General features: G+C 38.8%; 1 protein-coding gene across 4 annotated transcripts; it reads right to left on the reverse strand.

The window, feature by feature from the left end:
* Positions 1 to 272: 272 nt before the first annotated feature.
* Positions 273 to 52,958, reverse strand: Dab2 (DAB adaptor protein 2). 4 transcript variants are annotated; one of them, XM_078017842.1, is made up of 15 exons: positions 52,623 to 52,958; positions 21,913 to 22,105; positions 20,457 to 20,596; positions 19,568 to 19,666; positions 17,618 to 17,749; positions 16,977 to 17,061; positions 16,538 to 16,560; positions 16,264 to 16,317; positions 15,789 to 15,851; positions 10,284 to 10,937; positions 9,115 to 9,277; positions 4,619 to 5,245; positions 3,962 to 4,071; positions 3,306 to 3,373; positions 273 to 2,010 (listed from the first exon to the last, which is right to left on the reverse strand). In XM_078017842.1, exons 2-14 carry the CDS (start codon positions 22,001 to 22,003, stop codon positions 3,311 to 3,313), a joined length of 2,304 nt encoding a protein of 767 aa, XP_077873968.1. In that variant the 5' UTR covers positions 22,004 to 22,105; positions 52,623 to 52,958; the 3' UTR covers positions 273 to 2,010; positions 3,306 to 3,310. The 4 variants fall into 4 exon arrangements, with proteins under 4 accessions (XP_077873968.1, XP_077873966.1, XP_077873971.1 ...); XM_078017840.1 differs by lacking the exons at positions 15,789 to 15,851; positions 52,623 to 52,958; XM_078017845.1 differs by lacking the exons at positions 10,284 to 10,937; positions 52,623 to 52,958.
* Positions 52,959 to 72,089: the final 19,131 nt, after the last annotated feature.

Raw genomic sequence — 72,089 nt, forward strand, 5'->3', positions numbered from 1 at the left:
AATCTACTGAATTCCATTAAACTCCCAGGAAGGGAGTGTGTGGAGGCCTGAGAGAAGAAAGTGAGGCATTGACAGAGAATGGATAAGAATTTACTCCTGGTTCATTTTCATGAATTTATACTTTTAGTCATCTTTGTGACAATCCAGAATGTACTGTAACTAACACTGACTCAACTTTCATTGGTACACTTTAAGTCTTAACCAGCACAGACTATCAATATTAGAATATTAGGTTATAGAACCCCCAAAGAGAGATTAATTAACACATGAGCTTTTGCCATTCCAGTTTATTGAAATGAGTAAATTTATAGCTTTATTTGCATACAGAAAAGTGCACAAGAAAACAAGTATGTACAGAACAGTTGTGTGGCTGATCATCATTTTCAAAAAAAATTCAACTACCTAGTTATCTCCAGTTTTAGCATGTTTAGGTATTTGGACTTTTAAAGTACTATTTCAAGTCTGTGTTTATATGACTCAGTAGGAAGCCAGACAGAAATTTATGCCATATATAATCAGCTATTACCATTAAACATAAAACCACAGGACTTCAGCGGGACTACTTGGGGCTAATCAACAGAAGCTCACAAGGCCACTGTGTTGCTTAAATCCTGATCAGCTGTCCTCTTCTTCCACCTAAGGTAACATTGTATGTGGTTGGGTAGGACCCACAGAAACCTGAGCATTAAGGTCCAAGAGATAACATTTAAAAAATCCAACATAAATCTTGTTTTGGCAAGAACAAACCCTTCAGAACTGTGCTAACAATAGGACTGAAAATGAACTGGGAAATTTTCCAAGGTTATGAGGAGGAAAAAAAAAATTGCAGACATTAGATTTTTGAAGATAACCCCCAATACTTGTCCATCACCTTTTCCCCTGCTATTTATCTTCCTACTAACAAAGAGATTGTGGCTTCAAGAAAGTTTTCCAGTTACGTGATAAAGGCCTAGCATGGCCCCCAGTAAGAACCCAGTGTGTCTGGCACAGTTCCTGCTCTTCAGAATACTGTCCTTCACTGCTGAGTTGAGATCAATTTCTCTTCCACATTAACTGCTCTTCTGGAATGTCAGCTCAAGAGGAGGGTTGCCCCGTCCACGGGAAGGATGCAGGTTATAACTATTTGCAATCCTACTTTCTGGGACTAGCAATTACCAAGGAGAAACACAGGCCTCAGATCTGTGAATCATTCATTCTTTCTTTCTTTCTTTCTTTCTTTCTTTCTTTCTTTCTTTCTTTCTTTCTTTCTTTCTTTCTTTCTTTCTTTGCCCATGAAAGTCTTTGCTTGCAAAAGGGAAGTAATGGTACATGAAGCCAGGAAAAAAATAGACATGAAAGACAATCAGAGAAAGAAGGCAAAGAGAGGTTAATTATATTTTCCCCTCATCTGCAATAGCTAACAGGAGATTAGGAAAAAGACAACCTTGGCCTTGGAGAACCTGATCTTTAGAATGAAGAGAAACTATTATCTTTTTTTAAAAAAAAAGATCCTTAGATATATAAGGAGGAGTTGGACTTGCTTCCATTTTATTTTAAAAATTCTCTGTCAGAGATGGTCTGAGACAAGGGCCTTGTCCTACTAGAATCTTTAGGTTGTAGAACCACCTAATGACTTTGTGCAGCAAGGACTTGGAAATCTGCTGAAAACAGGGTGTGATATGAGGGACTGTGGTGGCTGCATCTCCCAACCAGAGTGAAGAACGTAGAATGTCCTGGAAGGTTCTAGGATGACGATAGGCAAGGACTCAGTAGGGAAACTACTTCATTTACATTTAAAACTATAGAGTTTGGGAACTTAATTTACTTAAAGCCATAGATTCAGTTTAGCTTTAGCCTAGGCAGAAAGTGAAAGGCATTTTACAAGTGGAAGAGGCAATGAGAAATAAGGCAACAGATAACCCATCAAAGCTGGGACAAGGACAGAAGTCAGGACGCATCTGGCTATTAGCTTTGTCCTTGACTACGAAGGCCAACCTTTATGTTCCTCTGGATAGTCAGCATTCCAAGTTCCTAAAGAAATATGAAGAAGAAGAAAAAAAAAACGTTGCAATTAGAAACTTTGGATTGAAAACCATGTACTAAATATAAAGTCATTGCATCTCCTAGGGCTGATGTGAGGACGGAATAAGAGAGTAAATACAGAACATGTGATGACATGATTAACATCAGTGCTCAACAACATCCGCTATTTTCTCCTGTGACCATTCTCCCCATGGACTCTGCTAATTTAACAGGTTGTTATTATTACCACTGTTAATCACTGATTGTGCCTTTAATCAATTAAACTTCATCATAGGTGTGCATGTAGAGGAAAGCACATAATATACATAGGATTTGGTGTTCTCCATGATTCCAGGCATCCACCCGGGGGTATTGGAGAATATCCTGTGGGTAAGCAGGGATGAGGGAAGAATACTGTTAACCTAATCCTATTGTAGACATCACATTTAAGATATTATCTATTGAACATAATCTAATTATAGATGGATCAAGACATAGTTTAGTGGCCCTGTTTGTTTCCCTTTCATTCTTTATATTGTTTTATCCCAACCAGTTTTACCCTGCCTTCTCTAAAATGGAGATACATGTCCTTTTCCCTCCTACCTTCAATCTTTCAAGATCAGAACCCAGTTTCTGCCATTTACTATTGAAAAAATAGTAGGTTACACTGAGTCCTCTCAGGGATTTGGTTGCAGGTAGTTATTCCTAACACTTGTTTACAATAAAATCCACTGGAGAAGACGAATCCACTTTATCACTCATTTCCTCTTTCACTGCATCTGAAGGTGATATTAACAGCTGTCACTGCTTTCACAGTTAATCTCATCAGACTACACTGCAGGCTAATCAAGATTGTCACAAAGAAAGAAATGGTATCTGTTTAGCAGACTTGTTTGTTGACTTCAGAAAGTCATTAGAACTTGAAGCTTAGAGGAAACAAAGTTATTACTAGGATACTTTGTAATCACTTCAATATGAATGTAAAAAAAAACTCCTAGAAAATCCCAAATATATGTTATATTAAGTTTTACATACAGAACTGAAATATCAAAACTATGAGATGAAATAGAAATCCATTTCCCATAATTATATTATGATTTTTTTAGAATTTTGCTCTCAACTTCCAAGTCTATCATTATTGAATTAGCAACCTATAGCTTTCCATGTCTAGAATTTCTGAATTACAAATATTAAAGTCTTCCTAACTTTAAAATCAAAATCACACCCTTTGTTTCCAATGTCATCCTCTCTCACTGTTCCCCAATCCTCACCATGATAAACTTAAATAGCCATTTTCTACTTACATAAGTTAGGCAAAAGGATTTCCAAAAGGATCCCTATGTACATCAGAACATTTGGGTTGAGAAGCCACCTAAGGAGAAAAACCATCCAGGCAACAAATACAATTATAGTTATAAGACAAAATAAATAAATAAATAAACAAAACTTATCATAAGATTTCTTAAATTCCTTTAGAAATCACTTAGGTCATATACCAATCAGACATTGTACAGGTTTACAATGATTTTGTGCCCCTCTGCTTGTAGAGGGTTATATATGTTATTTATTCATAATTAAGACTCAGGTAAACTACATTCGCTTCCCTCAACGGGAAGTATTATTTTATGAGCTATAAAACCATGGGTGGGAAATAAAGATTTTAAATTTTTAAAAAGTTTTAAAAATAGTACTTTTTCTCCCCAAATCCTTTCAGAAGCTAGATTGAATGAAACATGAAGGATGTTCTCTATATAATAGTTTCTAAGTAGTTCCTGTAAAAGTAGTCTTACCCCAGCCTGAATAGATGGTTATACTGCAATAGTTCTCAGAATTAAGTCTTAGTGAAACAGGTTTTATCACCAAAAAGCTATTATGTATTATTATACATAATTAACTTTGGAGGCTGTAGCTTAATGTTACTTAAACTTCGGAGCAATGACTTTTAGGAATTGATACTTACAGAGGGTTGTGATGAACTGAAGGGATCCTTAGAGAAAGGGTTCTCAAATGCATTGTTAGCAGATTTGGTAACTGGCAGGGTACCCTGTCTGGGAGATGGCTTTGGTGGTTCTAGAAGGTGAAAAATCCAAGCAGTCAGTAGACAAATATAACACACAGCCTCCACAGTTACTATCTCTGAAATTTAGTTCCATACTTCTGAAATTTACATCAGTGGATTAAAAATCACCACCAAAGACTAGACCTCTCAATGGTTACTAAAGGAAATCCACCCTTATCAGAAGAGAAAGCTATGTGTATTATCCGAGGTGGAAGAGATTTTGTAATTCCCTTGTTGAAAGCCCTGGAATATTGATGAGGCTTTATTATACACACAGCCCTCCAAATTCCACAATCCATTGCATTTTGATAGCTCTTGGCAGGTTTTCTAAGAACTGTCACTAGAGGGCAGCATTATACTACCCCTTAGAATCTGCCTAGCTAAATGATTGGCTCAAAAATCAATCAATCAATCAATCAATCAATCAATCAATCAATCTCCATAACCATTGAATAGCAAAAGAAGCCAGAGTAGGACTACTGGTGGGTGGGGGAGGTCTCTTCTGAGTGACCTGAGGAACCCTTATAGCTACAGTAGGCAGAGAGATGAGTAGCTTACCATTGATTTTGTTCAATAGTTGATTCGCATCAAAATCATCATGGTCCGCATTCTCCTGAGGAATGCCAACTTTATTGTTGAAATAACTAGAGAAGGCACTTGAAGTCCCAGAGGGAGGCTGCTCTCCCTTCCTAGCGGGCACAGCAGGTGGCTGCCGCAGTTGGAAGTCCTTAAACATTTCTTTCACTTCCTTGACTTCTTTATCTCCAAGTGGGTCTAAGGCGGTGAAGGCATCACTAGGAATGTCCCTTGGAGGGCCTGTTCTAGGAGGTGGCTGAGGAGGAGTGACCAGGGGAGAGGACAGCATAGAGGAGGACTGAGCAGACATAGCAGGAGGAAAAATATTGCTCTGAAAAGGATTCCCCAAAGGGCTTGTTGATGACCAATTGTTGGGGGCCACAGCTGTAGAAGAGCCCCAGATGGCAGGGGCTGGAGGGGTATTTGAGGCCCCGAAGGATGAAGGCTGGGTCCAACTTTGAACCGCTGGGCTTGCACCAAAAACCATTGGCTGGCTGAAACCTGTAGGTTGGCCACCCATCATGGCTCCTGGGATCATTGACGTAGACTGATTGAAGACCACCGAGGGGTTCCATGGTCCCGCCTGGGCAGGTGTGACTGGCACACCACCTGAGAGAAGAGAGGGAAAAATACTCCTCAGGAGTCAAGCCTGGAGAGGATTCCTGAATTTAAAAAGCACGACTCTCCAGGGAGCATTTAACAGAGCATCCCCAGGGCAAATACCTTCATTAAGCCTTGAAGCTAGCAAGGAAATAAAGATTAAATTACTCCGAAGGTTAACTAGCTAATACAGCATAACTAGCATTTGAGTGCTGGTTGCATTTTTTAGGTTTACATGGTCTTTCCACTAGGTTTTTTACCTTCCTCATTAGAAGGATAGTACAATCCACAAGTACTAATCGTAAATAAACTGATATATCTGAAACAGCTAGATCAGAGCCTGTCAATAGCAGGAACTAATTTGTTGAGTGAACATAATTTGTGTTCACAAACCACATTGATTATGAAATAGTTATTTAAGATAATCCATTGGATTCTCTGAGTCATCAATTTGACCTTTGCTTTGAGCAGCTGGTTTTTGTCTGGAGACTTATGGAAACCAGCTATCACGTATGTGCATAAGGCCCCAACGTGCGTTCATCCTGAAGAAACCATTTCAAAGTTTCCTTGCTTTTTATTGCTGCCAAAGTTGACACAGCTATATAAAGGGAAGATAAAATTTAGCTGATGCCAAGATAGTTTTAGACTTTTATATGTAAAGATGGAGGAAAAGCTATTACCCTAGGAAAGCTGTTTCAAATAAAAGTGTTTCCTGCCATGTGTCACTCACTAAACCTTGCCAGACTTTAGAACAGACCATTTAAGTGAGAAAGGGAGGAGAGAAGACAACAGGAAACAAAATGCTCCCCTGGTAAGGAATGGCCTGTGTCAGGGCACGTGATCTTGGATCAATGGCTCCTTTGCTTGCATCCTTGCAAAAAATCCAAATCTCTTAAATTTCACTGTCTCTTGAGAGACTTATTCCTGCATCTTGTTCTAATATACAGGGCATTTTCTTTTCTGCCTCTGGCCAAGTATATTAATGAATAAGTCTAACTGTCACCACTGAAAAACACCCTCAATTCAGCCTCATACTTTTTCATGAATGATGCTGATGTTCTGCTTTTGAAACCTATTTGCTTTGAGGTTCGGAGAATAGCATTCTTTACCTATGAATTTTCTAATCCAATTAAGAAAAGGCCATTAAACTTGGGCAAGGAATACTTTTGCTTCCAGAGTGATATATGCTTTAAAAGAATGTTATTTTGCAGGTGATGTAGCCAGATATTCTCACTTAAATCTTCTTAGTATTTGCATCTTCTATGCCTAGGAATGTGGCCATCTGGCCAGAAATAAATTCATTGTTCTCACAGAGTGGCAGGTTTCAAAAGAGGTTCCTTCACTTAATCAATGTTCTTATTTTCAAGGATAAAGAATACAATTAAAATTGGATAAAGAATCAATATTCTTATTTTCAAGGATAAAAAAAATATAATTAAAATTGGAGTGGTCACAGTCTGTGACCATAGGGACAAGTTCAGGCACACGGGTACCAAACCCAATACCCTATCCTCTCACTCTGCCTCATTGATAGGAAGGTGCAGGACTTTTTGTTGTTGCTGTTGTTTTCTAAATGGTATATTAATTCAAATTCTAATTTAACTGACACATAAGTTAGACTTTATAACAAATCAATGGACAGGTTCTCTTAGATTCTATAACATAGGCCCTAAAAGCAGATTTAGTTTGAACAATAATTGCCATTGTTTTAAAAGAAATGTATTGAAATTTCATTAAAGGAAGCCAGAGTCCCTCACTAATAGTATCTACCAATTAGATGTGCAAGAAAAAGGAAGACAAATTTTATCATCTTTTATGTTGAACCACTTCCCATTCCTTAGGAAAACTCATGGCTTTGGTCATAGACCATGTCAGTGGGAGTGGTGTTTATAAAAGAGAGAAATATGATATTTGCCAGGAATTAAAGGCTCTCCCAGGATATGCTTATGCCAGCCTTCATTTCCACCCACCAGATTGTACACAATTGTGTTTCCGAAACATTTATGGCCCAGCTGGAGAAAGTAGGGACAAGAACTAAAGAAAAAGGGTGTGTGGGCATGAAACACTGATTTTATTACCTTCTGAAGCTAGATCAAGACACAGGGCAGCAAGTCAAAGCAGAAGGCTCAGCTTTGTATAATGCCCTCTCCCCACCCCCAGCTCCAGGGGAGACAGTCCCCCAGCTGGGTCTAGCGGAAGCCAGACCTACAACCTTCCATGGTTTGGCGGAGTATCCCTGCTGGTGGACAGGGGCTATACTGTAGAGCTCAGTTTGAGTTCCATGTCCAAACTTGGAAGAATCATCAGTATTCTGCAGTTGTATACCCCAAGGCCTCAACAGGGGCACCTAGCCAAAAAGCTTCACTTCGTCTGAATAAATTAACAGTTATAGGGTCCAGCTGTATTTTCAGGCTGACTTGTTAAATATTGGCTGTAAAAATTCCTCAGGGCATTGATATTAGACTACAAAGCCCTGGGATGTGATCTAGTCACAGCACTGCATGCAAGTTCTCTGCCATCCTGCAAGAGACAAACGCCTACCTACTCCACTTGAGGGTGTAGGAAAAAGAGCAAAAGAGGAAGGGGAAGACCCCCAGAGACACAAAGTGTTTAGGGAGAGCCTCTTGATGGTGTCAATGCCACGCAGAGACAGACCTGGAACACATTGGCTTCTTATACTCACAGGGATTTCAGCCACTCACTATCTTCTTTCTTGCAATCCCCCTCCAGATATGATTAAACAGATTTACTGTGGTAGATCTAAAATATTTTCCTTTTCAGTCAGGAAAAGAGGGGGAAGAGAGAGACAGAGAGAGTGGGGGCAGGGATAGAGGAGATCTTGGTGACTGATTCTGCAGGAGGCAGAGAAAGCCAAGATCCTGGTCAAATTTATCAAAGGAGAAGGAGAGTTTTTCTTCATTTATGGTCCCCCACCACCTCCCAAGCCAGAGACTATTTGCTGTTTGTAGAGGTGCCAAGAAACAGAAAAACAGAGACCCCAGCAGGACAGCAAAGACTATTGTTGAGGTTTCTGAAAATTGTACCGTAGAATCTGAAAGAGTTGGAGGTTGTGGATGAAGAGTAACGGGACCAGACCTCATCCGGTGTTTTTGCATCATCCTGTAGCAGAGAGGCCTGGTGGCTCATAAGAGCCAAGGATACCTTTATGAACAATGGCACCAGCATGACCTAAGAATCTGATAAAATTCTACCTCTTCTGTAGCTGTTCTCCTTCCAACTTCAGCTATCCACTATTTACCTCTGACTACTATGACACTTGGCTAGCAAAATATTAGCAAGGTGGAAATATTCCAAGACAGATCAGGATGTATGCCTAGGAGTAGAGCGTAGCCCAGAACCTGGCCTTTGATTATATGACTACTTTAGACTTAACATCTCTCCTGGGGCACATAATGTTTTAAAAGGGGATGCAGGCACGAAGAGGTGATAGGTCTGCAATCTGTTATGGGATGTAACATGGAAGACATGCACATTACTATTTTTCCAACACAATCGACACAGATGGAAGACAGGCAAGAGGCTCTTGCATCTCTTCTCCTCTGTATCACTGAAGCTGATCTGAGCATCACAGTCTCACAACTGTCTTCCAGGAGCCATTGCAAATTAATTCAGGTACATGCAATACTGAAAATGGATCTCTTATCACATGCCAACTTCAGAAGCCACATTTCTATTATAAGACAAGAGTATCAACTGGGAGTGGATGGCACAGAAGTAAAAGTGGGAGAAGGGCTGCCTAGGCAGTCTAATCTTTTATCCATGGAACCCTGTATGGATAGGAAGGTCCTTCCTTCTGCACATTTATTTTATGAGTGACAGTGACAGAGCCATACCTAACTCTATCTCTAGGCACCTACCTAGACCCGCAAGGGGCCCCACTGGGGCAGGAGAGCTTGTTTTGAAGAGGTCCAGAGGGTTGGTCTGTGGGGCTGCAGATTGTCCTGTGGGTGACGTCTGGCCTGGAGGTTCTGAGACCGGAGGATCAAAGATATCTGATGCAAGCAAGTCATTTGCTGAAGACTGACAGGGAGGGAGGAGGAAGAAGAATTATTCAGCATCAGAGAAATACATCTCTGCTATGTCTTTTATTCTTCACCCCAAATTTGAGATCCACAGGAAAAAAAAAGTTTTCCTATTACTGATTAAAAATCAAATAAAACAAAACAAAAAATAATGGGGGTGGGTGGATAAAAGATACAAATGGCTGCAGTGGACTAACTATTGAGGTCTAGTGACTGATACAATGTAGGATTTGTGAAATGAAACATTTTACTCATGTATACATTTGTATCACTTTGTTCTCCTTGGCTAGAAGCTTAAAGCTGGGAAAAGAAAGGACAAACTCCAATTAAGTATCCTAAAAAACCATGATCATTCTATTGCATTTGAATCAGCCTACATAGAGATGATAAAGTCTTAATTATTATGCAAACCTACATATTCCTATGAGAGTTTCAAAAAGATACCTATAGAAACTACATTTTCAATTGCTACTGAATGAAACTGCTTAATGGTGCTGGGAATAGTACATACTTAAGTTTCTTCTAGAAAATGGGTTAGGAAACCAATGTTTAAAAGAGGAGACAAGCTTGAAAATTTTATCCCACCACCGTGGACATAAATGCAATAGGCTGGGTGTGCAGGGCAGGTGTTAGTGTGGGGAAGAAACAAAGGGAGTCGCCAGGACTCTTGCCCTCCCATCCCAGAACATGACGATCAAACTTACCAGAGGTATAGAAGCATAGCAGCATTAAAAAAAATGGAAAAACTTGTGTTTAGTTTTAGTGTTAAGAGACAAGACATGCAAACGGAAGGAAGGCAGGGTGTGACAAACACTGCTGAGAAGCTTAGAAAGACTGGCGATTAGAGGAAAGTATTCCTGGAGAACCGATCGATGTGCCTTATCCCACCTTCTAGTTTACAGCCACACAGGAAACTACAAGACAGCAGGAAAGCACTTGCATCACACCACCCTCTGGTACCGAACATGCATTCTGCTAATGGCTATGTGGAGAAGACAATTCACCTTAGCAGTCCTTCTGCCTCTTCCTGGTTTGGTACTTTGTGGAGGTGGGATAATGGCTATGGAGTCATGTGCTGAGGACTGGACAGAGCTTTCCAAGTCCTGTTTTACGCCATTCGGTACAGAGAGTCCTTTGGGAGGGCTTCCCACGAAAGGGTTTGGGGAAGATTTGATTTGGAAGCCGTTCTGTTCTCTTTCAGATACCCCATTTTGAGTTCTCACCGCTGGCTGGGTTTGCGTACTTGAAAAGGGCCACGGGCCTGCCTGAGCTTCCTGTTTGCCAGTCCGGTTAGAGATTTGGTCAAATTGCTGACCAAAGTAATCAACATCCCCATTCAGGGGCCCATTACTCAGTGGAGTAGACAAGCTACTCAAATTCTCTTTCTTCTGATCTGGAGATTTGAGAGAATCAAACGAAGAGGGTGTCGATTGGTCTGGCTGTGCAAAAGGATCATCACGGAAAGGATCAGGATTGGGGGTGGGAAAGAAGTTGAGATTGGCAGAAAAGGCATTTTCAGGCGAGAAGGATGCCTGAGGCTTTGGTCGAGGAAGAGAGCAGGAGGTGATGCCATTTGTTAAGAACGGATTTTCTCTTAAAGAATTCTGATTGGTGTCGATTTCAGAGTTTAGATCCACTAACAGGATATCTTTGCTTTCCTATCACATTTGGAAAGAAAAAAAAAAAAAAGAACATGTGTTAGTCCATGTTAATACTTCAAACGAGAAAACTACATAAAATGACCAGGACTATCAAAATTCCCATTCAAATTTGATCTCCATAAACTGGTTGACTATGATCTCCTCCCATTAACTCCTAGAAAGTGTTTATTAGCTGTGCACTGGTGTGTGTGTGTGTGGGGGGGGGTGTGTTTCCCTGCCCCTCTCTCACCCCAGTCCCTTTTTTCTATGCCTCAACTTTTTTTGGCCCTTCATGAAGTGAGAGCTCACGGTTGCTTAGTTCATGTGTCTACTCAACTTATTTCATACCCACAGCTGGGCTGAGTTCTTTTCCAGCATTGTTTCAATTCATGCCTAACTTGGTGTCTTAAAGAGTATTGATTGTGTCACTCTAAATGATTACCTGAATATGCTGAGCCTAAGTGTCAGAAGTAACTTCATAAACCTGGCCCAGCTTCTTACCTGATGTATAATGGTCTTATCTATTGTACCTCTAGAGTCATTAGCATCACATCTCCAAATAAGTGAATTCACTGGTTAATGCATTCATGTTTTATAGTCCTGGTTATGACAAAGTTTGCAATCTAATGCATTTCCCTATAATTGGTCCATTTCTCTATAATTGGAGAGAGGTGGTTCCTTTACTATCACAGCCAATTGTTATGCCTCTTTAAATACTGAAGGCCCTTATTGAAGATGCCAGTCAAGGTGGACCCCTCTTTCGCACCACCCTAGTCTCTTCCCTGTACACACTCTTATTGATGTATATCGTTCTGTGAAAGTTACACTCAAGATACTGGTTTCATCTCATGTATCATATATTAACCTCTAGTATTTATACATTTTTTTTTTTCAGAATGTGGCTTCCAGTTGTCTGTGTGATGGCAGTAATCTCCTCTATTGAGTGCAAGAACAATTAATGTTTTGCTTTTGCATGAGTTAGAGATGTAGATATAAGACTTAATCTAGAAGACAATAGAATGCCTAATTCTATTTTCTCTCAATTCTTTTTCTGGTATGTTGATTTTATTTGGTTTCTCTGCTGTTATATAAATGTCTTCTCAACATAAAAGCAGCAAATATGATGAATTTGACATATCTTTATTTGAACCAATGACATAAGTAATTATGATTCACCTTGGGATAGGGGTCTCAGTCTAACAGCCCTTCTTTCTGACTGATTTCAGCTTTTAAATTCTTAATTATGCTAGCCGTAGATGATCATAAACAATAAACTTGCCCAGCTGAAGAGCAAGTTAGAGTTGACATTTAGCATTACTTTGGGGAGAGTACTAAATATTTTGACCCTTGGGACAATAACAACTTTAAGGAAATATTAATTTCTCAAACTGGTAAGAGCAAAAAGGGCTCAAGAATGTCTCCTTGGCTTTTAGAGAAAAGAACACATTTTTTTTAACCAGTTGAGATGTTACTTTGTGGCCATAGAAAAGACAGCAAAATTAGAGCTAGACAGTATTTATCTTTTGGCTCCCTTTACTGCAGGTATAAAAACACTATTTCTAAAAGCCGTACTTTTTCCTCTTTGTAACTAGAAGAATTTGTCACAAGAAAGAGCTTGTAATTTAATATAAAATTTAATCAAAGAAATGGATTGGAAGACTTCTTAATGAAAGGATCCGTAAACAATCAAAAGGGAGGATAAAATGTATTTCAGAAGCTTGTGATTTCAGTATTCGTTCATTATGAGCCACCTCTAGGTGAGGACAGTTGGTGTTCCCAGCTGGTAGAGTTCTCCTTTTCAATTATTACTTCAGAAGAAGTTCTTAGGACACCAATCGGGAGCCACAATGTTAGACTTCTGAATAGTCACCCTACAAGTAAAATGTATAAAGCTCGCCTCAGGTTGGGTTTGCTGTTGATCCAAGATTGAGAGTCTAGTCCAGTTAACAGACCACAACCTATGAGTGGACTATTTGTGATCCATCCCTTCTCAGAGCTTCATTCATGCTATGTTGGACTGTCAGCCCTCCATCCACCTGGCCACCGTGGGATCTGAGACAGACCTGCATCTCTGAAGTGAATTACAGTCCCTGTTCTTAAGGAGCTATAAGCAGGTGGGCAGACAGTCAGGTGTCTGCACCAAGACCAGTTTTTAAAATGAGTTCCACAGCTCTCCTCCAGGTAGCTAATCTCACCTATCACACCAGATTGCCAAATTGAGGGCTTCCCTACTATCAGCTTTGGGTGGTATCCTGCCTCATCTGTATTCAAACATACTTCCTTAAACCAATTTTCAAGATGATCCACAGTAAGACCCAATTTGATTCTGGCCCAACACATTTTCCCTACATGCTTCAACGACCCAACTTAAATTCAGATTCTTTTCCCATTGATCTTTATATTTCAGTTTTACCTGTGTCTTCCCCAGAGCACCTTAGGAGTGTACACAAGTGTATAAGCGATACTAGAATGTTGCACCCGGATCCTAGATCCTATCCCTTGTACCCACATTTAATCTCTTTGATGGTGCATCATGCCTGGTTTATCTCATACTACCTGTTTTTTTTTTTTTTTTCTTTTCTGTAGTGCCAAACCCAAGGCCTCGTGCACACAGGGCAAGCATTCTACCAGCTGAGCTATATCCCCAGCCCCCACCTGTGCTTTCACATGGAAAAATTTTAAAGTTAACAAACATAAACTTCCTCCCCTGCCTTCTCTGCTCTCTCTTTTTCAAATAGTATGAAAGCATAATGCTCAAGTGCTTTTCTTTTCTTTTTTTTTTAAAAAAGAAGTATTTACTAAGGGATGATGCTTAGTTTGCAATATGAACAAATTGCAGAGAGCTCCAGTCACTTCTAACCACTAATAAAGTCTAGGTGACTTAGATTTCTTTCTCAGTACACACCATCCAGAGCATTGTTAAGAGTTAAATATTTTTTGAATATGCTGGTTTTACCAAGTACAGATAAATCTGTGACCTATGAATACAGAGTCAATATGTAAGAGCATGTCAAAGTTTAACCAGAATGTTAGCCCTGTTAGAAAACTAACAGGGGTTAGCTTTCTCTTACTTATTAGCTACCATCTATTTCGATGGTATTTTATCATTTTAATTTGTTGCAAGTTTAACTAAAACTTGAATTTCTACAAATGAAAAGTTCTTGGAATGTAAGAAGTCTCATAAGAATGAGACACAGGATCATCCATGTTGTTTTTCACTTCCCTTTGCGAATATTCCAGAAGTCTACCAAAGTAGATTCAACAGTAAGTGCTTTCTTGCCTCTTCCTCTGCAATTCCACATCATATCTTGAGTGTTCTACTCTCTTTCAATATCTTGTTTGAGAGTTACACTGGAAAAGTAGGTTGCACAAGTATCAATTTCCTTTGGGGAGGGGACTACTAATAGTGGAAAGAGCAACGTTGTTTAGGAATCCAAAGGATCTCAGAGCTATGAAAGACCTTTCAGGGTCAGCTAGCTTAGGATTTCAAAAAGTTTATCTGTAGAACAGGAATAAATGTTATAAAGAATGAAGGGCTCTATAGACAATGGAGTCAGGAAAATGACTTTAAAAGACATTAAGTGGATTTCTCCATTGCAGGCTTCAGAAAATCCTTAAGATGCTATGGTGCAGTGAGATTCTTACATGGTGAGGGCAGAGAGGAGTGCACGAAGGCCCTGCTCCCATACTCCTCTCACTTGGGTGCTTATGGAGTGAGGATTCACAGGCCTGGAATTCTCTGCAATACTTGGGAAGTTAGAATCTTACCCAATCTCCCACCAACTGCTTGATGGTATTTTATTATTTTCACTTGTCACCCTTAATTAAGAGTGGCCTTCGTTTTGTAGACCTGTCTGATAATTTCTTCATATGAGAAAATCCTAGCTAGATAATTTTTCTCATCATTCTAGACTAATTCTGCTTGTCCAGTTATTGCCTTCTCTTTCTTCATATCCAAGTCTAGAATCTCCCTTCCTCAGAAGCAGTACTTGAACCTCTAAATTTGATAAATACCCTGTAATTAACATCAGTTAATATGCTTTGTGCTTCATTTTTTAATGTGGGTCTCCCTGATAGACAGCACATTTTATGGTACTGTGCATTTTACTTACTGCAGTGCCTCGCAAAGAGCAAGTACTCAAGAAGTTACATAAACAATGTAAGTTGCTAGAAGTCATTTGAAGTTGCATCAGTCATTTCATTTGAGATCTGTTTTAGAAGTTCTGAAGACCAGGGCTTAAGTCTTGGTTCTGCACCTCTTTATTGGGTACATAATGTTTTTTGTTGAATCATCATTTTCTTATCTATAACATTTGGTACATATCTAAATGGTTGATACATATTGATTAATGTTGAGAAGATTTACATACCATAATGTTCTATAAAAATGGGAGCAATTTTCTAAAAAGGACATTTTTTGGTTGAACATCACTGAGCCTCTTATTTACTTGAATTCTTACATCACAACAAGCTTTTGCTGCTACATTGCAACTGAAAAGAGTGGATGAAAGGCCAGGAAGCTTCATGATTAATCATCTAAATAGACAGACTTCCTTCAAGTAGGGTTAAGTCAAGGATTATATTCAGCTTCTCCTTCTGATCCTATGTCATACCAAGAAGGGTTTTATTGCCTGACCTCCTGCTCCTTCAATTGAACCTTTAAGCAATGTTAACATACGAATTAGTGCTGATAGGTTCCCACGGTGACTTAAAATTCAAATTTTAATAGTCTCTTACACTTTGTGTGGGAAAAAAATCAGTCATCACCTTTTTAGTTTCAATAAAGATGCTCAAGATTTCTGGTAAGTTACCAATTTGAATTAGAGATGTCATTTCCATTACATTGCAAATTTAAAAACAAACACTTACTGTTGGACTATTTAGGTCAGGAGGTGTAGACATGTCCCCAAACAAATCCATGTGGTCCACACCCTTAAAAAAGTATTTGGATTAGATTCACATGTGTCTACTGAAAAGATTACTTTGTATAGTGTTGTAATAGTCTGTCTCCTAAACTAAGATTTAGGAAAATAGTTGTCACAATTTGATTTTCATTTAACTCACACATATTTAATATTATATTATTTAGGTCAGGAAATGTAGACATGTCCCCAAACAAATACATCTGGTCCACACTCTTTAAAAAAGTATTTGGATTAGATTAAGGTGGTCTACTAAAATGATTATATTGTATATTGACATAAATGTTACACTAATGTTTATAAAAAGAGCTGTTGTGATTGGATTTTCATATAGATCCAATTCAGAACTGGTATTAGCAACATCTATAGGAAGGAGAACCCATGTTCAGGTGAGTCAGAATCATAAATTATCACATACATACCAATTTCAGTTTGGTCCCTTGATCATCAAGATTCATTAAGGTCTCACTCCCATTCTGAAAAAATGGGAAATAGTTAAGGGTTTAATTGATGAATTTTCCTCTTACTGTATTGGCTTATTATGCAGTTATGACTTTAGCACTGATCATTTAACTACATGTTTTCCATGACCAAGAAGTCACAAATGCACAGTAATAAGGTAGAAAGGGAGAGGATTTGGGCAAGGAGCAAACAAGGGCTTATACCCAATTCATAAGAGGTGGCAATTCTCTTTACCTCCATGGCTTTGTTGGCTTCTTCTGCCTGAAAAAAGATAGAAATTCAGAGACATTAGTATTTGTGGTTAAGAAGAGTTAAATAAAAGAACAGATATACTTTCAGGCTTACGAGCATAAGGAAATTAAGTCTTGCCTATTTTACCTATATCCCCTCTTATCTTATAGAAATTACTGAAGTACTAGATTTAAATTGAGGAACTAGATTTGACCTAGGTTGTCCTGTGTGATTCCTGTGACCAATATGAAACTTGTAGGGATTGGAAATCAGTACTACCTGTCTATAAAATTCACCCATTGCTTTAGTGGGAAGAACATAAGTTCTATGCTTTGAAGAGTCCTATAGAAGCCCCATCTACAGATAGGTCCTATATACATAGTACATTAAACATGATCCTGAATGTGGTTACAAATTCTAGGAAGCCTGTCTTAAGTAGGACTTGCCTTTTTCTTCTCTTCTTCCTTTTTCTTTACATTGTAGATAACTTGAAAAAGGTCTTTAAGGTCAATGACTAATGGCTCAGCCTAAAGCAAGAAAAACAACAACATTGTTATCAGCATTTTATTCTTAATATTTTCTGTGTTATCTCCATTAATTCGGTTTAGTATTGGTCTCTTAAAAACACACAAAAAAACCCAAACAAACAAAAAACCTCCTATTTCCTTCTCCTAATATATAGGGAGTCACCCCCACTCCACACCACCATTACACACCACCATTACCCTTAGATACATAAAGGAAGCAGGGCTAGTGAGTATTTAGACAAAAGAAGAGGTGCCATGACTATTTTCACAGTCTCTTCAAGGTTTCTGGGAGCAACTCACTATTGTTCTAAAATCAGCATTGACTTTAAAAGAACGTCTGTTCTCACAAACTTCGTGCCACATGGGTATCAATGACTATTTGTTAATCCAAAAACTCTTTAATGATACTAATGCTCTGGGTCATTATTTTACTCTGGGTCATTGTTTTACTCTCATTCATTTGATTATTCCCAGCAAGTTTTCTAGTTCTGTGACAGATACTTCTCTGCTCCACAGAGGATCAGTCCCCAAGGATGTCTCAAGGTTCACAGCTTACCTGTTGCCCAGTTTTTATGGCAAAAAACTGATGTTGGCCTTCTCCTCCACACACGTAACCAAACGCCCGGTTGTCTGTCACGTCACGGGCAATGAAAGAAATCTTATTTACTGGATGCTCATGCTCTATCACCTGAAAACAAACATAAACAATGATTTATTGAGTAAACTAGGGCTAGGGGTGTGACCTAGTGATATGAGAATCTATTTCTAGGCATCAGACACAGCATATATAAACAGGTTAAATCATCTGAATAAAGACTTTTTAGTCTCTAGGTAGAAAGTTAGAGCTACATGAATCCTTGCTATAAAAGGCCCACAAGGAAGTAGGAACAGAGAACAAAAGTGGGAAGAATTTTCCTTCTTAAAATAATGACATTGAATCTTTCAATCCCAAAGGTTTGATGCCACACAGCAAAAAATGATTGAGGATAAGGATACCAAGAACCTCTAAAGGAAAGAGGGAATGTGTAACCCTTAAGCCAACCCAAGTAGGTCTGCTTTCTCAATTCAAAATCAAACTTATATCCCCAAGGATCCTTGGACAACACCTCAGAATGGCCAAGGAATCATTCTGTATAGTATTAGAATAAGGATCCCCTGTTTTTTTCTGGAAGTTGTCAAGTGCTGTCATCAAGTTGATCATGGACTTGTCCTAGATGGTCTCTGTCATTATCCAGAAGTACATGAGGTGGGGAGTTCATTTCTCTTGACCCTTTCCAGCAAATGCAACAGGATTTGGCTCATCATGTATATTTATATATGGCAGTATGTGTCTTTTGTTTCCAAATGCCTCAGATCACCAAAAGATCGTATTTTAAGGAGAGACGGAAAGAGAATGCTCATGAGTGAAACCTGCCTCCATTCTCTGATGGGATTGAGGAAACAAGAGTTAAGAGTTGAAGGAAAAGGTTGGGCATTTATTTCAGAGGTAGAGCACTTGCCTTCTAAGTGTCAGGTCATGGGTTCAATCCCCAGTACCATGGGGTAGAGTGAGGGGAAGGGTTGAAGAATAATGATGGAGATGGTAATGTCAGAGGATCTGAGCCCAGCAGGCTGGGTGAGCATGCGCCAGGGAGCCTAGCTCTGAGTGTGATGGTGGATTTTACAGACTAGACAATGGGCATCTCCAGGAAGGGGTGAATAGTAACTAGAGGTCTTCCCACAGTGTGTTAATACAAATACAGTATTGTACACCAAAGAAAATGAGCTATAAACAATATTTTAAGTGGATGAATCTTATGTTCATTAGGAAAAAAAATGCCCCAGAAGACTTGAAATAGGATAGCTTTTTGTTCAGTAGCAAAACTAAAACAAAACAAGCATAATTGTTCATGTGTCATGGAAACGGTAGCAATATCACACACACACACTCACACACATACTCACACACACACACTCACACACACACACACTCACACACTCACACACACACACACTCACACACACTCACACACACACACACACACACACACACACACACTAAGGAAGGTTACTTCTGTGAGGGAAAAGACAGGTGGGGAAAAAAAAGCTAGATGTGTTTTAAATAATATTTCAGCTTTAGTTTAGTTGATAAGTTCACATGTGATCAATATATTAAAAATCAAAGAGAGCTTTGCATAGACCCATGAAAAAAATCACAAACCGGGAATTAGGGTTCATCGAGTTCTGTATGTTTGAGGTCCAAATAATGTGGTATTTATAGCACACCTGTGTTCATAGACTTAGATTCACATCTCTTATAGGAAATAAATTCCAATACAGGGTATCTTGACTCCACCTTCTATTGTGTTTTCTGCTTATTATTTCTGGAGAAATAATACTTGTTTGTTTTTTTTTTTTTAAATACAACTTTGAGAAAGAAAAAAAAAAAAGGAAGCTGAAATCCAAGCAGCACATAATTTGTCACACTCAGGTGCTCAGGTAGGTGTCAGCGAATGTGAATTCTTACCCCAGTTTTCTCATCAATTATTTTTATCCCAGAAAGGGAAATGTTGACCCAGATCCTTTGTTTGTGTTGTCCCTGAGACCGTCCAGCTGCTGCCATGCCCTGATGAGATTGAAAAGACAAGAAAAAACAAATTTAAAATATCCTGCAGTACTATTAATATTAATAGTTAATAAAAATTAATAAAAAATTAAAAGATAGCTTTGTTTCCAACTTGGTTTGCCAGCTATGATAGGATGAGGTGCCTTTGATCTGGGATAAGAGGATGGAGTCAAAGACCATTGAGCAGGCATCTCTTAGCTGGGCAACTCAAACAAGTCACTGTAGTTCTCCTGGTAAAGAAAAGGGGACTGGACTCAAAGATCTTCAAAGATGCTCCTTCTAAGTCTTATATTGTCTAATGAGTACTGCCTGTTTAATCATGTCTACATAGTGACATAGTACTGAATTTAAAAATTTAAAACTCTGCAGGGATAACACTAAAGAACACCAATTTCTAGGTAGGGTCCTGAATCTTTTCTGAACACTTTCCAGGTGAAAAACAGGGTATCCCATACCCTCTGCACAACATCAGACCAGGCACACCCTTGCACATAGGTTCTATAATCAGTGAATGAGAGAAGACTGTTGGGCTTGTTTCATTCAAGCACCAAGTCAGCCAAAGTGAAAGGCATCCAGATCCCTGATATCCTTGATGAAACCAGGTCTCTAGAGCAGTGCTTGAAACGAACCAACTAACTCAGGGTTTCTCAGAAAATTAGACACAACCGGATCACTGGTGGGATTAAAAAATTTTCAAATCACTGAGATACAGGTAAACATGAGCTTTGAAAATAATCCTCTCTGCTGGTCCTTTAACATAAAGAAGACAAAAGCATTCTTCTCCTTTTACCTTGAGTTTCATCATGGAGTCTTGGCTCATCTTATCGCCTCGTGCATCTGGCACATCATCAATTCCAATTAGCTTGGCCTTGTATTTCACACCATCGCCTTTGAACCTTGCCAAGAGATACTCATCTGTCTTTTCAGAGCCTGAGGAATGAAAAAAATATAAGATAAAATTTTATTTAAATACCAGTCCTGGGTAAGACCAAATGTGCTCTGGAATCTCCAAATTTCGAGAAGCATTAATCTTGATTATACTATAATTTATCTTAAATGGAATATTTTATTCTGTCTTATTCTTTCTTCTTTTGAGCAAAATCATGCTCTGTAGTATTGAATATGGAGTTGGGGTGGAGATAAAATAAATTCTGAAAAATAGAAAATTCATGAGGGGAAACCATGGGAATATGTAAAGTGAGAGTTGGACTTCTTCATCTGAGTCTTTTAAAATTATATTATAAGGATTCTATTTTTTAGTGAGAAAAATAATTTACTAACATACAATTTACTAACTTTTTGAACTATCAATAAAAAAGGGAAATATAGATAATTTCCCTTGATAATAATTAAGGTAATTATCCCATAAAGATATCTTATTTTGCTCCTTTTAAAAGACCTGTGCAGTCTCATTCCCAGAACTAAAGGATAGTAGTAAAAACCAAGCAAGTCATGGCATATTCTCAGGCTTTGAATGATTAAGAATGCTGTAATTTTTTAAAAAATTTATTCTGATTTGTTATACATGATGGTAGAATGCAGCTCATTTCATATTACACATATAGAGCACAATTTTTCAAGACACTGGTTGTACATAAAGTATTTCCACACCATTCCTGTCTTGTTCATGCACTTAGGGTAATGATGTCTAACTCATTCCATCATCATTCCTACCCCATGCCTCCTCCTTTCCCCTCCCTCCCCTTTGCCCTATCTAAAGTTCCTTCATTCCTCCCATGTCCCCCCTGCCCAATCACCATAATGTGTCTGCATCCTCATATCAAAGAAAACATTCAGCCTTTGTTTTTTTGGGACTGGCTTGCTTCACTTAGCATTATATTCTCCAATTTCATCACTTTCTGGTGGTACTTTAGATCAAAAGAAAAGGGTCTAACAAGATACACATTTTGATTTTTAGAAATAGCAACTTCAATAAAACCAAGTGGTTGGTAGATCATTGAAAGGTAACTGATGGTTGTATTACTAACTGAACAAGACCCATGAAAGTTTACAGCAGGACCTACGTTGGTGCAATCACACATCTGAAGACCAGTCTCATTACACATGAGGTGAACCTATCCCTTCTGCCAAAATACACCTTTGCTGTTTAGGGAAAACTGAGACTACACTAATGAGGCAGTCAGCCAAGAGGCAGTACTCATGGTACCCAAAATCTCACATTTTTTAAAAGGCAGAGGTGACCACCTCTAGCTCCCTTTAGTGGCCTCCGGAGGACTTTTCCATACCTTTCTTCTTCTCCTTCTTCGACGGTGCTTTTGGTGCAGCCTGTTGGTCAGGCTGACCATTGGTTGTGCTCGTTTCTACTTCGTTAGACATGGCAAAGAAGGAAAGCAGCAAACCCAGCACCAGCAGACACTTAATGACACCAGGCGATCCCCGATGGAGAGGTCTCAAATGAACATAACCTACAACACACACCTGTGGGCATATAATACATATGAGGCATGATGAGATCAGAACACAGAAAACCCAGAACCACTATAGCTAGTGATCCTCCTTCACAGCTCTGTGTACTCAGGTTATTCCTTCTTCTCTGTTAGCATGAACTCTGAGAGCAGGGAAGTAGGTAATAGGTAAGTATGTTTAACAAACCTTTCCTTAAATACTTGGTATCTGTTAAAATTTAATGATTATCTAGATGAATAGCTTGTATTAGAACTTCAGCATAAAAATCTAGTATTTAAGATAGGGATCAACAAACTTGCTGAGTTTCATAGCAAAACAGAAATACACTGAATGCAGAGTCAGCTAAGATTGTAACTGGTTTTAAAATTGAGAATTATGAATTTAATTCATAAATTTTTATCTACATAGACAGTGACAAGGGTAGGGTTATGGGATGGGGATGTTGCTCAATGGTGGAGTGCTCAGAGGGCATGTGCAAGTCTCTAGGTTCAATCCCCAGACCACACACTCTTGCCCACATGTGCACACACACAGAGTTATGAATTTGTCTTAATCATATTGATAAGTATTTTTTTAAATACTAGGATTTTGCATTTGATCTCACTGATCTCCAAACACCACACTTTAAAAGGTGTCCATTTTTGACACTGACACATGTACCAGAGAACGAATGCGTGCCAATTGTGCAATTCACTGACTTTAAATACTTATATGCTATTATTTAGCATTACTATCCTCAAATAGTTGTATTATATGCTCTCATAAAGTTTTCCCATGCATCATAGTTTAGATAAAAGAGGGAAAAAAGTCATTGCAAGCCCACAGAAATGAACTAATGTTTCAAAAATTTCTTTGACTTCTCACTAGCCAAAGTGTTTATACAACTCTAGAGAGAGCTAGAGTATGAAGGTCAAGTGCAAACCAAAGGCAAAGAAAAGTCAGTCATTGTTCTATAATCCTGTAAAGACTACCTCTGAGCTAGAACCACCCCAGCACCACTACCATGAAATCACTCTTCATTCTGTGTCTATACTGCCAATTGATTTGAGCATTTAATGAAAAGGTCAAACCCACTGCATGGGAATGTATGCTACTGGTTAGACATCTTAAGGCAAAAGGTACACCTCAGGTTTTATTCAAGGGCTAAAAAGCCCTCTTCATAAATTTCAATGTGTTTTCTTGGAGGTCAGCATTTACTTCTTCCCCCTTTGAGTTTTTAAATGACCTTTATAGTTTTAGGAGTATATACATATGGATTATATGTATATAATCAATGTATGATCAATGTTATCTGAATTGTTTCATTTGGAAATTTAGTAGTTAATTTTGCTCAAATTCATCTGACTGGTAGGTAGCCAGGGAGACAGTCTATTTATAGTTGCAAGTCTTACATAGTAGAAGACTCGGTCTTACTTGGGCTGGACTTTTGGATGTCTTGATTGGTTTCAAGATATTTTGGGGGATTAGGCACTATTAGTTTTCTTTTTAATTATAGTAACTCCAAAAATTTCACAGCAGCTTTATGAGTGTGATGATCAAGCATTATTTCATTTTCCAGAGGAAAAGCCAAGGCACAGAAATGTTAGCACCTGCTAAAGTACAGAACCAAGTTTCTAGCCCATCAACTGGCTCAAAGTCAGAGTTCTTTAACAGGCACCAATGAATCTCATCTTAGAAGCCATACTGTAAACTGGGTGTGGTGGTGCACACCCATAATCCCACCTACTCAGTAGGCTGAGGTGGGATGATCACAAGTTTATGGCTAGCCTGGTCAATTTAGTGAGATCTTGTCTCAAAATAAAATTTAAAAAGGACTGAAAGTATAGCCCAGTGTTCAGTAGAAGAGTGCTTGCCCAACATGCAGGGGTCCCTGAATTCAATCTCCAGCGCCAAAGAAAAAAAAAGCGCCACATAATAACTATAGAGATGCTCTGTTATATATCATAGTAGATATGTATAAGTTGTAACACTGAACATATGGAATGTGACCTTATTTAGGAAAGGAATCTTCACAATTATAGTTAAGATTCTGGAAATGAGATCATCCTGCATTTAAGAATTTCCCTAAATCCAATAGCAAATGCTTGATTTTAAAAATGTGCAAGTCTCTAGGTTCATCTGTTGCCCCAGCTCCTTGGGATCCCTTGAGCTTAAGAGTTTGAGATGAGCCTGAGAAACACAATGAGAACCCCATCTTCAGACAGTAAAAATAAAAATGGCAGAAGGAGATTTGAGGCACAGTGTCTCACAGAGGAGGTGATATGAAGATAAAGGCAGAGACCAGGGTGATGTGTCTACATACAAGGAAAGCCAAGTATCGCCAGCACCCACCAGAAGACAGAAGAGGAACATAGAATGGGTTCTCCCTCAGAGCTTCCTGAAGGAACCAAGGCCATGGTGTCCTGATTTTGGATGTCTTACCTCCAGGACTGAGAAAAAAATTAGCCACCCGGCTTGTGATAATTTGTTATAGCAGCTCTGGAGAAATAGAACACTTCCATTTTGGATGCCTTGATTGGTTTCCATGGTTTCTAAATTGGTTCCTTGGAGACATGGTAAATAAATCCCCTGGACATACCTATAACCTTCAAATTTCGGGCCAATAATCATTTTCTTAATTCAGAGATTTTTTTTCCCCCAAGAACAGTGGATATTTGCCCATGTTAACCATGTCAGAAAGTGAGATGAAGTTCTGATCTAATGAGACATAACAGTCTTCATCTTCTCTTCCCCCCAGTGAGTCCTCACTTTAACACATTTCTCAGATCTCATGTTAGAAATAAGGGGTATACTTCAGTGAGACCTAGTAGCCCCTCTGATTATCATCTCATAATCTGTTTTGGAATTAAAAATCTACAATCGATGACCTTGCACTCTCTGCCTTTTCCTATTCCCTTCTCTTCAAGGATTCCTTATCTCAACTTTCCTCTAGGGTTCAACTATAGTGGCTGATGTGTCTCCTGACCAAATCAAGCTAATTTGCTTTCAGTACTTTTGAGGGTATACTTTAGCATATATCAGAAATGAGGCTATACCTATGAATGAGGCTATTTCCCCCCTACTCTTCGCTCTTATGTTTGGCCAATTAAGATGACATGGATTTTTTTTTTTTTTTTTTTTTTTAGAATTAAGTTTCTCTAAATAAATAAACTTGAAAGCTTTCCACTCAATTCTGTAGTCGCTCTCCCTTGAATTTAGGACAAAGATTTGACTTTTTCATTTTTTATTTAAGGCTCTTAAATATTTTGCTTCACCTTAATTTTTTTCACTCCTGTATACCTACCTCAAGTTTATCATTTCTTTAGAATGGATTATGGTTTTGACTTGAATTTGCTGAGATGCCCCTTACCCAACATCTGTCCCTCCTCCCCAGTTATTTATTTGTCCCTAAAGACAATAGGTAAAACCTAGCTCTTAAGTTTCCCCCCTTCCCTCTACACACACATGACCATCACCTTATTTTCATACAAGTCTGTCTACCAGTTTGTCTACCCTTGAACTGTCATCTTCTTAAATGTAGGAGACTCATTTCTCAAAGTCTGGCACACAGAAGCCATTTGTGGGAATGGTAATAAGGATGGTTGTAGGCATGCATATTTTCTTGCTTGATTGATATTTATATAAACATGTATGCATTACTTATTTCTTATCTTTCCTTTTTAATATAAGGTTTTGTATTTAGGTAGCAGATTATTCAGATAGGACTATGACTAAATTCTAGAAATGTTTCATGTAGCCCAAAGGTACAATTTTTTTAAATTTTTTTATTTTTTAATTTTTTTTAATGAAGCTTCCTGGTTTGGGGACAGGGTGAGAATATCTTTCTTTGAATGAAGGATAGTTTCAGATTGTTAAATGGAAACACTTGCTTTGGTGCAGAAGGAGTGGTTCAAATGTGTACGTTTTCAAATGTATATGTCTTCTAAGGAAAGCAATTTGTTATGGATGCTGAATAGCTGAAGGGGTGTCTGTGCCAGTTATTAAGTTGGCTTAGCTTCAAAATCCCCTCCTGTACCTTGCTTTGCGAGGCTGGACCTGGGACTCTGCAAACATTTTTCCTTTGCCATCTGGCTGCATGTGAGCTGTGCCAACAGCTGCTAGAAAGAGACTGCCAAGCTGGACAAGGGACCCACACATTTCCATCTGCATCAGGTGGATTTCTCCTCAAGGCCAAAGCTCCTGTGAGTGTGATTCTTGATTCTCACAGAAGTTCTTCACCCTAGCAGCAAGTTTCTTCCTATAGCAGTGGCTGAATACAGTTTTCAGCATTTCCTAGACTTGCAGAATTAGCCTCACAGTGGTCTCCTTGGACATACAAGTATCAGTCCTCTGTTGCTCTCTTTCCAGCACCAGCATTCCAGGTCTTCAGAACACAGGGACTCCAGTTGTAGCTGAGTAGCACCACTTCTCTTAGTAGCAGGCCAAGGAGACCCTGTCTTCCAAGTTTATAAGCTTTGATGATTCCAGCATCTTCCTTTTGATCTCTAGCCCTTAGGGTGGTGGTTATCTTTTGTATTCTGCTTATACAGTGATGATTTTATGCTCCCCCTTTACCTTCTCAGTCATTCAGCTGACAATTTCACACCTGGTTAATACTAAGATACTTTAAAATAGCTGGTGTGGACTGAACTCTTAACTGATACAATGCTAAAATTAATCTGTTTTGATTTTATAGTTGAAGAACTATTCTTCAGGGTAATCTAAATATGATGGATCCAAGTGTGTAATTTAAGAATACTTCCCTCTTCCCCCACCTCTCTCTCTCTCTCTCTCTCTCTCTCTCTCTCTCTCTCTCTCTCTCACTCACACACACACACACACACACACACACACACACACACACACTCACACATATATGGGATCTGAACTGAACTACATCTGTAGCCCTTCCTTGTATGCTTTTAAAAAACTACATTGTTTGGGAGATTTCAGGGCTATATCCTATTCTTTCTTTTTGGGATAAACTAGGAGCATTTGTGTAGCAATCCCTTCAAGTCTATCTTGCTCAAGTCAGCATTATGGAGAATTCAACAAAGCACACGTGGGCAGCAGAAGCAAGATAGCTAAGAACTGTGTGGAATCATTGGCTGAAAAAGTAATCTGGTCCTAAGGCTTGAAGCCTGATATCATACTTCAATCTGTTCCTAAGGCTTCATCTTGGAAGCCTGATATCATACTTCTTTGTAGGAAATTAATTCTGACAAGAAAAGACATCAGAGGGGGAAGCATATGGAATTAAAGGAATTTGAGAAGTGCCACAAAGCACTTTGACAGACATGGGGAGGGAATGGCATCACATGGGTTTATTCATAAAAGTAATATAAGACATAACAGCCACATAACTCAAGACAGGTATCAAATATAGTGTTGGCAGACTGGTCCAAAAGAAAGGGTTTAAAAAGTAGGAGGTGCCATCCTACTATAGGTCTATACAGCAAGAACTTCTCTTTTCAGATACTTCCGTATAGCTTTCACAGTTTTGAAATTGTTTTAGTATTTGTTTCCCTTGACTATATCTTTTACTATTTGGCAATGAACAATTTCAAGGACAAGGGGGAAAAAAGAGAGAGAAAAACTTTCTTTGGCAGAAATTCCCTGAAGAAAATGGATGTGTATTTTGAGTTGCAATTACCAAGTGTAAATCTTCATTGTAAGCTATGCAGTTGAAAGTGTATCTCTCCCTACAATCATCAGAAGGTAGACTGCCCACATGCTCTGAGACTCAAAGATGAACTCCTTTCTAAAAGAAAAACGTTCAAAATATTGAATGATTTTAATAAGTATGCATCTAGGCATGCATATATTGGAGGGATAAATGTTCACCTTCTCCCAAGAGGCCTTCCTTACTATCTGTTAGCTTTCCATCGCTGTGACAAACTATCTTTGAAAAACAACTTAAAGGAGGAAAAGTTTATTTTGGCTCACAGTTTCAGTGGTTTCAGTCCATTTAGCTCCCTCACTGATTCCTGTGGTGAGACAGAACATCATGGTGGTGAGCATGTGGTAGAGGAAGAACTTCTTACCTCATGGCCGGAGGAAAGCAGAGAGAGGAGAAGAAGGGACTGAGGACAATAAGTACTCTTCAAGGACACACCCCCACTGACCTACTTTCTTCAACTAGGCCCCACCTCCAGAAGTTTCCACCATCTCTCAATAGTGCCACCAGCTGGGAACCAAGCCTACAACACCTGAGCCTTTGGAGGATATTCCAGATACGAACTCCAATACCATCTGACATACCATAGGTGGAAGAAGTCTAGCTTATAGACTTAGATCCCTTTGGGAAGAACAATCAACCTAAATTTAAAATTTGAATGCAAAATCCTTCCAACAGTATTATAGAGTTATCACTTGTGCCTATAAAACCTTTAAAAGATTTATAATGAACTGATTTTGGGAAAGGGATCAGACCTGCAAAAGGGATCTGAGGGCCAAAGTATGTCCTAATAATTTCCTTCGATTACTTTCTCAAACTAAGGAAGTGTCGCAGAAAGTATCTAGATTAGGTTAAATTACACTTTGTTTTAAAGCTGGAGTATGATAAGAAATTTCTCATAAAGGGGAACAAGTGAGTGTAGGACAAGGAGGAAGTATACAATCTTTCATTTGTTGGGTTGAAGCCCAGGCCTTTCTGATCAAGGAGCACAAAATCAGTCAGGAACCACACAGAAGGGAGTCATCATAAGACAGGGATTACCAAGCAAAGCTCAAAAACATATACAGAGTCACATGAATAGTCCTCCATCTAAACAGAGCTGGTTTGTTATTCTAGCTCTCCAAGACAGGCTGTTTCCCTTCATTATAAGATGAAACAGAGAGGAAGGATGACACATCTAGAAACAAATGGGACTCTAAAGTTATTCTATATCCTTGACTCCTTCTTAAGTCTTCAAAATAAAATAGAAAGCTCTAAATGAAACTCTACTAAATCAACAAACTTAGCTTCCATTTGAGTGAAGCTACCTAACTTAGATTTTGGACTTAGTTCAAACTTCCCTGAAAAAATGTGGGGATTTCCCCCTTCCATGACACCAGAGTCAGATGACCAGAAGAGATTTTGGAGCTTGCAACATCTTCCTTGGTTTCTGAGAAGGCTCCGGGAGATGTATACCAGAAGACTGTGTGAGTCATCTTGGAATGTCTATGTCCTTTGCACTAATAAAAAGCCAGCTAAGGTTTGTTTAGCTCTTAAAGTGATTCATGGAAAATATTTAGTATTTGCACCCTAGAAAAGCTAGAATGGTGGACCATGGTCAACTTGGACATTGTAGGAACAAATTTGGCTGACATCTTTTTCTATCTGCTCATCCTTCTCACCAGTGCGACTGTACTGCTATCAGCAATGGTACTACTTGAATAATTCCAGGGTTCCGAAACAACATCATAACACAAGTTTGTCAGTCCCCTACCCCCAAGCATTCCTTCTATCCTAATTATATTGAGCAGGCAGAAACTGGCTTAGTTGGTCTCAAAATGCTGATAAAAGGATAATTTAAGTTAACAACTTAATAGAAGCCATTCCATAGATGGTTGCATCTGTTTTTAAAGTTTAGAGGAGTGGAATAAACACCTAATACTGTCAGCCTCCATATCTTCTGGTTTCCATCTTTGGGTTCAAAAATTGCAGAGTAAAAATATTCAGGAAAACATGGCATCTGAACTGAACATGTACAGACACTTTTTAAAATTATTATTCCCTCAACAATGCACTCTAACAAATATTTATATAGCATTTACATTGTATTAGGTATAATAAATACTCCAGAGACAATTTAATATATAAAGGAAGATTGCATGGGCTATATGCAAATACTATCCTGTTTTTAGAGAATTGACTTAAACATCCAAGGATTTTATTATACAAGGAGGTTCCTGGAACCAATCTCCTGTAAATACAGAAGGACAACTGTATACCAAGCATTTACAACATTTATCTTGAAAGCTCTATCAAACAGTGTCCCTATTTTATAAGCAATGAAATGGATGCAGCAACAAAACATACATCCCTAATAAGCTGACAAGTTCAAAACTGAGTATAATCTGTGCTCCCTTTTCTATTATATGTTTTTCTTGTCCTTTTCCCCCTTATTCCACTAGTTTTAACCTGTATTTTCAAAAACTCAAAAATCTCATTGACTTTAACATGCCAGTTAAATTTTCATAAGGAATCACATAAAATGACAGAGGGGAGGAAATTAAGGAGACACAAGAACAAAGCCACATAAATATCTTTACTTAGGGCACCCAGTACTTTGTACAGGACAGAGGACATGTTTTCTTGTTCTTTGGAACATTATGTCTGCCTTAGCTGAATGCTGAATAGGATGTGTGAAATATTAACCTCTAAGACAGACCTCAGGTCCAAGAGGGCAGCAAACAGCCTTCACCACTATCTTTGCAGTAATCTTTTGAGAACAAGACACATTGCTTGAAATGGGGTAGCAGAGTTAGGCTATTTCTGACCCTTTCTGCAAAGCCTTCTTCCCTTAACCATTTGGATTCCTAAGTGTTTAGGAAGGTATTCTATCCTGCAAAGGTAAAATTGAGCAGAAATAAGATTTTTGCAGGCTATTAAGCTGGGAAATGCTGAAAAGGAGCCACTGGAGTATATTATTGTAAGTGCTGACACTGCTCAGTAGCAGGGGCCTCAGTAACAGGGCATGCTTGTGTCAATTGGTTATACATGGTTATGGATTTACAGTGAGTATATATCATTGTTTTTAACTCTTGGAGTACATCCTGCAAGATTTATCATTTAAAACACTGAACCAAATTTTTTGCCTATTTTCAGAATGAAGTCAGACCAGAGTTGAGTTCCTCAGTTGGCTAATTTGGGGAAAGGGTGAGATAGCATAGCAGCTAAGAAGCTTGGGAGTCCCATCCTCCCAGGACTCACTATTGTCTAGCTCTGTGGCTTGAGGTGACTCACTCAAAGTTTATTTTTTCATCTTCTAAATGCTGAGCTGTTAGGAAAAACCAATAGGAACTTAAATGGGGACTCCCATGCCTCATGTAGGAAGTGCTTGATAAATAGCTGCTCTGGTTGAACCACAGGTAGGTATCATGGAAGCTGGGCATGTGTTTCACGGAAGCTGCACTGCATCCAACATAGCTTTTCCACTTCAGGTGTTTAAACTCTTTCAGAACAAGAAACAATGAATAAATGGCTATTAAGTAGAAACACGGGGAGGAGTAGGACTTCGTTGATTTATCCAGTTGAAAAAGTGAGACGGTTTGCCAAAGTGAGAATCACCTTCTTCCCAACTCTGTGTTCACTGCCTACAGAATGTAGGTCCTGATGGGAACAGAACTTGGGGAACACAATCTTCTCTAAGTTACCTCTCAAAGGAGATTTCTGATGGACCTTAAGTTAAACCCTTGTCTACATCATTGTCAAGGAGACTTTAGATCACCCAAGAAACTTTTACTGGGAGTTATCAAAACACTGAAGTCCATGCACACCCAGACTAATTAAATCACAATTTCTGGGGAAAGAAACATCATATATTTTAAATATTTCCATGTGATTCCTTTATACTGACAAGTTTAACCTCTCATGATCTATAACAACTCTTTGCTCCCCTAAGGAAATACCAAGTGGGTCAGACAATTATTGAATTGAAAGAAATCTAGGGAATAAATTAGTCAAAAGATTAGGAGGGTTGAGGGGCGTAGCTTAGTGGTAGAACTCTTACCTAGAAAGCACAAGATCCTGGTTCAATGCCTAGCATAGCAAATAAACAAATTAATATTAGGAAAGAAAAGATTAAGAAACTGAGGGTTAGAAAAAGTGTATGACTTGTCTAATTATTAAATAGTAGATTTAGTACCAGGAAATATTTGTTACCAGGAAACATCTACATCTTAGAATGAGAATCTCCTGTTCTATTCTTGGATATTATATATGTTAGTTTTTAAAACTATTTTTAAGCAGACTGCACAAAGCCCAACATATGGAGGCTGAATACCTCTAGGTCTGGTAGTGTAGTTCATTCATAGTTTTTGCATGAAGCCTTGGGTTTAATCCCCAGTACACCACACACACACACACACAGAAGAAAAAAGAAAAATGCCCTCCATTTAGTAGCTGAAACACAAAAGAAGACAGCTTAGCAAGGTATTTTGAACATGGTATTTCATAAGTGTTTCCTGAACCAAAACAGAAGGGGGATTTTTACATGGTCTAACCATATGTCATTAGACATACAAAAGTCTGGGTAGCATAGTTGGTCAAAGTGCCCATTGGTTTAGCTGCTTTAGTTAGGTCTGAGATATAAATCTCAGATCAGAGAATTTAAATTTATTTTGGTACATTCTCTATTATTCAGTATTTAGACCCCCACCCAGGATGATAGAAAGTCTAAGTTCTGGAATTGGCAACTTTCAATATCTTTGACTCATTATGACCTTTTAAAAATTAAGAATATCTCCTACTAGAACTTAAAGAATAGTCATTATCATGATGAGTGTTCAGAAGGAGCTGAATTTTACAGAGGCTTTAGGCACCCACATCAGGGTCTATCTCTAGATTAGGCAGTACACCCACTCACTGGGAATATCTGGCCAGTGTTCACAAGTTGAACTGAAGAATTAAGTTTATGATTAGTTCTCCAATTGTATTTTACTCAATTTTTTTTGAGTAAAAGACTCTTGTTTGCATGCTTAATTCCACTTGAATGGAAAAAGGTAGTATAGTTTTTATAATCAGAATAGGCTCTCACTTCCTAGCAGAGCTGAGTATAAGTTAATACAGTTAAATGAATAAAAGCTGGGGTTGATTCTAGAATCCCCTTTTACATTCTCTGAGGTTCTAAGAAAGAGGGGAGGGTAAGTGTTGGCATATCCCTGAGGTCTTGCAATATGTGTGCATGGATACCTGAGCTTGTGGTTGAATTGACAGTAGAAAGTACACTCATCTTTTCTTGGATATCCCAACCACTCATTGTGGGAGAAGAAATTAAATTCCACCCAAGTTCTCAAGTATGAGATCTTGTAACAGAATAGGAAAACTTGAATCCAAGTTTCTCCTTTAACTCACTTCTACAAAGAGAAGGAAGTGACGACATTGAAGTTTTGGCTTATCGGAACTGCAGAGGTTCAAACAATCACTCTTCTTTCGTTGCTTTATATTGCTGGTAGAGATCACTGGGGCTATGCTCTGACAGGGTTACCCTCACATTAGGCACTCTCTGGACATGGCTCAACTAGGCTATGGTACATTCTCTCTGCGTATCTCAGCTGAGCTGGATAGGATAATTGGGATGGAAAGGATAACAGGGAGTTTCTGCTCTAGTATAAAGTATACTCCAACACAGCTTTACCAGACCTTCGCACTTTAAGATTATGAGGCATTGACTTCCTTCATGATCTGGTATTTGTTCCTTTATATGCTATTGTCTCTTTTGTAGGAAGAGAGATTGTCAGGGTAATGAATTTATCATTGAACCCAAGGTCATGTTATGTACCATCTTGAGCTGAACATCTCATTAGCTCCTTCTTTTTCTATTTAGACAGGTACCAACTCATTTATGGAACAGGACAATGAGTGATTCCCATTAATTCTGAGGAAAGACTATTAGGAACCCATTATTCTAAAAGAAATGATAATATGGCTTTTTGAAGGGTGAGATGGACTTGGCAAAGGCTTCCCTGCCCCATATTCTTTGGGCTTTAGACCTCTTATGTGGCTGGGAACATGGTGAACAAGTTTGTATAGTGAGGCAAAGCATTTCTGGGAAATAGCCAATGGACTGAAGTGGTCTAACAGGAGGTGTGGTAGGTGGGGAGAGCCCTTATGGGTACAAGATGAGCAGTTTATAAACTACTAAAGACTGAACTCAAACGTCAGGGCTCTCACTTAATCCAGACAAGAAGATACCTTGGCACTTTCAGCCTGGTACACTGATTAGTGGGTGGCATGTGTGAGCACACTGAAAGTCCTGCTTGACCCGAGGGCCTATGGGGACATGATGGATCTCTGCTAAACCCTTCCTCCCACCTCCCATCACACCCTGAGACATTACCCACAGGGCCAACCATGAGAACATCTGCCTTGGTCACCTTAATTCCTTCTTCATTGGATGAAATTCACCAGGTTTTTAGTAGAAGCTCAGTCAGCTGCACTAAGTGGCTATGATAATGCTGGAGACACCATGCCACCGTGACGCTGGCAGAAGGGTTCCCTCCAGAGTTTGTATGTCTAAGATTATGAGGCATTGACTTCCTTCATGATCTGGTATTTGTTCCTTTATATGCTATTGTCTCTTTTGTAGGAAGAGAGATTGTCAGGGTAATGAATTTATCATTGAACCCAAGGTCATGTTATGTACCATCTTGAGCTGAACATCTCATTAGCTCCTTATGGAGTAACCAGGAATAAAGTGGAAAAGATAAGGGAAGGGAGATTTAAAAAGCAAAAAGACTCACAGATAACTAGAGTAGGTGAATGGGATAAATCAATTTTAAAAAATTAAAAACTATATTCTGTATTATTAGATGACAAAGTATAATGTTATGCTTCATGATGTTTCCCTTCCACCCTACATCCAAGGGAAGAAAATGTCCTAAAAAATGAGAACAATTAACATGAAAAATTTTGGAGTTTTTAATATTTAAAACAGATTAAACTACTGACAGAGAAGTCTCCAGAATTTTTTTATTACAGTGTTGTTGGGGTAGTGATTCAAGGATAACCATTGTGGAATAGATTAAAAAACCAGTAAACTCATGAGCTTTACTTTATATTTATTATCTAAATGTACAATGGATATTATGTTTAATCCTTGCAGGGGAAAAACACTTTGTTAGTCATGGATCCATTTGATTACTAAGCCAACAGTCCAACATTATTTATACCTTTTCCAACAATCCCTCATGCCTTCTCTTCATACAGTTATGCAAATTGACCAGCAAGTATTTGTTTTTAAGGCTATCTATCCATCCTAAGTTAGGTTAGATACATCTACCATAACAAACTCCTTTTCCTAGTTTCAAGGTAGTTTTTAAATGAAAGCATATAAAAATGGTAGTAATTTGATTCCTAGAATATCCAAGTTTTGCTTTTTGTTGCCATATGAAATCATGATTTAAGTCCACATGGATGTGCTGTGTATTTAGCATATGGATCTCAAAATACAGTTGTTCATTCATCTGAGTCCCTCTTGACTTCACCTATGATGTGTATGCAACCAATCCTGAGAGTTCAACATGTTTTACTTTATACTCAAGTATCATTATAGCAGTCAATATGAAAGTCTATGGGATATGAGAAGAGTTTAAGAAAGCCTGTTACTTAGAAGCATCTGTGTTTTAAACATTAAGCTGTACACTAGTAGCATTATTTTATGATATATACCACACCAGGGCATGTTAAAAGCAGGCAGGTAATCTTAAACTTTTCCTCTTGCAAAAACCAGTGCAAGAAATACTGCCTGATATTTGGTTTCTTCTTTAATGGTGTGGCTGAATTATATAAAATTCCAAAGTGGTTTCCCTTTCCGGGCAAAGCCCCACATTTATATAATCCTCAAAGGCTTTCCTTGAGTGTTGCTGTACCTTTATGCAACTCAAGTTTCAGAGACGTGCTGACTTTTGAAGAGTTTAAAGGAAGGAGAATCCAGCTGCCTTGTAACATCAGCACAGAACCGTCAAACTGGGATGTCTATAGTAAACGTGTACATACAGGTGGGACTTAGGTTCTATTGCATTTCTGCATATAGATCAAAACTCTGAAAAAAAACCATTCTTGGATTTAAATAGACTAAACATAAGATCAGTTTAGGTTTTCTGGTTCTTATATGCCATCTCTAGATCTTAGGTGGCATTTTTGGTAGAATATGCCCTTTGTTTTGGTGTTCAATTACCCTTAGGGTTGGCTTTAACCTTCCATGAGCAACTTACCATTGGCTCACATCTCCATGTCTGATACAATCTATTCTAGTTAGACAAGATTTTGCAGCCAACAGGACATTTACATTTCATCTCCAAGAATATTGGTGGCTTTGCTAATTCCAATGTTAAATGATCATTTTTAAATCATTTACTTCTGTCTTGTGTACTCAGTATCTCAATCACCATTTTCAGGATGGCTCTTCATGATTTCACTGATTTGTTTTGGAGCAGGCATGGTTACTTTCAAATAAGATGAAAGAAAATAAAAACATTTAAAAATATCAAAGGTGATGGGAAAAGTGGTGTGTGCCTATAATACTAGATACTTGGGAAGCTGAGACAGGAGAATTATGTCAGCCCAGCAAAAGAAAATAAGATAAAATAAATTAAAAATAAAAACAATTAGGGGGGCTGGGGATGTGGCTCAAGCGGTAGCGCGCTCGCCTGGCATGCGTGCGGCCCGGGTTCGGTCCTCAGCACCACATACCAACAAAAGATGTTGTGTCTGCCAACTGAAAACAAATAAATATTAAAAAAATCCCCTCTCTCTCTCTCTCTCCTCTCTCACTCTCTCTTTAAAAAAAAAAAAAAACAATTAGGGACTATCCACTTACTTATTGAATTTCAGGTTGACAAAGAATCAGAAACTCAATAACCAGCCCATTCTTGCCTTAATACCTGTATTCTAGCACACTGAAGCTCAGGAAGAGTTTCCAGAGTACTTCTAAAAAGCCAGGAGAACTCTTCAGGAAGAAATAAGAATACTAGTGTCATTTGCTTACTTCTTGATTCCTGTTCAAACGAGACAGGTGAACAGACTGGAAATCCCTAGATCATGTCATGTTGTATTCTACAACTTATCTTGCTTCATGAGGTGAAATATTATTATTATCTTAGTCTTGAGAATTTAGAACAAAAGATGAAAAATATTTTCCTGAAATGGCTAACTTAACTTTGTTGAAATCATGCTTAAAGTTATTGGAAAAAAAAAAATCTCTGAGAAACTGTTGCAGAGTACAAGATGGGCCAAGTTGGCAGAAATGTACAATCTCTAAGTTTGGAAGGGTAATTCAAGAAACTCTGAAATTGCAGGACAGAGCCATCCCTGTGATCCTGAACAATGCTTCTAATCAAAAACAAACAAACAAAAAAACAAAAAACCTGAGGAGAGTTCATTTTCTACACCATCTTTGACAAATTGCCTAACTGACCTCTACAAGTAAAAGTAAACTGCATAGATGCAGCCTTTCAGAGAAGTGATACTTCTTAGGTAATGAATATACAGCTCACTGGCCTTCTTTCTTGGTTGTAAGAACACAGGAAAGACCTCAAGTATCACCTTGATCTCTATGAGTTTCAAAAAGTTTGTTTTAAAGAGCAACTTTGAAGATTTTCTAATATGTCTATTCCATTGGATTCTTGAGCCACGCCTCTGCTAGTATTATAACTATTAAGGATTAAAGAGGGAAATCAAAGTTTGTACCAGCTATTTAAAAACAAAATTATTTAAGAAAACTATCCTGATCATACCATTAGACAACATTTTCAAAGGCTCAAGACTTAAATGTTAATTTTACTTAATGCTTTTTCTGTTTTTAAGATAAGCTCCTAATGTGAAATTTACCAATAACTTTGGGGACCCTAGAAAAACACTAACCCTTCCTTGTCCAACCTAATAGACTTCATATTTTTTATATGGATATCATTCTATGAAATTGAAATAATTAGTGTCTTTTAATATGAACTCATATCCATGCAATGCGTTATTCCTTATAAACATTTTATTGTTAACCTGAAAACTCAAGTTTGGGTATTTTAAAAGGTCATGCATAAACTAAACAAATCATCATATCCTGTGGTGTCACATGAGTTTCTACTTCCCAAAAGGCTTAATTTATTTGAAAGGATAATTTTATATGTTATGTTTAGTTTTTCTGGTTTTCTAGACTATAGAGATTTATTTATTGGACCTACTATATCTGTGCATTTTAAAATAAGTTTTTCAAAATCATCCCCAGCTGCAGGTACTTTTTAAAGTAAATCTAACCCTGGGTCACCCTCTGTTCCTGCCATAATATATGAGTTTGATTTACATTAATAATAGATACTGTATTGTCTAACAGTGGGGTTTAACTCAAAACACTACAAGTTACACTGCAATTTCTAGTATTGGTTGAATATTTGCTCTTTTTATCAGGTTATTATTTACAAAACTGCCTTGCGCTCAGGGACACGTGAATCATTTAAGGCTTCACTGTGGAGGAAGAGATTGGTCAAAAATTTGACTTACCACTGAAATACACTCCCAGAACAAGCACATGGGATGAGGGATCTTCCTTCGAGAGGCCTGTTGAATACACACCATTCTTATCAGATTTCATTTCCTATTTTAGATGACTAATCATGTGGGCTCCGCTCTGGTATATAGTTCTAGTGCAACATGAATGGATAGGAATTGTTCCTTAATAAATGCCACTTTTCCAGGCTTCAAATGGACCTGTTGGAGCTTTATGAGACATTCTTATTTGTACTGAACCACAAAAAGTCTTCTGCTTAGACTACGCAGGAATGTCAACATCAGTGAGTCACTATAAAGGAAGCTTCCTTGGTTCATAAAAAAATGTAATATTTGATCAAGATGTTTCATTAGCTTTTGTGTTCTTTCAGAGCAGTCTCCTCGATTCTCTGAATCACTACGTGACTTGTGCAAGATCTTTTACCTGCTAAGCAAATGACAATTCAATACTTAAGGAAAACATGGATGGGCATAAATGATTAGTTAGGGGCTCTATTTGTAGCTTTTTGGCCCCTGTTATGATTGTTAAATAAGAGTAAATTGAGTCAGTTCTGGAAGCATTAGGCAAATTCACTCCGAGGTGGCATATGCTATTTGCTACTCCTATTATGTAGGCATTTTAGCATCAAAGAATGCAATTAGATCATTTGTTTCCTTAGCTGAACTCTATAGCCCTATGCAAAGGCAAGTCTTTGAAAGCCCCTATTAAGTTCCTAATCCAATCTTTATTAAAAATACTCAAATATTGTAGACAAGGAGGTTAAGACAAATCCTCAAGAAGTAGTGATCATACTCTTCCACACCCCAAAGAAACCTTATAGTGCAGCAAAATCTGAAGTCAGGAAAGCACTTCCAATGCTGTGTTAACTATGATGTCTTCCTTAACTAACCAACTGTAGAAACATGTAAACAATTAGTTCCACCAAGGAAACCAGCATGAGAAATAACACCAAAAAGGTTTCTTTGTCCTTCCAAAACAAGCAAAATTTTGCTTTTAGGGCTAAGAACAGACATGGATATGAGGACAGTCTCTTTCTCAGTCAGTCTCTCCAGTGTTGAAATTCCCTACCTAAATTCCAATTTATACTCTCATCTAAGAAACTCCTTCTGTGGGGAACAAAAATAATTGCCACCCCTGTTAACTTTAGAGTATGTCACTGATTTCATATTTGTGCCTTGTCTGTCTATACAGTTGGTGAATAATTACCTACCCTAGATTTTGCTCTGAGGCCATGACTATTAGAAAAGTAAAAAGGCCTTCAAATATGTCCTTTTTTGCTTGGAGTACATGGGATCTGATTCCTGCTTAAAGTCATTACTATTTAGAAATTGTAAATAAAGTTTGTCCCTAGATGCTAGTGATCCTTATCACTGTTCACGTTATTAGTCTTCATTTCTACTATGTGCCAGGCATTCCTTTAGAGCTTGGGATATGTCTGTAAGCAAAATAAATATCTATTCCCTTACAAGGTTTATACCCCAGCAAAGAGAAAAACATACATGTATGACAGGCTTTCTGAAGACCACCAATTCTATGGGCAGGGGGCATGGGGAAGAGCAGAGTCAGGTTATTTGGGAGTGTAGGGTTGGGGATGGATTGAGCAAGTTCCTTAGAAAACAGGAAAATTGTATTTTTAAGATTTAAATGTATTGAATATTTATTATATACCAGGCCTGATGCTAAGACTCATTTGATTCTCTGGGGAAGGTATTGTCATTCCTGTTTGACTTGAGGGGCTAAAACACAGGTGTTAAGCAACCCTCTAAATTCTCTAATTCCTATGCCTTAACCTTTTCAGAACAATATAAGCAAAAGAGAGAACTAAGCTGGTTCTTCAAAGATAGGTTGAATTTCATTAGCCAGAGGAGTTAAGAGCAATGGGTAAAGGATATTCATGGAAGGGAGCTAAGTCACAGGGCCCTGGGGTTATGCTGGGGAAAGGTTGAAAGGTGGGTCGGGTTGGATTAGGGTGGGTTTACAGCACTCTATTTCGTCTAGACATTACTGGGAAGACTTTGAGGTTTTGAGTGATGGTGTGGAGGTTAGGGTGATGACAAATCTGAGTTCAAGGAGGCATCAAAGAGTCAGATGGCTTTGTAGTATAACAGTTGCATGGACTTGCCACTTTGAGTGATCAACACTGCCGGCTTCTTTCATTTAAACACTTTGGCTAAGCTTGCGGAAACAAAGGCTTTTAATTGAAAGGTTAAGGTCTAACAATCTGAAATGTCAGATTCAAGGTTATCAAGCTATGATGGTTGGTGACCCTCAAACTTCAAATAAGCAAGTATCCTAAAAGATGGTTTAAAAAAGCCAAAGGCCATTATATTTCCCTTCGTTCTGAGATCCATTTCAAAACAAAAGGACTCCCCTAATCTCAGTTTTATAAAGATTTTTTATGAGTAAAATGATATTTTCACACATCACCACCTTCAAAACAAAAACAAAAAAGCATCTTTTGTTAAAGGCAGCTATTGACTAAAATAGCCACATTATTGTAGCTCCTTGTTTGAAGCAGAATATACAGCATTTCACATTTTACGTCTCTTATGTAACTATTGAAAGTCTGAAAGAAGCTGGGTGCAGTGGCACATGCCGGCAATCCCAGCTCCTGGGGTGGCTGAGAAAGGAAGGACCACAATTTCAAGGCCAGCCTCAGCAACTTAGTATGATCCTATTTCAAAATAAAAGATAAAAATCTAAGCTAGAGTTGTGGCTCAGTGGTAGAGCACTTGCCTTGCATGTGTGAGGCACTGGGTTGGATCCTCAGCACCGCATAAAAATAAATGAAAGTATAGTGTCCATCTACAACTAAAAAAAAACCAAACAAAACGTTTAAATGTTTAAAATAAAATAATAAAGGCTGGGGGTAAAGCTCCATGGCTACAGTGCCTCTGGGTTCAATCTCTTCACACACACACACACACACACACACACACACACACACACACACACACGAGCCTAGAAAGATCATGACCAAGGAAATGCTGATTAGGAAGAGTGACAAATCCATGCTTCTTATATTTGGAATAGGTGACATTAGGGTGACACGTGCCTTTCTTTAATTTTCAATTAAGTTCCTTATAGACATATTCATTTGTCAAATAGCAGTATTTAAAAGGTAGTTAGGGCAGGGGTGCAGCTCAGTGCTAGAGCCTGGTATGTTTGAGGCCCTGGGCTCAATCCACAATTATATATATAAAATATATATTTTTTTAAAAAGAGGTAAATCTATAGTCTATATTCTAAGCTTCAGTCGCTTTTGAATTCATGAAATTCAAAAGCTAAGAGAAACTACAAAGAGAACACAAGCACATTGAAAGGATATAGAACACTCCTGTCATCCGCCCCCATAGTATCATCTCAGACATTGTTAACTGATACACACCTATCCAACACTGTCGGTGAAAGACCCTGATAAGTTAAAAATTCAACAGTAAGTTTTGAATCAAGTGATAATTAGATTTTGAAAAAGCTCTTTGATGTTAGGATTTTGAAGTTGGCCAAGATATGGTCTCACACTGGCTGTCACCCAGCATTCTTGGACACACTGAGGTCTGTGTGGACATAAAGAGTTGGCAATTTAATGTCACTATTTTAAATAGCCTAACGTATATCACATCTTAACCCACCACACAGCTTTACAGGCAAATTAAAAAATCAGGTTTCTTTGACTTGGGCTGAAATTGTCAAAGCAATTAATTATCCAGTACTGAGCCACATGCCTCATTTATTTCTGAATTTTTATTAGTCATTTAACAAACTGATTGATAGACACTTTTAAAGACAGAAACAGAGGAAGAATAAAAAGCAGTCCTTGAATGAAATATCACTGCAATTATTAGCCAAGTGATTAGACCCACCAGGTTGGAAGGTATGAGTAATGAATACTCCATTGGTAGAAGTTAAATGAAATGGAAAGACCACAGCATCTGGAGAATTTCAGAGAATTCAGAATTTCTGCCTTTCCCCAGCCCTGAATAGATACAAAATAGAACAACATATAGATATTGCTTTTTCTAAATGGACTTAAAGTTAAAAATGGAGGGGAGGGGGTCTCAGAAATGTTTTACTTATACCAACAGATGACAAGCCAAGCCGAAGTTTTCCATTTTGCTCACTTAATGATAACTTTGAGTTGATATCATAAATGAGAGTGGCTTGAGTTACCATTCACCTGGTTATCTTGTTATTGCTTATTGGACACCTACTTACTATGTACAAAGTCTCAATTTATGTATACAGTAACAGAGTAGGCAAGTTTCTCCTCTCAGGGGGCTTATAATATAGGCAGCAGAGAAAGAAAAAATAAGTGGTGGTTACAACTGATGCTAAGTATTTGGGAGGAAATGTCTCTGATTAGAGTAGAAAGCTTCCTTGCCATCAGTCATGTATAGAAAGAGAAAGCCAAATTAGCACTACTTCAGTGGATTCTATATAAATTGCTTTCTTACTGAAATTAACCTTAGAAAGATACCACATTTGTTTAAAGGGCGAATTATCCTTTCAACAGTTTTTAAATTATGATATATACTTAAAACATTAATTAGATGGGGGATATTTGTGTTTTATGTTTGTAAGCCTTCCACAATCATCTTGTAATATAGAGGAGCATTTTCATGACAGTGCCAGGGAGAGGGAAGAGCTGTCAAACACAGATGGTTGTTAAAGAGTGCGACTGAAGCCAGGCGTGGGGGTACAGATGTATGATCCCAATGACACGGAGGTTGAGGCAGGGGGATTACAAGTTTGAGGCCAGCCTCAGCAACTTAGTCAGAGGCTGTCTCAAAATAAAAATAAATAAATAAAATAAAATAAAAAGGGCCAAGGCTCTAACTCAGAGGCAGAGCATCCCTGGGTTCAATCCCATGTACCCCTCAAATAAATAAATAAATGGAAAAGAAAAAAAAGAGTTTCAATGATGTTTCCTGCAAAGTAGCTTTGAAATACAAAGTTCTGAATCAAAACTATCTTCTTAATCTCCAGAAGGAAACAGCATGCTCATTTGGTGTTTAGTTTTGCCACTGTGGAAATGCAGGCAATTCAGAGGTGAGGCAAAATTCTGTATGTGAGAGCCACACATATGTTGTGGCGCTCTTAATCACCAGATCTAAGAATACAAGTGTGTCAGATCAAGCCAAGCTACTGAATCTCAGATTTAAGTGAAACAATATTACAGAAATGCAACCAGGAGCCCCCACAGCTGGAGTTAGTTAAAGAGCACTAACCTAGTTTTATAAGAGCACTACCAAGGGAATACTAGGTAGCACTTTGCTATGTCAGACTTCATAAAAAAACATGGTCTATGTTAGCACCCCAAATAGTAACTTCCACAAATTTTTGCTGAATGAAGCTTTGAAGACCAGGTTTTAATGCAACCAGGGCTGCATTCATTATTTTTATGAAAATATTCTTATATAGAAAGCTGAATATTTGCTTTGCTCTATACTAACTGGGAACAGATTTGCAGAACTTATTTTGTACACAGTAATATTGTCTGTAGCTCAGCATGAAGCTGAGATTTTATCTTAGGTTGTTCACATGTCTTCTGAATCTGGAAAACCTCTAACTCTGTTTTCATAATTACCATTTATTTTCATACTTCTCTTCCTCCCCATTATTATTTTTTACTGAGTTCCAATATCTCTCCCCCACCTTGCTTTATTGTCTCAAAGTTCCCCTGTCCAAAAAGCTGTAACACTTTGTATCACATACACTATTCTTCGTGATTACCAGACTCACATTACAGTGTATTTTGATCATTTCCACACGTACAGCATTGGTGTTCCTTACTGTATTTAAAATACTTGAAGTCAAAGAATCTTTCTTTCATTTTCCCAAAAAGGTTCCAATTGAGAATCTAAATTGTAGGAAACTCTAGTTGTACCTGATCCACCTTTATGGCTTAGTTTTTTAGACTGGCCTCAGCTTTCCTGATTTTTTATTAATCAGATACCAGGGTTTGATTCCTCCACTCATACTCAAGCAGAGATTCAAGTCCTTCCTACTCAGACTGCAGAGGGTACATCTACACTAGCACCTGCTCACTAGCCACACTTGTCCCTTCTGTTTCCAGTGAACAGACCTGGATGCACCTTGCCTTCTGAGGTTGCCTCCTCAGCCTGTAATACTGACTGCCTTCACCTACTTAAATCTGTCATTTGAAATCCACTCGAGATGAGTGGTCTCTACTGGCCTCTCACCAGCTGTACATTTTTCCACATTAGCCATGACCTAGTATTGCCCTCTGGTTCATGTAGAACGGCTTCTCTCAACTCAGAAAAGCTTTTGAAGTCAGAGAAATATTTGTGCTACTTCTCTAAATGCTACACTGCCTGGTAAAGGGTACTGCAATTTAAGACATTAAGAATAATACACATTTCCCTTCTGCTCCTTAAATTAAACTATGCAGCCTGGCGCAGTGGCACCCACTGATTATTCCAGTGACTCGGGAGTTTGAGGCAGGAGGTTCTCAAGCTCAAGGCCATTCTGGGCAACTTAGCAAGACTCCAAATCAAAACAACAACAAAAATAAATAAATAAAAAAGGGCTGGGGGCTCTAGTTCAGTGGTAGAGTAGCCCTGGGTTCAATCCCTAGTACCAAAAAAAAAAAAAAAAAAAAAAGATAAACAAGATAAACGAGGTTAAGCAAATATTTTCTTTCCTGATTTTTCAGTGAAAAGCAGATTTTTCTTCCACTACTAAGCCATCTCCATTCACTCATCCTGCCAGCCTAACGGGGTTAACTTATCCGAGTCAGCATGTTGTTTTCCTCCTTAAGTGAGGCTACCTGCTTGGCAAATAAGATCTAAGTTCTTGCCCTGACTTCCATGGCTTAATGTAACTCATCTCTCCCTTCTAAAGGGTAACACTTCTCAGCTCTCTACCACCTATACTCTCCCTTGGCCAAACCGGCCAGTCACAGCTCTCTGGGCATAGCTACACTAGCCCAGCTGTGGGATTTGATCACGTGTTTCCTCCTATGATGCATTTCTCACCCTACCTTTGACTTCCACTGTTCCTTTAAGGTCAGCTCCATTATCACGGCAGTGACTTAATTGTGATAAAATCACCTGTCAGTTGAGTAGTTGTCATTTTCTCTAAATTTCTAGTAGGCAGTGACTGACATATGTTTGCTAGCAGAGAGGAGGTAAATATACATATCAAATTTTCAATTACAACTACTTTTTAATCGTCGGGCACTTTAGATAGCTAGATAAATCAGAAATACCTCCCCAAATAAATTATTAGACAGGTAAGCCAGCAGTTCTGCATCAAGATTTCCTTCAGAAGGCAACTTGGGCATTAAATAGAATTAGTCATCATTTCAATTCAAGCTATATGTGTGCTTCCTGAAGAGCTTCACCAGGAGCTCAACCTTGGTAGAAATCAATATCGAACCTCCTTATTATCAACCAACTATTGATTTAAGAGCCTGTTTTATTAACATTATATACAACCAAAAATAAAAACGAATAACTAGCAACAAAATCCAGTGTTGAGGTAACTGAAGCACATTTGAGGCTTTCCTTTAAAAGACAGATATTTGGACACCTCCTGTGTAAAATCATTTCCTTTACTGCTCTTCTGACCTAGAGGACAATTATATGCTTCCCTGATGGATTAACACTGCATCTCAAAGTCAAACTAGTTCAGCACTCTTCGGATGACTATTTCAGCCCTCTCGTATACGCTCACACACATTTGGCTTATTTCTATTGCATTTAAGAATAAGAAAAAAGCACTTGAGCATCTGAATTACATATTAGAGAAGATTAGAACAGATTTTGTCACCCTCATAAGACACATGAAATACGAAAAAATTTGGTGAACTGCTAAGAACAGAGAGCAGCTGTGTTTAACATATTCTCAAGAAATGAATTATTCTTTCACTTTCCAGTTTTTCAGGTGTGGATTAACTCTAGAAGTTAAGAAGACTCAATGGTCCTGCTCAGATTAAAGTGGTACCTTAAAAGTCAACATTTGTGGACTAGAGGTGCAGCTCAGAAGTGGAGCACTGGCTTAGCATCTGTGAGGTCCTGGGTTCAATCCCACCCCCACCCCCACCCCCACACAGTGTTAACATTTGTGCATTCCCTGTTGGTTTACCAAGCACTGCTACATTTTCTTGCTTGACCCCCTCACATTTAATAATTTCAAGATATAAAGGAAAGCCTAAATATATTCATCTCTAGAATTTAGCTTGTTTAAAACTCACCAAAAATAAAAACAAAATGATTTTCCAAATATCAGCTTAGTTATTGCACGGGGCACTGTAGCTCAGAACAGGTATTTGACTGAAATGGCAGCCATTCTGAGGCAGTTTTGTTTTGTTTTCCCTTTAATTTTAATTTTGAGGCAACTCATTTTAGGATGGGGAAAATGAAACTCAGATGTTCCATGTCTTGTCTTATATAGCCAAGCTGGCTTGTGGACACAGTCATTTGTAGCTCAGAGCCCAAACTCTTAACCACTAACCTATGCCTCTCCTCGAAGCCAGAGCTCCAATTTGCTACTTCTTTTTCAGTCTGAGGTGTGATCTCTGCTAAGCATCAGTCTCCGAGTAACACCAGTCATCCTTAGGACTGTTTTGCAAGGTGGGTGTGGCAACCAGGGGTCAGAGACACTTGGAAGCATGCCTGAGGAATGGCAGGGCTCTCATTCCAATGCAGGTCTGCTTACCTCTAGATTCTGAGTGCATCGTCTTTCAATAGAGTTTCTTCCCAATTTCTACTCATTAGAATTTTTTTTTTCATTGTCAACCTAGTATTATACCTCATATATAGGATCTTCCTAAACATTCTGATGAACATCAGGGTTCAAATCAAAAAGACCTGTGCCTGAATCCTGGCTCTACCACTTGATGGTTTACAACCCGGGGCAAGCTGATAGCTACTGATCATCCTGGAGCCAAGAAATGGAGACATCTTTTCTCTCACAAGCTATTTAAAATCAAAGCCAAATTGGAGAATGGAACTGTGCTTCATAGGACATAAAGCTCTATAAAAATTAAGTGAAGTTGATTCATTTATGGGGAAGCCTTTATCTTACTTCTGGACATGGCATGGAAAACAAAATAAAGGGCTTTATGGGCTAGAGAAAACCATCTGGTTCAAGGGAACTGATTTTGTTTACTGTACTCTTTTTCAAAAAGAAGTAATTGGGATAGTCTCTTAATAAATGGAGATTAATTGTACTTTTAAAAAATACTCGGTAGAGGAGAAAGAATTGAGAGGTGAGGTGATAAAGATAAAGCTAAAGAGTACATTAATTTTCCTAGGATCAAGAAAGTAGTCTTTGGAATACTGGGGAAAATGTCCAAGGTCTCTGCATTTTCCTCTTTCTACATTCTAAGATTTAGTTAAATTGAATTATGTTTAAATAATTTTGCTTATTTATTTTCATGGCTGCAGGAAACCAGATACTTTGTTACACTTTTCACTGAACAACTGAATCATAAAACAAATGAATGATAAAAGTTACTCTTAGATCACATTTTTTGTTTTGTTTTGTTTTTGGTACTGGGGATTGAGCTCAGGGGCATTCAACCGCTGAGCCACATCCTTAGCCCTGGTTTGTATTTTATTTAGAGATAGTATCTCACTGAGTTGCTTAGTGCCTAGCTTTTGTTGAGGTTAGCTTTGAACTCACAATCCTCCTGCCTCAGCCTCCCGAGCCACTGGGATGACAGGTGTGTGCCACCACACCTGGCTCACGTTTTTATAGAGCTTTATCTCTTAGGACTTACTTGTAATACAGCTAGATGGGCCCTTCTGGTAGTTTTTGGTTCAAGAGAGCTGGGATAGGGCACACACTCTGAAAACCACTGTCTCAAATGTGTTTTCTCTAGTTGTAAAATACACATAGGCTTCCTGAGAACCCAATCTTGAATTATTTTGTTACATGTGAATTTAAGTATGGCAGTTCATCTGTCACATAAGGATCTAAGTCTGTTTCGGACACTTTACATCATGTTGCTAGGAAAAAATAAAAAGTAGCTTTTTTTTTTTTTTTTTTAAGCAAGAGAAAATGTTAAACACGATATCCTTCACCTAAATTTATTCCAGAGTGAACAGTACTTTTTATTCATTTATTTTTCTGCAGCAATGGGCATCAAACCCAGGGTCTTACTTATGTTAGGCAAATATTCTGTCTTTGAGCCCTGGAACAGTATTTCTCCAACTTTCTAGAATTGTTACTTCCTATTTTACTCTTTCCCTTTACTCTGTGGTTATTTGAAAAGCTAAGTGGCACTCATCATACATTCTGCTTCCTGGTAACTTCCCTACAATTGAACACTCAGTCACCCTACCCCAGTTACTCAGAATTCTTACCAGCTTGCGTCAGTGAAAGGTCACTTGCCCTGAGCTAGCTTGTAAGTTAGGACAGGAGAACAATCACCAGGCTACTTTTATACCAAGGCAATAACTGATGTTTCTGAAAATTTATAAGCCTTTATGTTTTGCTTTCTAGTTGATATACAAACTAGTAAAGATTAGGAAGTTAAGTGCAGGGATTAAAATAAATTTGAGGGGTGGGGGAAAGCAATGTAAGTAGAGAAGAGATTCTACTTCACTTAGTAACTTCCATTTTTAGATCAGGAAGTAATTTGTTCATATTCTGCTTGCCCTGGAGAGGCAGGCTTCCTTCCAGGGTAGAAGAAGGATGCGGGAAGGGGAGTAACCATGGCAACCTGCCCAGCTATGTGGGCAAGTAGAGTATGGGGCCCCGCATACACTGGGAAGAATTTTTATTTCCAGCTAAGTCACTCCATTTAATTCTGGTGGTCCCTCCCTGCCCACTTCCTTCTAGAATGCTGACTTCAGGGGGAAGCCTTACTCCTTCTCTGCAGGGAGTCGGAGAGAGTGTGGGGAAGACTCCAATGAGACCAGAGGTCATTCTGACCAAACCAAACTGCAGGCTTCCAGGCTGAGAACAGAGAGTAACTCCCTGTCTGTTCTAGCGTGAACACAAGCAAACACACCGGCTTTGTTAATATTAAGTGCTTGAATGATTAACATTTTCAGGTAAGTGGGTGGTATCCAATTTTAATAAAGAAATTCTCCATTTGCCTTCAATTTTCACAAAGACTCAAATTTCAATTGCTTGGGGGACAGAAAGAAACGTTTCTAAAGCAGATTGAATAATGTATTCTAAGTACATTAGATGAACCTGTCTTCCAACAACCCCAGGTAAGTATATCATTCTTCCTCAGATAAAGGAGTGTAAGTACAAAAAGGTCATGCACAATGTGCCTAAGGTCATTTACTAGCAGCTGTACAGATAGTAGTTGAACCTATGGAAAAATACTCCAGAACTCATGTTTTCAACCACCAGCCAATTGTGCTAGGAAGAAGGCAATAGATAGCATGTGAATGCTCGGTCACTGTGTCCCCATCCAATATCAATTCCCTCATCAGGAATTTGCATGCATTTTTGTCTCTGAGATGAGACTTGGTAGCCTGCTTTCCCTGATTTACGTGATCAATCCAGTCAGGACACCTTATCATGATTTAGGTTTCCCTTAAACACTCGTATCCGATGTCAAAGCTATTTCATCTAAATGTGACTTGGCCATCCTCTGTGCAGTTCAGTGGCACTGCTTCAACTTTAGAATTACACAGCAGCTCCCCGAAAAAAATTTTAAAAACCACATCCTGTTCCTCAGGTGTTTCATATTGCCAATCTGGCTCCCATTCTGGGTCTGTCTGAAGGGTAGAGAACTTTACATGTTCAGTCGGTTACCTAACTCTCCCTGGTCAGTCACCTCTCAAAGGAGGCATGAGTTCTGGATGAGCACTAAGGCAACTTAAACCCAGAAAAGCTCCCTCTTCAGTAGCCATCCCATGTATTTCAGCATCTTGCCTGTCTTCATGAAAAGTGATAATAGATTCTCCAAGTTGAGAGAATGAGCAAAGGAAATACACAATGCCTTCAAAACTATTAGGTTGAAGTATGGGTTGTAGCAATCTTAGGTTTATGGACTTAGGAGGACAGATAAGAAATGAAGCAACAGGTTTTTAAATGTTCCACCATAAATCCATGTCTCCACAAAGCCTCCTGCTGGCCACAGGCCATTCAGCAAAGCATATGTTTTCCTGTTTTCTCAAATCTTCAGATAACTGAGGCATGGCTCAGCAGGCCAACAAATACCACACTGAGCGGCTGGTCAGAAGCTTCCAGAGGTCCCTGTACCATCATCATGCCAACAAGTGTCTTAAAAGCAATAAATATCTTTTAACCCAAACAAAATGACTGAAATCCATTCCAAACTGTGGAGTTGGACAACAAAATCGGTCTAAAGTTAGGAATTTGGGTTTTTGGTTTAATCTAAAAAACTATAAAAAGTCTTTAGTAGAAAGGCAAACTCTGAATTTTGTCCCTCACAAATCAGGCAAGGCTTTTCAATGACAGCCCTATTATATCTTCAGGTGATGATCAATCCTGTTGTGCCAAAGACCATCAGAATGGCAGAGATAAGCATGAGAGCTCAAAGTTGGGAGACATTTCTCTACCATTTTCTTTCTCTAATCATACATCAAAATGTAAGAGGGTATATAGGCTTGGGGCATTCAGCTCCTGGGGCAGTCATTGATACAAAGAAATAGAATTGGGAGTAGAAAGATTAGGAAGTCAGTCACCGACCATGGGAAAAAGAATCTGGTTGGTGTTGGCAGGAAACTCATGAAGCATGTGGAAGCGGTGGCTCCCTGAATTCACATTGGGAGAAACCACCAGGCTTCTTCCACGCTTCCTCTAGGACTCTGGCCATGTCGCAGACATTGATTTTTCCCAGACACCCAGCAAGCAGTTCATCAAAAGAGGTCTTTCCTCAAAGATGAAGGATTGCTCAAATCTCAAATACTCCGGAGTTCTCAAGGCAATAAACTTACAGTGTCATTGAGGCCTATCTTCTTTCAGTAAAGAGACTGATAAAAGCTGGGGTGGGTGGGGCACCTAGCCCAGAGAAGGGCACCAGCAAGAAGAGAGCCTGGTGACAAGCCATTTGTTAGCTTGGAGGCTTTACCATCCCCACCTAGTCCCTCCTTCCCCAGAAGCCAGTAGTTGCTGCTGTCCGGGGAGTCAACCTCAAGATCTTCAGGGAGATCCATATTATGTTCCATCAAAGCCATTCCAGGAGCCTTATCGGACATCTCAAAAGACATTTTTGTAGCTGCCTTCTTTCCTGCCATTACTTCTGTTTGAATTACGTCTTACCTCCTTCTCCTCCATTCTCCTACTTTGCCTGATTAGGGCCAGAAATTTTTTCATTAGGTCACTTTATAGAGCAATAGCAACATTTACTATTCATGGGGCCGCCCCTCCATAATTTTTAAGTCTTTCCATGTGTCTGGAAGCTTGTTTCTGCTCTTCTCGTTTTACAGTGTGGCTCTCTTCCTTCCAAACACAAGCTAAAAAGAAAGAGGAAAAGCTGGGTGGGGGGGGGGGGGGGGAGGCCCTGGAGGGGGTTTGCTGTGGGGTGGAGATAACATCCAGATTCTTTAAGTGTTTTTAATCCAGTTAAATTTCCCTTTGGACTCAAACAGCTCCCTGCTGAAACTGACTGTGGACCTCAATTCCAGCCTAAGAATGAAGTCAAGAAGGAAACACGGGCAGAAACAAATAACAGAGTCAGCTCTATGCTATGAAAACCGCTATGTTGACTGGGGCTCCAAGGTTTTAACCCATTCATTTTTTTTTCTCCCCCTTTTCTCCCCCCTTTCCTTAATCTTTCCAACCAGTGTATAGCAGTGGAGCAAGCACCATTTAAAAGCTTCGGGATTTAAAACAAGTTTGTTGAGTCCCTTGGGCACATACTTTCTTAGGAATGCTGGTGCAAGATAAAGTTCACATTTTAATGCCATATGTTGTCAGTCACGGGGGGGGGGGGGGGGGTAAGCTCCTTATAGGCACAAACCAGGTCCCGAGCCTTTGTCATAAGGCAAAAATAAACACCCTTGGAGGAGTTAATTAGGCGGTCAGCAGCCACGCCAGCGTCCTACCAGGGCTGCCCGCAGAGCTTTTAAACAAGCACACCACACACACACACACACACACACACACACACACACACACACACAAAAGGAGGCGCTTGTTAAAAATGTCATGACGATGGGCAATCTGGAGTCCGACCCCAAAGGTAAATGCACTCTGTGAAAGCAGTCCACAGATGTCAGGCCCCCCAAACGCTCGCTCCCCCAAGTACACTCATCTCTAGGGTTCCCCACAGCCCAAAATCTGCACCCGAGGCGGGGGAGCCAAGGAGAGAAGGAGATCGGGATCGGAAAAAGAGTAATAATAATAATGGAGGCAAAGGAGAAAAGGATCCCAAAGCTACTCACCGACTAGCTAGCGCCCCTGCGAAGCTGGGAGCATGACTTCCCCGCGCCGCGCCGCGCCGGAGCCTCCAGGCAGCAGCGCAGCCGACCCGGTGGGCTCCGCTTAAATAGCCGCCGCCGGGAGCCTGGAGCCGCGCGGCCACTCCCGGCCAGAGATATGGTTCTAATCAGATGCTGGCAGCTGAGGACTCCCCAGGAATGTGCCGGGATGTTTTTGCTGCCTGGGCTGGGTAACTCCCCCTCAACGTGTCGGCCGAGTCTTCCAAACTTAACTGTTTATTAACTCGCGCCGCAGCCGCGCCGAGCACCGGCGGCCAGCCCCGCCAGCTGGGGGCGATCGCCCGAGCCCGAGCCCAAAGTCAGGACTCCCGGACCCCGGCGGGCGGGGTGGGGGAGGGTGCAAATAAGGACAGGAAAGGGAAACGCTGCAGGAAAGGGGTGGGATCCACGCAGATAGACTTCACAAATCCCTTCCTTGGAGCGAGGTGGCCGGCGAAGCCATCCTAACCTTGGGGGCCCTTTGAACAAAGAGCTGCCTTTGCTCCCGACTTTCCTGACCAGGGGCTGGGGGTCCCGGGCAAGGAACTGCTATTTCTAAAGTCGAAAGTGCCATCGCCTCTTTTAAAGAAATCTGGGTCTCTTGTTGCAGACGTGGATGCGCTTAAAATTGGAGGGAAACCTATGCATATGTAAAACACTGTGTTTATCTATGAAATATAATCCTGCCTATAGAGATACGACGTAACCTATTTACATAAGCTATATTTCTAATACAGACATTGTATCTTGGCTTCCTTTACCGTGCCTATACATCCGTAGACTCGGAACATGACTTGATCAGCACCGATTTTCAGTATTTCCTTTCCCTCCATGAAAAGCGCGAGATGTCAGAAAGAATGTTTCAAAATTCCATCTCTGTCAGTAGAAGGCACTGCAAGGCGTATCTCAGGGTAGGTTTACAAGCTAGGAATTCATTTTCTCCGTTATTTTAAAATCAGGAACAATTGGAGAATCGCCACAGAAGTTTTATTGCTTTTTAAGAATTATGAAATTATTCTTTTAAAAGGCATGTCTTCCTTTCCCCCCCACACACACCCAAAGTCGGAGGTAGAGCGTACTAAAGATGAAAATGCCAAATTGTGACTTGGAAGGGAAGGGTTATTGATTTTATGGAGTAAGTAACACAATGGATTTGCATTTTCCCGCTGGAACCTGAAGGTTCAACTTGGGCTTATGGTACACCAAGGATGTATTTTGTGGTCTTTGCCTATCCCGGACTGCAAAGCCACTGTGTAATTTGGGGTAACTCGAAGTGAGTGGCAGTCCTTGCTTGCAAGTAGGTCAGGCTTGGAACATACAGTGTGCAGAAGAGATTGAGGGGTATCACGAAGCACAGTTGGCCAAGAATACTTCCTTTCTTAGCCTCTACTCTTTCTGTTATGGGTCTTATCTCCCCTACCTGGGCATGCAAAGGCAGGGGGACTAGTGCTAAATTTGCAATATTTCTCTGAGGTAATTTACTATTATTTTTGAATGGCTTTGTGTGAATGACAAGAGGTATATAAAATTTAGCCCCATAAAAGTAATTATAACATTTAGGCAAAGAACTTGAATTTTGATGCCTCTGAAAACATGATTCATTCTTTCTAAAATCTAAAAGTTCAGAGGAATGGTTTCACTTCGGAAAGCTAAGCAACTAGGGGGGAAAGCGTCTGATTTCAGGCAAATAGGGGTTTTGACAATGCAGAAGAAATAGGTCTCTTTGACCTTCAATATGTAATATTTTCTCAACTCAGCTGGACTTATATCTCAGTGGTTGAAAAATTGCCTAGCGTGCCCAAGGCTCTGAATTCCATCCCCAACACTGAAAAGAAAAGGGAAAAAAGTGTACACCCAAATCTAATATTTTAAAATTCTACGACTCTTACTAAGAAGTGTTAACATCAGCATCACAGAAGACAGAAATAAGAGAAAGAAAGAAAAAGAGAAAAAAGAAATATCAACTTACGTTGTTTACTATACCCTACCAAATGGTAGATTTGCGTTAGAAGCCAGAGAAAGACAATTATTTCATTTGCTGTGAACTCTAGTTTGAAGAGAAGATTTTGGTGAAAACAGTTCATATGTGAGCCGTGGGACCACACATATAGCTTAAAATGGACACCTCTTGTTTTACACAGAAATCCTGAGTCGACAATGAGGAATTCTGGTTTGAAGAGTATTTTTATATCTCTAGGGTGCTGATATTGCTTCTGGAAGTAATCCAATGTCCTGCTCACATTAAGAAAAAAAAAAAAAAGGTGTGTGTGTGGGGGGGGGGATGAAAATAAATTTAACTCGTTTTATCCCAGGAAATGCTGTTTCCTGTCACATCTAAGTTGTCACTTTTCACGAGCTTTAAAATGAATATCCCTGCATCTGGAGAATAACACCAAAGCCCACCCAGACGTTCACCTGCCTGAACCACAGTCTTTCATTGCCACCACTGAAATTCATGTTTAGGAAACTAGGGTGAAGAAAACTCAATGTGGTGTTCAAAAAACTATGACCCCCGCATTATATATAACTATAAAACACCAATTAAAAAAACATGGGGAAAAAAAGAAAGAAAAACTATGTTCTCACATGTCAACTGTCCCTTGCACCAACACTGACTGTGAGGGAGAAGGAGAAAAAAAAAAAAAAAAGAAAATGGACTGTGCTCCCCGCCTAGGAAAGGGGTAGTTAATCCCGTGATGGCTTGCTGAAGGATGCATGGTTTATTATTAAAGTAATCTCTTAAGATTTTCCTGGAATGTGCTTCCACAGCAACTCTGCCTGTGTGAGCTATCCTATGTATGTGTCTTTTCTTCCATAATTAAGTTGGTTTCTTTCTTAGCTCACGTACCAAATACTTTCTCATCTTTTTTTCTCTTCTGTCCTCTTCTCTATGCCTCTTGTTTTCTTTAATCTTCTGATTTTGAAACTTGCCATTTCCTACGAACTATAGAGAGCACTTAGGAATTGGCCACATGGTAAACTGTCTGTGAGCCTTGATGCCTTCCTGGACACTTACAGATGTTCAAATCAAACAAATCAACTGCTGGGGATGTACCTTAGTGGCACTCACTTGACTGGCATGTATAAGTCCTTGGGTTCAATGCCTAGTACCATCCAAACTAATAAATCAAGCTAATCAAGCTGAGCCCATGGTGCCTGTCTGAAGTTCTAACTATACAGAAGGCTGTGGCAGGAAAACCACCTGAATCCAGGAGTTTGAGGCCAGCCTGATCAACAGAGTAAGACCCTAGATCACCCCCCCTCCTCCCAAAAAAGGATTGGTTGAAATGCAAAGGTCACATTGGTTTTTTTCCCCTTTGTCTATATCTTCAAAGAAGAAGGAGAAGAAGAAAATGGCAATTGCTCCTGGAAAATGTTCTTTGACCTTGACTACTACTGCATATTTAACATTGCAGAAGAAATTGACCATATCAGATTTGGCTGCTGGCAGGGTAGGACAAACAATAGGAGATGTTTTGTTTTGTTTTTTATTTCCTATCTACCCACTTACCTGTCAAATCTGAAGTATTCAGAGGATAATATCATTGAAGACTGCCTTTTTTAAAAAATTGTCTTATTGGCTGCATTGACTTGTCTTCTTGTTTACATTCTGACAGCACCTTATTTGTGATGTGCAGTATTAGTGAAACTCCAAGGGGAAAACATGGTGCTTGGAAAAATGGGAACATTGTGAATAAAGGGTAGTTTAAAATTCAATGTCATAAATTTATGCAAATGATTACACTTTGCTACCAATACAAAACTTTTATAATGAGAAGTTGTAAACTGGCAAAAGTGTTTTTATACAGATTATCATTAAAATATTATTTTTTGGAAAGCAAGCAGGGAAGAGTTATGAAAATTAAAATACACCCTACGCCGCAAATGAAATAATGAAAATATATATAATCCTATAAGAATACTAATATTAATTGTTATTGAGAGAACACTTGTACAGTTCACTATTCTGGGAATAAGAATCTATGACCTAGAAATAAAACGTATATAATGTGAAAGGATGTTAACTGCTGCATTACTACTAGCAGTAAGGACTGGGAAACAAAGTATGCCCATCAGTGGGGGAATGGTTGAAAAAGATTATTCATCCATGCTGTGAAATCATAGGCAGTCATTTAAAATTGGAGTTCAATCCTGTAATATAGAAACATCTCTATAGATTTTGGTTGAGTGGGAAAAGCAAAATATAGAAAAGAATTTGAACTATGTATATACTTTATTAAGACATAAAGCAACCCCTACTCATATAAGCTTGAGTGTATGTTTGTGCATGTGGATGCAAGATTATAAAGGAGACTAGAGACTATAATACCGATTACTAGGTTTTGATGGAGATAAGGGTAAATGAGAGAGCAGAAAGGATGAGTATCATGCAAAAAGGAGAAAATAGCCCATATGAAAATGTAGATAAAAGTATATTTATACATCAAAGTGAAATGACATGCACGCTTTTGTGTAATGCAAAAAAAAAAATACACTATTTGATTTTAAGGTAAGGGAAGGGAAGAAATATAGAAGAGATTCCACACAATAGTCTTCATGAAGCTGCACCTCCAGGTCTTTCAAAGGAGAAGAGTATCCATGAGTATCCCATTGTCTGATTCAGCCTCCAGAGTAATAGTTTTCAAAGTTTAACATTTAAATAGTCACCTTGGGAGCTGGTTACAAAGGATAATTTCTGGGGCCTGCCACAAAGACCCCTGTGGAAAGCTGTGTGTGTGTGTGTGTGTGTGTGTGTGTGTGTGTGTGTGTGTATGTTTAGTGACACTTCTGGGTGATTCTGATGCTGTAGTTGTGAGGACCACACTTTGAGAAATGCTGAATTTCTCTTGAGATCCAGAGGGAATCTTTTTTGTTATTCTGTGTGGCACCATAATCAGAGCCACCAAGATTGAGAGGTGGGTGCCACCTGACATCAGCCACCAGCTGTTGTCTCTCTTTTTGGCTCTCTGAAGCCTTAGACTGGGTTCTGACTCAGTGGTGGCCCTCAGCACCTATCAAAGATTGTTTTCAAAGAAAGATCTGGTATCAGCCATTTGCACTGATACATACCCAGACATTGACATCTTCGATCCTGTCCCTTATCATGGAATGAAAGACACTATGCATTGTAAAAGGGTTCTCAGCCATCTTTGTAAGAACAAAGAGAGATTTTCCCTCCTAAGCTTTAGAAAATGGAGACAACTGTCCCCTCTACTCTGCACCAAGCTTAAGTTACCCCTCAAAAAAGAAATATATTTCCAACTTTTTGGACAACCTTTACTATATGTGAGGTCATACTATATCTCAGCCTCAGAGTGACCACTTGAACACTGATATTGCATTTTATAGATATGATTGCCTTCATGATAACCAAAGGAGGGTAGGATTTAGAATTTCATCTGGTGTGCAGTCCTGGCTGAATAACTTTTATTTTTCTTTTTGGTACTAGGTTTGGGGACACTTTACCACTGAGCTATCCCCCAGTCCTTTCTATTTTTATTTTGAGATAGGGTCTCTCTAAATTGCTGAGCCTGGCCTCCAACTTATGATCCTCCTGCCTTAGACCCCAGAGTCACTGGGATCACCTGTGTGCACCACCACACCTGGCTCTGTCTACATCTTACTAACAGCAAGATAGGTTGTTAGTAAGTCACCTCTTTCACCTATTTCTCATGAACTAAATTTCCCTACGGCCTCCTCCTATTTGGGCTTTTGATGGGAAACAAATGAAAACATTCATGAAAGGACTTTGGAAAGTTTAAAACTGTTAAAATGAAATAAATTATGTAGAAAGCATGTAACCCTCCCCCACATTATTGCCAAAAAGGTTTCGGTCCCAAATTATTTCTATGACCAATATCAGAAATTCCATTATCACTAAATCATGCGTTTAATAATTCTGCTACTCTAGCTGTAGTGAAATTTCATAGAGCTCACCCCTTAAATGGGATAGTTCCAAACCCCATTTTTGAAGATCTCATTGAGGATTACTTTAATGGATCAATTTCATCCCATTAAAGAGAGATGAGTGAATTTCTGCTGAAATGAGAATATTAAAAAAGAGGGAGGAGGTAGAAAATGAGAAAATTAGCACTAAAGACTAATTTATTTTTGAAATCTGTTGCTCCTACTGAGAAAGAGGGCTGATTATCCACAGACATTCAGTTTAATCTAAAAGGCTTCCACTCAACCCCCACTGTGCACTCGGTGTGTTGAGGTTCATGGTCTGGCTTGGTAGCCTCAGCTCTGTGTTGCAGAGCTGGGGATGGAACCCAGGGCCTTGCATTTGCTAGGTAAGCGCTCTACCATTGAGCTCAGCAGCCTCAGTTCTATGGTGGAGCAGCCACTGTGAATCAGAATATCATCCACTTTATTCATTAATGCTCAGATTCAAAATTGACTCTGTTTTTTGAGATGCGTTATTGTCACATTGGCCAGGCTAGCCTCACACTCCTGGGCTCAAGTGATTTTCCTCCCTCAGCCTCCCAATTATATGCCACTGATCCCTGCTAAAAGCCATTTATTACATGGAGAATGGGGGGAAGCCATTTTCTGAAGTTCAGGGTGATTTAAGTCCTCAATTATTTTGAAGCATGTGCATATATGTGTACTTGTACACAAGTATATTTTCTGGCAAGATGCTTGTGGATTCTATTGTATTGTCAAAGAACCGTGTCATGTCAAACAAAGCTAATTCCTATTGTATTGTAAACTGACAGTCACTTCACATTCTTCCTGTACATTTTTATCTGAGGGTTTTATGTAAGTCTTTCGAACCAAACTATGTTTTTCCTTATAATATGATCCTCAAACAGAATAGAGAAGATATCCTATTTCTAAAGATTAAGAAATGTTAAGTGCAAAAACCAGAGTTATTTTGTTTACAGAGTTAGAGATGGGGCTAGAACTATTACAAGTTGATGGTCTAGAACTGTGTGGTTTGTGCAGCTGTGTCTGAGCCATAATTCTAGTGGTTAGTGACAACTCTTAGAGTTCACTGTACCTAATGTTCTTCTTCCTGTGACTGGAAAATAATTTTGTTATGGATATTATTTCAGGAAAAAGATACTGGCAAGTGGAAAGGTGTCCAGAGAAGAGTCACTGGGACAGGGATGGGACACTCTAGGCGACAAGATCATCTAAGAGCTCTGCTGATGGGGTCTGACTGCAAAGAGCATGTATAGTCAGGACAAGAGTGATCTTAGGCCCCGAAGGTGGCGTGGGGAAGGGATACGTATGAAAAGTCAAGATTTTATCTAACAATTGAAAGCTTGTCGTGAACAAAAAGTGGATTCTACTCCTGTCTTTGGAGGAGAAAGAGATCATGGAGTGGGCTGAATGATGTCTCCCCCCAAATTGTTGTCCTCAGGAAACCTCAGAATGTGCCTGATTTTGAGATAAAGTTTTGCAGGTCTCAATAGTTGAGATGAGGTTATGCTAGTTTATATTAAGTCTTGTCCGTGTCAATGAAATCTTTTTTATGTGTATTGTAATACTTTTGGGTCAGAATATCTCTAATTTTTATTATATTTTTATGTTGTACAACTCTGGATACTGTGCGTCTAGATATGAATCCCAGCTCCACACGAAACTAGCTTTGTGACCCAAGGAATGCTGCCGAAGTGTTGTTATCAGAAGTACAAAATCAATGTGTCTTGGTAGGCTTTATGGAGTAGTTACGGCATAGTACAGTCCTGAAGATAATGTGAATTTGTCCCAACATCTTAAAAATATTTTGAAAGTAACAAGTAAATTTGAAAATATGCTTACCCTAAAAGTCAGAAATTTCACTTCTAAAACAGTGTTATGAGAGCTCCTCCTCATTTGCTAAGAAATATGTTCAAGTGCTTAGGAGAGAAAAAAAAAAGCAACTTATTAACAGAAAAACAGACAAATTATGGTGCATGCATCTATGGGAGTATATTCTAACAATAATAGGAACGATGTGCATGGGATGCTGAGAGTTGCTTGTATCATCCTGGATGGATTGAGTAAGCAAAACAAATTGCATAAAACATACAGCATGATGTAGCCAGGTGCTGTGGTGCACGCCTGGAATCCCAGCTATTTGGAAGGCCGACGTGGAAGGATCACAAGTTTGAAGCCAGCCTGGGCATCCTATTGACCCTGTCTCAAAATACATAAATAAAAATAAAAGGGATGTAGCTTAATGGCAGAATGCTTGTCTGGTGTGCCAGAGGCCTTGGGTTCGATCACCAGTACTACAAAATTGACTGAATAAAAAAAAATGGTGGTGATAAATCACAAATTCAAAAATGGTGACTAATCCTGAAAGAAGGGAGGGGATAAGTGAAAGGAGACTCCAATCACATCAGTAAGTTCATTTTTCTTTCCTTTTTTTTTTTCTTTTTTCTTTGTCAGTGCTGGGACAGAACCTTGGGCCTTGTGCATGTTAGGCAAGTGTACATGGGTGTGTATTATTTTACTTTTATGTCTATTTATAGATAATTTTCTAAGAACTTTAAAGATATTAATTTATTTTATCTCATAAAAATTTTGTGAGCTAAATCCTATTATCTCAGTTTTACAGACGAGAAAACAGAGGAAGTGGAAGAGGGTCACAGAACCAGTAATGGTAGGGCTGTGCTCCAGACCCATGTAGTCTGGCTCCAGGCTACACTGACCCTCAGAACTATACCAAGAGTCAATGCAGGAGGCATCGACTCAATACTGCGTAGGATGTGTGTTGACCACATTCCACTTACTTGTTCCTTTTTTTTTAAATTTATTTACTTTTCTTTTTTTTCTTTTTTTTATTGGTTGTTCACAACATTACACAGCTCTTGACATATCATATTTCATACATTAGATTCAAGTGGGTTATGAACTCCCATTTTTACCCCAAATGCAGATTGCAGAATCACGTCGGTTACACATCCACATTTTTACATAATGCCCTATTAGTAATTCTGCCACCTTTCCTATCCTCTACTATCCCCCCTCCCCCACTCCCATCTTCTCTCTCTACAACCATCTACTGTAATTCATTTCTCTCCTTATTTATTTTCCCATTCCCCTCACAACCTCTTATATGTAGTTTTGTATAACAATGAGGGTCTCCCTCCATTTCCATGAGATTTCCCTTTTCTCTCCCTTTCCCTCCCACCTCATGTCTCTGTTTAATGTTAATCTTTTCTTCCTGCTCTTCCTCCCTGCTCTGTTCTTAGTTGCTCTCATTATATCAAAGAAGACATTTGGTATTTGGTTTTTAGGGATTGGCTAGCTTCACTAAGCATAATCTGCTCTAGTGCCATCCATTTCCCTGCAAATTCCATGATTTTGTCATTTTTTAGTGCTGCGTAACACTCCATGGTGTATAAATGCCACATTTTTTTTTTATTCATTCATCTATTGAAGAGCATCTGGGTTGGTTCCACAGTCTAGCAATTGTGAATTGTGCTGCTAGGAACATCGATGTGGCAGTATCTCTGTAGTACGCTCTTTTAAGGTCTTACTTGTTCCTGTTGCTGCTACAGTATGAGTTTCCGCTTTCCAGGATCCTGTCTTTTTTTGTCCCACTTTGGTTCCTGTTATCTTCTCCTTGTGCCCATGACTTCACTTAGAGGCACTTTTCTTGTTTTGATTGCAACCTCAGCACCCTTTCCAGGCTGTCTCTAGTGACTCTGTCTCAAGATACATACATAAAAATAAAATGACTGGGAATGCAGCTTAATGGCAGACTTTGACCATAAGGGAAAAAGTCCTGTCTTGACTCTGAGCCTGAGTCTGGCCTGAATGGGCAATGGTTGGCAACAGAAAAGAGAAAATGGGAAGCTGTACATTGCAGCTTAGCACAGCAATGAAATGTGGCTGAGAGAGAAGTTTCCCTGAGAAAGGATTTAAGAGAATTTAGGTGGCGGTGGGGGTGGGTAGTAGTAGAGAGCAGGTGCATATGTGTTTTCAAGCTACAAGTTGCTGGTTTTAGAAGAATACTTGTGGAAGATAAGAAAAAAAATTATAATAAACAATGACCCTCCCCACCTTTTTTTTTGAGTCCCACTAATTTGTTGAGCATCTCACTAAGTTACTGAGGTAGGCCTCCGTTTTGCAATCCTCTGGTCTCAGCCTCCGAGAAGCTGGGATTATAGGTGTGGATCATAGGACCCAGGTTCCCTTAAATGATTTCTACGTGGCTCTCAGATATCCAATCCATCTAAGTGAAGCTATTCTGATTTTCTTCTCCAGTGACAAAGCAATCAGCCACTCTAATTAATATTCAGACTGATTCTCCTCTCAGCCTTCCCTAATGAAAGGACCTTCTCTTAGGCTGGTCTAGGGGAGGAAACTACAAGACTAGCCACTGTTGGTAGAGGAGCCCAAGCCTCTGAGACGGACTCATCAGCCTGCTGCTAGACTGCAGTTGCCTGGATCTTCTGTGGATGAACTGAGCTTACTACTGTTACATTTATTGGAGAAATATCACCTGAGAATGGGATGTGTAGCTGGGGATGGGACTCAGTGGTAGAGTACTTGCCTGGCATGCATGAGGCTCTGGGTTCCAGCCCAACATTGAAAAAAAAATGCTAGGTGTCAGTTTGGGATGAGGGAAAAATCAGAGCATAGAACTCTTAAAATTGCCTCTGAAAAATGTGTAAGTACTAGAGGCATTTTGCTGAGGTCAATCAGGATATGTGTAATCATCAACTTTAAGATACATGTTTCTGACAAGTAGACACTTTCTGTTATTATGGTTTATAGTGAACATTAGGCAGTTTTTAAAAACTAGTGTTAGACATTAACCACACCTAGCACATTGATAGTGTAGTCTCCAGTCTCTCTCTCTCTCTCTCTCTCTCTCTCTCTCTCTCTCTCTCTCTCTCTCTCACTTGCTGTCTCTCTTTCAGTTGTAGGCAACAGTAGGCTAGCAATTAGATCTCTGAATTTAAAAGCCCTGATTTTGTGTGTTGGTTTCTGTGTGATAAAAACTCCCCCTGTGGATCATTTTTGAGCTACCATGGGGCAGTGCAGAATGTGGAATCTGGAAGAGATGAGCACACGTTGGCTCTTGTGGGCAGCAGTGCCGGCTGTCCCCCATGCTGACTATGAGATCTATTCTAGTCTCTTTCCTTCCTAATATGTTCACCATTGGAAATCCTTTTTTTTCACAACATTGCTGGACAATAAAATAGGTCAAGTCAATAGTTAGTCAAATACTTACAAATGAAGAATCTACAATGAAATCTGTGGGAATATATTGTTTAAAGACTTGGACCAAAAAGACTAGAGACCCAAATAGAATGATGGCTTTTCATAATTCACATTGGAGTTTAGTGGAGATAGCCTGGGACTGAGATTGGAATATGTAAATCAGCATCCCGGCTCTGTTCTTAATTATTTGTATAATTTTAATTTTATTTAGAGTACTTAACTTCTCTGTAACCTAAATTTCTTGTTGGAAAATGGAAAATGATGTTTGTGCTCCTGGTTCATTTTGAGATTAAGTTATTTACTAATGGATTACTGATGGATATAAAATAACGAATCTCTGACATATACTAGGTTGTAGAGTAACCATTGTTATTAACTGCAGAAATAAAAAGAGACATTCAGATTCTTTTCATTTTAAGATTTTCTTATAATTTCTTTGTGTGTGAGTGCGTGTGTGAGTGTGTGTGAGTGTGTGTGTATGTGTGTGTGTGTGTGTGTGTGTGTGTGTGTGTGGTACTGGGGATAGACTCAGGGTGCTCTACCACTAAACCATATCCTCAGCCTTTTTTATTTTTGATTTTGAGAGAGGGGCTCACTAACTTGCCCAGGCTTGACTTGAACTTGCCATCCTATTGCCTCAGAGAGTCACCAGGGTTACAGGAGTGTGCCATCCTGTCCGATTTGTAAAAAGAATTCTTAAACTCTTGGGACTCACATCCATTATCTAGTAATGAGTATAACAGGCTCAAAACACCTGACTATAGAACAGGTGAGTACTGATGGTAAAACCAACCAACCAACCAAAAATATAAAACAAAACAAACAAACAAACAAACAAACAAAAACTTAAAAAAAAAAACCACCTCAGAACACTTTTGTGTATTACTCTTTTTGTTTGATGTTTTTCAGAACCTTCACTCTGCAACTGGGCCAAGCCATCACTGTCTCACGTGGACTGCTTAAATCACCTCTAAGTGTGTTTGCTCTCATACTTCCCATAGTCTGTTGTCAATAGAACAGCTGGAGATCTTCAGACAGAATGAAAGGGTATATGCTGTTCATATCATTCAATTTCAAGGTCTAATTTCTAGTCGGTTTAGAATATAGACCTTCAGTATTCTCCTTTTCTTTTTCCATTGCTGGGGGCTTTACACATGCTAAACAAGTTCTGCACCACTGAGCCATACCCTGGCTCCATACCTGTCCTATTCTATACTTGGCTTGTAGACAGGCTAAATTTATTTCTGCTATTTGGTGCTTTTTAAAAGACAATTTCTATGAGACACAGTGGGAACTACCTAGCCAACAATGGAGTTAACTTTAATTACATTGGGTCTTATCAAATCCCTTGATTTATCTACCAGTTTATAAGAAATGCACAGGTAGAGGACACCACCAACTTTCAGCCAAGTTCAGAATGTGGCCCATCTACAGATACCATTAATAAAGTGCAGTAGGGTGGACTGAGAGAGATTAGAAAATATTTATTAAGATTTAAACGATAAAAAAATTGTGACTTTGTGAGTATCATAAATTCTGATTCTAACCAATTGATAAAAGATATTTTGAGACAGAAATTGCAATTTTGAAAGTTATTAAGAAAGAATTGTTAAATCTGAAATGTGTGAGTATGCATTTTTTATGAATTGGAAATGTATAGTGAAATATTTATGGGTGAAATGATATGAAATATTGAACCTATTCTTAAAATAACCCACCCATGCCCCAAATTAAAGGGACATAAACAAAATAAGATTGATGAAGCAGAGTAATTGGTATATATGTATTTAATATATAATTCTCCCTATTTTTTATATTTGAATATCTTGTAATAAAAAAGATGAAGATCACGCTTTCATTAAGTTTTGCATGAACTGATTGCCTTCCTTCCTTCCTTTTTGCATCATTTTCCATGTGCAAGTTGCTAGCTGGGTGCTGGAGATAATAATTTGCAAACCCATTCCCTGGGATTTCTGATTTGTATCAGAGAACTTCACACAGTAATGCTCCCATGACTGAGAGAGAGTTTGGCTCCCGGTTCCCAATTCCCCTTCCCAGACATCTGTGTGTGCCTGGGGAGAGTGTCCTGGGATAAAGGATCGATTGAGTCATATTAGTTACTCTCTCCAGTGTTAAGTCTTGTCAGAATGCACAGTCCAGGGCCTTGTTAGTTCCTTCATGCTCCCCAAGTGCTTATTTACCTGGGTTGCTAACTTCAGTTTGAAGTCAGATGGTTTGTGAAATAACCTCATCTCATTTCTTGTCTGTTTCTCAAGGGGGTGGAGAGTAGGATGAGAAGAACAAATAGGTCCAAAGTCTCTTTGGTTTTGGAGCCTTAGATAGAGAGGCTTATATCCCTGTCACGTGCTTGTCTGATGAGAGGTTCCAGAGTCTTTCTTTTTCCAGGCTTTAGAATATTGGGAAATCCATCTACAAAGTTTTAAGGCATTCTTTCAGGGACATCCTTGGTAGTCAGGACATGTCTCCAAAGGCAAAGCTATATTGGGTTGGCTCTGCTGATTTTGGGGGGAGTGGGTTCTCTTTGTCTTTTGCTTAACCGTTAGTAGGACCTCCCATTGAGGGCAGAAACAGGAATGAGACAGAATTTGGAAACAACTTGGATCTTGATGAAGATGATATTGATTTTGAAGTGTTTGCATGCAACTTCATAGTCAAATAAACTTAAAAAATATTCTAACTTGACCTTCATATCTACTTTGCAAGATAATAGATCATTATAATTGTCTCTGTCTTACAGATGATAAGATTGGATCTTAAAGAAGTCAAGGAACTCCTTCAAGTATATGTGGATTGCTAGTGAAGTTGCTAAGAATCAAATAAAATCTTCTACCCGGTGATCTTTCAACAACTCTGTTAATCACGACCTCTTAAATGTTTTAAAAAAGGAAGAAGGATATAGCTATTATGCATTTAAATTATCCACAATTTCTCCATTACCAGAGATGCTTGGCTTTTACTCTTTGTTTCTGTAATTGCATATAGATATACACACACAAGGTGAATGTATATATGTAAATGTGCATCTCCAATTATCTCTAAGGATTATAATGCAAATCACTTTGCATTATAATTCTATACTGTTATATTTCTATAATATATATACATATACATATATATTTTTAAATACTTTCATTGTTTTGGAAAATGACTTTTTGCTATTTGTAATACCTGGTGTGACTTAGACCTCATCTTAATCTTTAGGGATTTCTTTTCCTAAACAAATTGATTTCTTGTGACACAAAGACATAATTATTAAGCCTGCCGCATTATTTGGACTATTGTCCATCTCAGAGTGGTATTAAGTCAGCACACTCAGGCTCTGTGAGGAAGGATTGCCCAGAAGAGATGTGAAGGAAACATTAGTGCTCCTTCATGGCCATCTGGTTCTCCTTAGCTGAGGAATGCCCACTGGTCACAGCAGCGTTGTACAAAACTCGTAGAAAGAGATAAAACCTTCAATCCAGGCAAGGAGAAAAATGTGAGGGAATAGAGGTAGGGCAGGCAAGAAGGTGCTGTTTACAGAAAAAGTAAACCCTGACATCAATCAAGTAGAAAACTTACCCTTTGAATTGGAAAACATTTGAGGCTGAAATAATCATTTTGAAAAATTCATCTTACTCATTTTTATTGAACAGTCTCCAGACTGAGTTGCCAGATAAGTCTGAACTCAACAAAAATTCAAGGATTTTTAAGAGGAAAAATATAACGTTCACCAAAGAACTGAGTAGAGACATTTCTTACTTTACTCAATGGATCTTCTTAAAATATAACAGAAGATGCTCATTCTGAAGAACACAAACACCAAACACCAGGGGTAGCCCAGAGGTGCTCATGTGTAACCCCAGCTACTTGGGAGGCTGAGTGAGGACTGGAAGTTTGAGGCGAGCCTTGGCAACTTAGCAAGACCTTGTCTCAAAATAAAAAAATAAAAAGAGCTGATGATGTAGCTCAGTGGTGGAGCTCTTGCCTGGCATGTGCCAGGTCCTGGGTTCCATTCCTAGTTCTGCAACAGCAACAACAATGAAAAAAAAAAAAAACAAAACACAAATACAAGTAAGAACATAAAATCATAGGATAATTTATTTATAGCAAGGGAGGCTAACATTTCGTATTCCTCAACAGAAAATTTAGGTTTTTAGTCTATAAAAGAGTGCATTATACTTGAGTATAGCTGGCCTAGTGTCTGGTACTGGTGGAGCCACCTCACCCAGCCTATAGCAGACAATTAACCTTTAATCCCAAAAGTCTAATTTAATCTTAAGAAGGCCAGGCATTCTTCTAAAAATACCTGTCCTGAAAATATATGGAAAAAAATACCTGTCCTGTATATCATGATAAAAGAGATAAAAACCAACCCTGAAGGAAATATCATATAAAATATTGAAAGAGCTGATGTCACACATTTTTTTTGTTTTGAAAATGAGAATTAAACACATCACATAGTAGCTTTCAGTTGATTTTTGTAAATCACAGATAAGGTGGGTTTTGTTTTGTTTTGTTTTCAGTGTTGAAAATGGAATCCAGGGCCTCACACATATTAGGCAATTGCTGTACCACTGAGGTAGCTCCATCCCCAGTCCCAGTAAGTAATTCTAAATTGCAAACACTTTGACAATTCTCTGAGTTAAAAATCATCTTACATTTTTAGGGTGCTTAGTATAGTTCATATTTTTTAATCTGACTCCAAATTGCAAATGAACACCAGGTAGAAAAAGATGTTGTTATTTTCACCAATTATGCAGTTTGTCTACAATTAGAATAAATGCAGCCCCAAAATCAACTGGCAGTGTGAAATTGGGAGTAGATTATGACTTGTTGAATAATAATATTACATAATGAGTTTATGTCTCCTAGCAACTAAATAATATGGAGAGCTAAGAAGTTTTGGAATATGCTTTTAATAAAGACTAATTATTATAATAACATAAAGAAGACATGGAATATTTTAAAATATATCCATGTATAATCTCCTTTCAGTTATAGATATTATGCATACCCAACTACTGGATTACATAACAATGAAGCCACATATTTTAGTTAAACCTTTTAGAAAGTATATGAAGTGGGCCTTTGTGTATGTTTATGCATGTGTGTATGTGTGTGTGTGGGGATTGAACCCAGGGCCCCAGGCACATCCACTGACCTATAACCCCCAGGGTGAAAATGTTTAAATGAAATACATTATTTTTCTTGCTAAAATCTATAAGTTGGTATGGAATATAAAGTGGACACACTACTCTTCTAAGAATTTTAGAATTCCTCATAAAAATTTATTCTGGCAAGACCCCAAATTTTATATTTTATATTTCCATCTCCCATATGGTGAATAAAAGTTGAATTTTGTAGTAACAAAAATATTTTTTTGATTTTTTTGTTTTAAGAAGTTATACATGACAGTAGAATGCATACATATACCATACATAAATAAGGTCTAATTTCTCATTTGTATGATTGTACATGTTGTAGAATCACATTGGTAATGAAGTCATAGATGTACATAAGGTAATAAAGTCTGTTTCATTCTACTATCCTTCCTATCCCCATATCACCTCCCCTCCCTTCACTCCCCTCTACCTAAAGTAACTCTATTCTTCCTTAGCGCCCCCCAAAAAATTATTAATTTTTTTATATTGCACTATATATTAAACTGATTTAATACAGTAAAAAAAAAAACATTGCCTTTCTTTGGGATGGAGTTTGGAACTTACTAAATACTATCAGTGCATCAGAAATTTTTGGTCTAAACACTAGGGCTTACTTTCTCTCCTGTTTTATGTTTTTGGGAGATGAACTGGGGTAGGGAAGAACATTCCTATCATAGTTACAAAGCAGTACAACTTGCTATCTCAAACTGTACCCATTAATGGTGGCCGGGAAGGTGTTACCCTACAAAAGTCTTTCTACCATTCTGAATAAGACTGGAAAATTTTTCTACAACGTTGAAGTCTGGGTCAAAGCAGGAAGCTTGGACATGCAAACAATGCTGCCTCTATTAGAAAGCAAGTCTAAAATGAAATGGAAATCATATTTACTTTCTTTTCCCTCCCTGTATACTCTCTCTTGAGAGAGAGGTGGGGGTGGCAAGAAAACAAGCAGGCTGGATCAAACAGAAAAGATCTGGACACATTTGAGGAATGTTGCACGCATGTGTGTGTGTTTATGATTGCACGTGTATGTGTGTTTGGAGTTTGGCTGCAGAGTATTTTCTCCATCTCCATAGTTTCTACACCAGCTTGAAACCAAATAATACTTAATCACTTCCATAAAAATTCCAAAATAACAAAAACATGCATGAAAAAGGCAGCAGTAAGAAGCAAGCATGCTATATAAGTTATAGCTGACCACAAACGCCATTCACAAAACAAGCAAAGTGGCCTAACCAGGAATTTTCTAAAAGCTTTTTTTGGGAGTAGTTAACTCCCTTACGGAGAGCTTCAAAATAGAAGAGGAAAATGACAGGTTGGTGTGGACCTGTTTTACTGATTTATCCCTAAAGTAAAGACGGCTTCCTGAATTAAAATGCAAATCCCCAAGGGCTGCTTATGAGGAAGCATTATAAATACAAATTACAACTCATCATGCAGACAGACCCTCTTCACAGAGAAGAAACTCAGTCCTGTCCTCAGTGTGAGAGGCAGGTCCTACTCTTCCAACCTGTTTGAAAGCTTGTCCACCTCTAATTCTGTACACTTCTCTTTTCAGTGTTTTTAGAGAACAACAGAGTTTATCCAACAGGAAATACTGGAATAGGTTTTGCAAGACGTCCATTTCCCCACCACTGGCTTGAACAGGAATAAGGACTAGCATGTGGTATTGCTGAGCTTTGCTAAGAGAGCTTTGAGGCAATATATTTTAAATCAGCTTGACTGTAGTTACATTTGGGAAAAATTGAAATGGGCAGGATCTGTGTATCTTCTAGAATCACCACCTCTCAGAATCCTTAAGAATGCAGGGTCCTCTAACCCAGCGTTCCTTCTAACACTTATAATGCTTCTAGAATACTTCTTCCTGCAGCAAGAGGTGATTCGACTTACTCTATAAGACTTTCAGCAAAGGAAATTCCTGAGGCCTTCAACTTAGGCTAAATTCTTTCTGTTTGGTCTTCATTGAGAGCATATAATGCTATAGAATTCAGCCTCTGTTAGTTTGCTTGCATTCTTTAAGGCTCAGAGACACTGCATAAAACTAACCCAGACGTCAGGTGATACACTCTGAACTTGTAGTGGAACCCTGAGTGCCTTCCTGTCTCTCTGATGATTCTCCAGGGTGGATGATTTACAGTTCTCCCAGCCATTATTAGCTTGGGCTCTGTATTCTGATGAGGATTTTTTGTTTTTTCAGTTCATGGTTCAGTTTGCTCTTCCTTGCCTGCCATCTCTGTTTTGCATGTCAAACTCAACATTCTTCCCTGATCGGTTCACTCTAATTCCCACATGAAACCCATGTCAACAAAATTTTTGTGTCTGAAGTAGTCTTTTCTGATGACACACACAAAAAAATGAATGGTATTTACTTTAGAAATGTGACACACATAGGTGCATATATTTAATAGACCTATGTTTTTAAAATTTATATTAGATATTTCAACGTATGTTAAAATGCGTACATATTCATTTTGACATATATTTGAATAATAGAAATCCCTTTAATTACAACCATGTGTCACATTACAACATTTTGGTAAACAAGGGACCATAAATACAATGGTTTCTCATAAGATTATGGGGAGCTGAAAAATTCCTGTCAGCTGGTGATGCCTTAGTATCTATGGCAACGCTGGACTAACAAACCTACTGCCTTGCCAATATGAAAGTACAACACCTACAATTATATGCAATCTGCAATATTTGGCAATGGTTTATGATTTTAAAGTACTATATTTTTCATTATTATTTTAGAGTGTGCTCTTTCTACTTATTAAAAAAAAAAACAGCTTACTGTAAAACAGTGTGCCGTATTATGCCAGTAGCAGCCTACTACATCTTGCATTCATCGCATCTCACAATTTTCTCTTGTGCTTGATTTAATCTTGTGTTGTTTTGCTCATCATGGCCCCAGGAGCAATGTCTCTACACACTATAAAAGTCTTTTTTTTTTTTTTTAAGTACTGGGGAATGGATTCAGGAGCTTACACATGCTAGGCATACACTTTATCTCTGAGTTACTTCCCCAGCCCCTCCATACCCCCACCTTTTTGTGGGGAAGGGTGGTATGGGTGATTCTCTCATACTGATCTACATC

The sequence above is a fragment of the Ictidomys tridecemlineatus genome, chromosome 1, assembly GCF_052094955.1.
Source record: "Ictidomys tridecemlineatus isolate mIctTri1 chromosome 1, mIctTri1.hap1, whole genome shotgun sequence".
In the NCBI taxonomy this organism is placed as follows: Eukaryota; Metazoa; Chordata; class Mammalia; order Rodentia; family Sciuridae; genus Ictidomys; species Ictidomys tridecemlineatus.

Excerpts from the sequence above, each read along its gene's own strand:
- Dab2 (XM_078017842.1), bottom strand. The coding sequence starts at position 22,003 with ATGTCTAACGAAGTAGAAACGAGCACAACCAATGGTCAGCCTGACCAA. Across the intron at positions 15,852-16,263 it reads AAGGGACCAAACTGAAATTG|GGTGTGGACCACATGGATTT; the intron begins GTATGTATGTGA and ends TACTTTTTTAAG. Across the intron at positions 5,246-9,114 it reads GGGGCCCCTTGCGGGTCTAG|GTGGTGTGCCAGTCACACCT; the intron begins GTAGGTGCCTAG and ends CTCTTCTCTCAG.